At 44.1% G+C, this 72,089-nt stretch overlaps 1 protein-coding gene across 1 annotated transcript; it reads right to left on the minus strand.

The window, feature by feature from the left end:
* Nucleotides 1-6,658: 6,658 nt before the first annotated feature.
* On the minus strand, nt 6,659-40,533 carry SLC25A36 (solute carrier family 25 member 36). Its single transcript, XM_073674632.1, has 7 exons — nt 40,132-40,533; nt 27,366-27,536; nt 21,365-21,442; nt 20,109-20,209; nt 12,269-12,335; nt 9,031-9,320; nt 6,659-8,136 (listed from the first exon to the last, which is right to left on the minus strand). Exons 1-7 carry the CDS (start codon nt 40,314-40,316, stop codon nt 7,943-7,945), a joined length of 1,086 nt encoding a protein of 361 aa, XP_073530733.1. The 5' UTR covers nt 40,317-40,533; the 3' UTR covers nt 6,659-7,942.
* Between the last annotated feature and the right edge of the window lie 31,556 nt (nt 40,534-72,089).

The raw sequence follows: 72,089 nt of genomic DNA on the forward strand, positions 1-72,089 counted from the left end.
GAACCACTGTGCTCAGTTTTTGGCTGCAGCACCATCAGCATGACATCATCATTGCAGACAATAAGACACCGGGTGCTGAGATTGAGACTCCGCACAAGACCCAGGGAGTGAGTGTAAAGCAGTTTGTCCAAGCGGCTCTGAAAACATGATACATATGCAGGTTCTATAAAAAGGTATTAGTAAACTTTGAATATAATGCCCTTAACCATAAGACACTGCCTTATACAACCCCTGGCAAAAATTATGGAATCACCAGGCTCTGAGGATGTTCATTCACTTCGCGCCAGAGCCTGTTTTTGCCTTCGTGACCGGGCCAATTTTTTCAATTCTGACCACTGTCACTTTATGAGGTAATTACTCTGGAACGCTTCAACGGATCCCCCTGATTCTGAGACTGTTTTTTTGTGACATATTGTACTTCATGATAGTGGTAAAATTTCTTCGATATCACTTGCGTTTATTTGTGAAAAAATCGGAAATTTGGCGAAAATTTTGAAAATTTAGCAATTTTCAAACTTTGAATTTTCATGCCCTTAAATCAGAGAGATATGTCGCACAAAATAGTTAATGAATAACATTTCCCACATGTCTACTTCACATCAGCACAATTTTGGAACCAAAATTTTTTTCTGTTAGGAAGCTATAAGGGTTAAAAGTTGACCAGCGATTTCTCATTTTTACAACAAAATTTACAAAAACATTTTTTTAGGGACCACATCTTATTTGAAGTGACTTTGAGGAGCCTTTATGACAGAAAATACCCAAAAGTGACACCATTCTAAAAACTGCACCCCTCAAGGTGCTCAAAACCACATTCAAGAAGTTTATTAACCCTTCAGGTGCTTCACAGGAATTTTTGGAATGTGGAAGAAAACAATGAACATTTAACTTTTTTTCACAAAACTGCTACTTTAGCCTCAAATTTTTAATTTTCACAAGGGCAGCCAGAAAAAATGGACCCCAAAATGTGTTGTGCAATTTCTCCTGAGCACGCTGATACCCCATATGTGGTGCAAAGCCACTGTTTGGGCGCACGGCATGGCTCGGAAGGTAAGGAGCGCCATTTGACTTTTGGAATGGAAATTTGACTGGAATGGATAGCGGACGCCATGTTGCATTTGGAGAGCCCCTGAGGTGCCTAAACAGAGGAAACCCACAACAAGTGACCGAATTTTACAATCTACTCCTCTGTATAAATTAATCTAGTGGTGGGAAAATAAGTAGGTAAATGGTCACTAAACCCATAGATGAATTCCCACAGACGTGTCATTTCCATAATGGGGTCACTTCAGGGGGGATTATGCTGTTCTGGCACTTTTCAGAGTACCAGAGCTAAAGAATCCCCCCTGAAGTGACCCCATTTTGGAAATGACACCCCTCTGGGAATTCATCTATGGGTTTAGTGACCATTTTAACTCGATGGATGATTTCCAGAAACAAGCACGCAATGGAAGGTTTAGATTCTGGAGAACCCCCCCTGGAAATTAAGTGAGCTCTACTCGAATATGTCATTCACTAAATGAACCAAATGTTTGAATGACAAATTGGGATACATTTTTACAGTTTAAAAACGTGGTTCTGTGTGGTAGATTTTAAAGCAGTCAGTGACGCATAAGGCTGGCAATGATGGGCATTGTGGGCAATAGTAGCGGGTATCACGCCTCATTCCTCTCTTAGTACATACACGACATCTTTTCTGGGGGTTCCTTCTTGTTTCCGTTGCTGGAATAAGTGCAATAAAATGTCGTTCAGTGAGTCTTTTCACATCCTCAGATTCTAATGGATGAGCGGGGCTAACACTTTGAAAGACAAGATTTTCAATTACCTTTTCTTGATAATCAAGAAAAGGATCTGAATTTCCTGCTTTTTTGTACAACACAAAAGAATTGTATGTGGCCACCTGAAACAAATAGATAACCAACTTTTTATACCAGGTATAGGACTTTCTTGATACCTGGTATGGCTGTAGAACCTGGTCTGCAAGGTCCACACCCCCCATGTGTTTGTTGTAGTCAATGACTGACACAGGTTTTTGCTTCGGAGTGGTGGATCCTAGTTCTACAGTGGCCCTTGTGGCATCTGTGTGGATCGAGCTGAGGACAAAAATATCCCTCTTATCCCTATATTTCAGGGCAAGCAGCTCTCCGTTGCGTACAGCCCCTGACTGCCCCTTTTGGAACTTTTGGTTGACCAATGGTTGTGGAAACCCCTGACGGTTTTTACGGATGGTCCCACAAGCCCCGATGTTGTGTTCAACCAGACTTTTAAATAGGGGTATGCTGGTGTAATAATTGTCCACATATAGATTGTAGCCTTTTTGAAAAAATGGACTTATCAGCTCCCAAACAATTTTTGCAGATGTCCCCAGATAAGTAGGGCATCCTGGTGGGTTTAGTTGGCTATCTTTCCCCTCATATATGCGGAAAGCGGATGTGTATCCGGTTGAACTTTCACACATTTTATAGATCTTTATTCTAAACCTTGCCCTTTTAGATGGGATAAATTGCTTGAGGTGCAGTCTTCCTTTGAATTTTACAAGGGACTCATCTATAGAAATATTTTGTGTTGGGGTGTAGAGGCTTAAGAATTTTTCTGACAAATTTTCAATGATGGGTCTAATTTTATATAACCTGTCATGTTCTGGGGCATTTCTGGGCAGGCATTGACTATTGTCGTTAAAATGCCAAAACCGCATGAGCATTTCATAACGGGTCCTAGGCAGAATGACTGAAAACATAGGGGTAGCTTGAACAGGGTGGTTGGACCAGTAGGATCGAATGCTCGGTTTTTTAACAAGCCCCATGGCAAATGTAAGCCCTAAAAATTTTTTTATTTCCGGGACATTAGTTGGTGTCCATAAATTTGCCCTAGCATAGTAAGATCGGGGATTCTGGCTTATGAATTGGGATGCATATAAATTTGTTTGCACGACAATATGCTCTAGCAAGCTGTCTGTAAAAAACAAATTAAAAAAATGAATTGGTCCAAAATCTTCCACCTCCACATTTATACCAGGAGTGGGGTTGAAATCAGGGCTGAATGGAGCAGCCGAATCCGAAGCCTCCCATCTGGGAAATGCTAGATCAAGTGGCAAAGCCCCTTGAACACTGGCGTGCGCCAATTCACTAGTAGCAGGGACAGCGCTTGTACTGGGCAGTGTTCCCTGATTTGGAGACGTTTCTCCAGTAGCGCTATTTGCCCCTATTGTTGTACTGGTTCTTGGGCTTGAGGATGGACCAAAATCACTGCTCATTTCTGAGCTCTCAGTGTCGCCACTACTAAAGCCCTCAAAATCCATATCTCCATCTGAGATTGCGCCACTGGACTCACTGGACTCACTGGACTCACTGGACTCACTGGACTCACTGGACTCACTGGACTCACTGGACTCACTGGACTCACTGGACTCACTGGACTCACTGGACTCACTGGACTCACTGGACTCACTGGACTCACTGGACTCACTGGACTCACTGGACTCACTGGACTCACTGGACTCACTGGACTCACTGGACTCACTGGACTCACTGGACTCACTGGACTCACTGGACTCACCTCTTACTTTTTTATTTTATTTTTTTTACTTTCACAGTGGCAAGGCTGACACAGCTCTTGTCACACTGTTTCTCCTCTGCTCTCTCACTGAGATCGGAGGAGAAACAGTGTATTTATCAGGCAGATCGCCCGGGAAAGTTTGTTGCTAAAACAAACTTCCCTGGTGATCTCTCTGATTGGCTGGTGTGACGCGGACATCGAGACCTGAGCCAATCAGGTCTCAATGATGTCAGAGGTCACAGCACCAGGATCCCCGCCACTCCTGAGGTATGTGGGGGGTCCCAATCGCCGACCACCAGCTGTTACTATCTTTTAAATGCCGCGATCGCTATGGATCGCGGCATCTAGAAGATAGGAACAGGTTAACATCATGGGGACCTGATCCATTCAGGTCCCCATGATGCCACATGTCAGAGCTATCGCTCTGAACCGGTACCGCAGCGCTAGCAGGACCCTGCTGGGGGTCCTGAGCGCTGTGGGACCACCCACCGTTTTTAAACGTCGGCGCTGCACAGAGCCCGAGCAGCGCCGACGTTTATGTACAGTGGGCGGTCCTGAACCGGTTAATATTGCTGAAAAAAAAAAAAAAAAAAAAAGCAGATCACAGACATGGCACAAAACTAAAAGTCATTTCAAATGGCAACTTTAGGGCTTTAAGAAACACTAAAAAGAAATAAAGATTAAAAATGTGGTACTCAGTAAGGGTAATTTTTTTCAGACCAAGAAGAGGAAAAAAAATTTATGGAATCACCCTGTAAATTTAAATTTCCAAAACTAACACCTGAATCAAATTAGATCTGCTAGTTAGTCTGCATCTAAAAAGGAATGATCACACCTTGGAGAGCTGTTGCACCAAGTGGATTGACATGAATCATGGCTCCAACACGAGAGATGTCAATTGAAACAAAGGAGAGGATTATCAAAATACTTAAAAGGTAAAACATCACGCAATGTTGCAAAAGATGTTGGTTGTTCAGTCAGCTGTGTCTAAAATCTGGACCAAATACAAACATGGGAAAGTTGTTAAAGGCAAACATACTGGTAGACCAAGGAAGACATCAAAGCGTCAAGACTGGAAACTTAACACAATAGGTCTCCAAAACAGGATTAACACAATAGGTCTCCAAAACAGGATTAACACAATAGGTCTCCAAAACAGGATTAACACAATAGGTCTCCAAAACAGGATTAACACAATAGGTCTCCAAAACAGGATTAACACAATAGGTCTCCAAAACAGGATTAACACAATAGGTCTCCAAAACAGGATTAACACAATAGGTCTCCAAAACAGGAAATGCACAACAAAACAAATGAGGAACGAATGGGAGGAAACTGGAGTCAATGTCTGTGACCGAACTGGAAGAAACCGCCTAAAGGAAATGGGATTTACATACAGAAAAGCTAAACATAAGCCATCATTAACACCTAAACAGAAAAAAACAAGGCTACAAAGGGCTAAGGAAAGGCAATTGTGGACTGTGGATGACTGGATGAAAGTCATATTCAGTGATGAATCGCGAATCTCCATTGGGCAAGGTGATGCTGGAACTTTTGTTTGGTGCCGTTCCAATGTGATTTATAAAGATGACTGCATGCAGAGAACATGCACATTTCCACAGTCATTGATGATATGGGGCTGCATGTCAGGTAAAGGCACTGGGGAGATGGCTGTCATTACATCTTCAATAAATGCCCAAGTTTACATTGATATTTTGGACAGTTTTCTTATCCCATCAATTGAAAGGATGTTTGGGGATGATTACATCATTTTTCAAGATGATAATGCATCCTGCCATAGAGCAAAAACTGTGAAAACATTCCTTGAAAGAAGACATAAGGTCAATGTCATGGCCTGCAAATAGTCCGGATCTCAATCCAATTGAAAATCTTTGGTGGAAGTTGAAGAAAATGGTCCATGACCAGGCTCCAACCAGCAAAGCTGATCTGGCAACAGCATTCAGAGAAAGTTGGAGCCAGATTGATGAAGAGTACTGTTTGTCACTCATTAAGTCCATGCCTCAGAGACTGCAAGCTGTTATTAAAGCCAGAGGTGGTGCAACAAAATACTAGTGATGTATTGGAGTGTTCTTTTGTGTGTTTGTTTTTCATGATTCCATAATTTTTTCCCTCTGCTTGGTCTGAAAAATAATTACCCTTACTGAGTACCACATTTTTAATCTGGATTTCTTTTACTGTTTCTTAAAGCCCTAAAGTTGCCATTTGAAAGGACTTTAATGTTGAAAAAAAGCAGATCAGACATGGCACAAAACTAAACAACTGAATGAACATCCTTCAAGCCTGCTGATTACATAATTTTTGCCAGGGGTTGTATTACCATATTGGAAAACTGAATCTTGCCACTTCTCTTTTCATACTCAGTCCTTCATTTTCACAGCTTGATTTATACCCCATTTCTTCCTCCATTTTCAAATCTTTTATTCCAACGTTCTGGAAAAGGCAAGTTTATAAAACATTTTTGACAACACTTAAGGTTTGTTCACCAAAGTCCATGTTAATGTAGAGATGTACAAGGTCCAACAGTTGTAGAGACTAAATGTGACAAGATACGGAGATTAAATGACTGCCTTTTTCCCAGAAACGGTCACATCTGTCCATGGGTCATGTCTGACATCAAAGCTCAGCTCCATTGACATGAATTGTGTTATGCCATGGTTTGGGATAAGAGAATCCATGATTTCATACAACCCTTTTAATGACAGACCATGGATGCTTGTTCAAGTTGATATCAGACTAGTTACATACAGTTAAAAAGTTTGTCCAAGTTTAGAAGAACATGGCATCGGTCTTAATAAAAAACAAAAACATGCAACACTTGTCCACATGCTGTGCAACCCAGCCGCATCAAATTCAATTAAGTGGAGATGAAAAACAACCCATGGACTAGAGGTGCCATTTTTCCCGAGGCCTTGTCAACCCCTCCAATATTTTATTTTATTTTTTTAAGAATGAGATGCATAGTATCAGGCCTGAGCACAACATGGGTACAGGTCCTAGAAAGCAGTGGAATAAACCTTAACAGGGATCGTAGCACCATCTGGGAGAAAAGGAAAAGAAAATTAATCCCTGAAACCAAATCAGATATTTATAATTTTATTTATTTCTGAAAGGAGACAACTTTCTTCAATATATAATAACCAGGATTAGAAGGAACGTTCAATAAATACTTTAATACCCAAGCGTTAGATTACACTTCCGAAATGGGTGCTTTTGTAGTGCAGCCACCGACTGGACAGTCAAAATCTAGAAATGGAAGGCGGCCAATATTCGGTACGTAATTCAATGATAAGCCTCATGGGACAAGACTGGATATTCCAAAAATAAAAGTGAACCAGAAATCAGTACTGCAAATCAAGCTATATGAAATATACAAACATCTTTATAGTAAGAGGAAACTTTATAGCTTATCTGGTCAGTTTGGTTATACAGAAATGCAAGGGTGCGACTAGGAGCTCTATTAAACAATTAAATAGTGACTATGTGATCAAGTAAAATAATAGTAACAAGGTATGACGTCATTGAAGCCCCTCTGAACACGAGGTCGGGGGGATTCAATGCAGTGACAAAAGATGCAGAAAGCATCAAAAATTTTAATGGCTATGAAAATAAAAAAAGTGAGAAATTAAGAGGTGCAATACCATTTTAAAAACCTAGACTAGAAGGCAAGTGGAGAAAGAGGCAGCGCCACAAGACTGTCTATTTTTTTCACAGTGTTGAGATTTTATTTTAGTGAGTGCGGTTTATAGGGTAGTAAAGATGGTGAATGCTGTGGTTGGTGCTACAGAGGCTGATTGATGAATGACATGAGAACTAAGAGGCCTTGGTTTGGTCTTGGGAGAAGAAGTGCACATGTTTAGCTGATGCAAACATCAGACAAAAAAACAAAAACCCCACCAAAACAGAATTTCAAGGCGTGCTGCAGAATACATATCAAATAAGGAATCCTCATAATTACTTCAGACCCAGTTCATACTTCCCCATTCGATGGAGAAACCGGATATACAGCAGGTAGAAAGAAGAGATATGGATGGCATATTTGAATTACATTTGTATACTGTAAACCAGAAAGACAGATGAAACTAATCTCAAATGTCACTTAGAAAAGCCAAGTACATTGCACCAGTTAAAGGGGAAGTGGCAATCCTGAAAGGAATGAAGTTTCCCCAAACAATACCCCATGTATTAAATTGCACAAGTGGCCAGAGACCACACAATGAAGGCGACATGAGCACTTCCAGCAGCAGCCATGATACATTCCATGATGGTGTCAGTCTTTGCTTGTAGTCACCATCATTACTTCAGTAGGTGCCCTCTGGTCCACTTTCACTCCTTTGGTCTCCCATCTTCACAGACAAGACAATCCTGGTTATCCATTCAGCAGGTAGACGACCACTTCATAGGTACACATCATTATCGCTGTGTTGGGGATCTGTCTAACCAGGTGAGTAGTGAGACCACGGTACAGGGAGCCATAGCCTTCCTCCTTCACAACCAACGACAGCGTCTGGAAGAAAGCTCTGTATTTTGTCCCCTCTTCACGTAGTCTCGTCCGTACAACCTCTGAAATAGAGAAGAAATGGAAAAAATAAAAATTAACTGAGCAAGAAAACATAACCAGGCCTAATGCTAATGGCAGAAATTATCCACGGAGTCTTTTAGGTGCGCCCCCCCCCCCCCAAAAAAAAAAAAAAAGCTGTCTGCAGTCTGCAACATAGGGAATTTACTTATGTTGTCATTTTATAGATCAATCTCAAACAGTTGTGCATACTTGAGTGTCTGTGTACCAGAATTTGGGAGCATGCCTCTTCACCACAAGGGTTATTCCTTTAAAATGGTACTAACCACATGGATATGGGATAATTGATCATTAGGAGACCAACCATGGGAACCCCAAAATTCTTGAGTGCCAGGGTGTGCATGCTTAACCTCTGCTCCATTCTAGGTCTATGGAAAAGTTAGAGAAAGTCAATTACAGCACACCTCCATTCGAGAAGTGGAGCAGGGGAATAAGGAAGGAGAGTAGGAGAAGGAGTTTTGCCTGTTTGAGGCTTCGACTTCCGTTTGTAAGATCACCGAGTCCAATTGGTCCAACCCCCAGTGACCGCACAAGTTCTACAAGTCCTCCCCTATAATGTTACCCAAGTTGTGGGAATACTGCTGGAATGTTGTGAAACTTTACGAGCCATTTCTCTGTACGTTTAAAATACTTCAGTTTAGAAAAACAAAATTAAAATTATTTTTGATAAAGCAGGCCATGGAATCGTTCGTTCTCCCTGTTTTTATGCATATGGCCAACTTGCACAAATTTGAAGGACACTACCTCATTATGAGGAAAAAATTAAACATAAGACCAAGATGGCCACAAGGAGGCAGCAGTCACATGAGAAACTGCACTGAAACCCAAATTGCTACAAGTGAAGGAAAAAAACCCAATATACATTACATGGTACTCACCGTGGGGGTATGCTATCGAGGTGGCACAAGTCTTAGAAGTTGCAGCTGCCAACATGAGTCCAGCAAAGTCAGAAGCTTCTTTCGCAGACTCCTCATTGTCATCAATGGCTGATGCAATTTTATGTTCCAGCAGTTTGCGTTTAATACTTTCGTAAATCACAAAATGGATAACAGTTTCAGAGATTCCGGCATATGAGGCCGACATGCCCCTGTAAAAACCCTTCACCCCATCTGCCTTGTACACTTTGCGGATGCACTCCAGAGCACTCATCCGTCTTTCACCGCGGTTTCTAGAGAAAAAACAAAAACCAGTTGAGTAAAAATGAATTGTAATATCTTAAATAATTGTAGCTTAACACAAATGCTATATAGCCATCTATACACACACACGTATATTGGCTTAGTGCTGAGTATAATGCAATTTGTTAGTTTCTTTGCTGATGAGGAGATACGGATGAATCAGACGCCCCTGCAGATAGACAGCTGCCATGTGTTCCTGAACACTGGCAATTTTTTTTTACAGAATGGTTGTGAAGAGGTGATTTCATTTCATTTTAACTGTCTCCTTTAGTCTATGTTGATGCATTGCTTTTTTTTGCTGCAGCCAAAACCTTTCTTGCTGTGTTTATTAGGATCCCAAAGCTCAGATTTGCTTCTACCATACAAGCATGAACAATGCAAAGTGTTAGGGCACTAATGCAAGACATATGTGAAACCATAAAACATTTTTGGAAAAAAAGGGCAATTTGATCAAATTTAGTGGAAAGATTTTTTAAAGAGGAGACTATTCTGAACGAAAAGTTCATGAAAAAAAATTTGTAATTACAAATGTGAAAATAAGGGGGGGATCAATCTGGAATAGTTTACCTAAGGCCTCTTTAACAAATCCTTGTCTCCAGTACCTGTGGTGACAGTTTTCACACGTACTGGAGACACTTATACCCATTCCAATCTATGGGTCTGCGCACAGGTCAGTGTGTTTCCACAGACTGTGTGCAAACACGTTGACTTGTCAGTTTTTTGCCGGCAGCAAGGTCCGCAATACGTCAGTGTGACATGTACCGGTGCCTGGGAAAAAGTAGTTTGTGCCGTTCCCAGGTGCCCGGTGTTGAATCCAGCTTTAGTTGTATAGTGTATGGTCCCCCTTAGCTTTCCCTCAGCTGATTATGAAAGTTGACAGGTGATGTTAATAGGCTGGGAACCTTTATGGCTATTGGCCCTATTCCCAGAATATTAACAGCTCACAGCTGTTGGATTAGCCTTTACAGGTTTGTATAAAGGAAGCCTCCCACCCTAACACAACTACATGGGGTCCCCCTATATTTACTAACCAAAGGCTAAACAGATGCGGGCTGATATTAATTTGTCGAGAAGGGGCCATGGATATTGACCCCTTCCCACACTAAAAGCCATCAGCCACCCTAGAAATGGTGCGTCCATTAGATGCGCCAAATCTGGACCTTAGCCTCGGCTCTTCACACTTGTCCTGGTGTAGTTGCAAGTGGGTTAATATACAGGGTGGGCCATTTATATGGATACACCTAAATAAAATGGGAATGGTTGGTGATATCAACTGCCTGTTTGTGGAACGTTAGTATATGGGAGAGGGAAAACTTTTCCAGATGGGTGGTGACCATGGCAGCCATTTTGAAGTCGGCCATTTTGGATCCAACTTAATTTTTTTCAATGGGAAGAGGGTCATATGAAATGCTCAATAAGTGAGAACAATGGTGTGCTTTGTTTTAATGTAACTTTATGCTTTCATGAGTTATTTACAAGTTTATGACCATTTATAAAATGTGTTCAAAGCACTGCCCATTGTTTTGGATTGTCAATGCAACCCTCTTCTCCCACTCTTGACACACTGATAGCAACACCGCAGAAGAAATGCTAGCACAGGCTTCCAGTATCTGTTTCAGATGCTGCACATCTCGTAACTTCACAGCATAAACAATTGCCTTCAGATGACCCCAAAGATAAAAGTCTGAGGGGGTCAGATCGGGAGACCTTGGTGGCCATTCAACTGGCCCACGACGACCAATCCACTTTCCAGGAAACTGATCATGTAGGAATGCTCGGACCTGACACCCATAACGTGGTGGTGCACCATCTTGTTGGAAAAACTCAAGTTTCCTGGAAAGCGAGTTGGTTGTTGTGGGAGATCCATGTCTGGCCCACAGATCTTAAACAGCTCATTTAAAGAAAACCTTTAATTTCTCTGGATTGCAGATATCAAGGTATCATTTTATTCAATGTCTTATTCCAGCTTCCAATGACCTGTATGCCCATATAGATGACTTCGGAGGGTTGATCCTAATTACTTTCATACTTCAGTGTTAATCAATAGTGCCTAAGTCTGTGTGCCCACGATGCGGATTTAATGCATCTCAGCGACGGCATTTTCGCCGCAGAAACGCATTGACATCGCTTATTAAGAGGTCTGCCATGTTTCCCAATGATAATTCGCATGTGCTGTGCACATGCTGCGGAAGTTTCCGCTGTGGAAAAATCTGCAGCACAACCTATTTGGATGCGATTTCGCGGCAAAGTCGCACCCATTGACTTTCAAAGAACCGCATAAAATCCACATGTATAGATTTATACATGCGGATTTTATGCGGTTCAATGCGCGGATGGTACCCAGGTCTGGAGAAGAGGAGACTCATCCGACCCAGGTACCATCTACCCGCAAGTTAAAAAAAGAACTATAAAGTAAAAAACGATCCTCTCCTCGGCGGCCCGCAGTGTACTGGCAGGACCTGCGGTGACATCATTTAATCAGCTGATGGTCACGCGACCATCAGCTGATTAAATGACGTCACTGCAGGTCCTGCCAGTACACCGCAGGCCGCCGAGGAGAGGATCGTTGCCAGCAGGAGACCAGGAACCGCCGGAGAGATGTGTATAAGGTTTTTCTTTTTAATTCTTTTTTTTTTTTTTAAGTATAAATGCACCATTTGAAATCAGAACTCTCCTCATAAGTTGGTCACACAATATAAATCCATGCCACTTGCATGGATTTATATTGTGTGACCAACTTGTCAAGCCCTTTTACAAGTGCACTTGAGTGATGCTCAAAGATAGCTTGGCCATTGCCAGGGAGAGGAAAAAAAAAAAAACGCTCAGGAAATTTCTGCTTCAAATTTGCATTGTGGGCACATGCCCTAAATGTTTTAATAAAACCTATTCCCTGGCACAAATATTAAAGGTAGATTAATAGCCAAGCAAATAAACTTACCTTGCGTCCAGCTGCAGCCGTGTTTTTACTAGCCAGATGGGATTGGTGGCTGTGATTGCAGTAAAGCCTAAATAAATGACACCAAATCATTATTCTATATTTCACCAAAACTAACCAGTCAGCGATGACAACATGCACTAGTGACTGGAAAGATTCTACAGAGCTTCAGAGGAAAAGGATCATCTAGGTTTAAAGCTAGGGGGAAGAGTAGCTCAATATTACAGCAAGTCTACTTCTACTAAGCCCCACCACCCGGCTGTAGAATACAAAATCTTAAATTGTAAAAAGGTTTTTGTACATGACTCCAGGATGAATACTAGCTTCAACTGGGAAATCTAAGTTATTTTCAAGAACTTACAAAGGCAATAGAAAAAAAAAAAAAAAAAGTGAAAATTGCAACAAAACTGTTAAATTATATTGCCCTTCTGGTAAAGTTCTTGAAGAGTACTATAATCAGAGGGACATGGATGGGAAAGTTTTAAAAGCAATAAAAAAAGGTTATTAAAAACAGGAAGTGACACCATGGCAGCTAAGGTTTTAGCAGTGTGAACTAAACCAATTTGAGAGGAAACAGAATCCAGGAATAGAGAAAAATATTTTCATAACCAAGTTCCTAAATATCTACAGTTCATAACATCACTCGTTTTGCCTAGGAAGGTTCTCTACTGAATATTAAAAGTGGCCTCCTCGTCACAGGCCAGAACCTAAAGCGTTAACAGGAAAGGTGCTAGTGAGCATGTGCAATAAGGAGGGAGGACAGCAGTGTGGCCACAAGGAAATGGGGGGGGGGGGGGGGGGGTCTCTGACTGCACGTGCTCACAAAATCCAGTGGTACAATGGACAGTCATCTTAGTGCACTACAGCAATTACCTCCTTAGACAAAATGAAAGATTAGGAATTTACCCGTAATAACTTAGCAAAATATAGTTTTCGTATTTTTCATTTAGCTATTCCTGGAGAACCCTGTTTAAAAAGGTAGTTTGTCACCCCAAAAACTAATTAAACCTAAACACTGTGCTGGGCATCTGCAGGGTCAGTGCCTGTCTACAGGGCTGGGGGGAGGGAGAGTAAGGCTCCCTCTGGGCATGCAAGCGCTGTCAACCAAGGGAAAGGTGGGAGTGTGGAGAACGACAATTTAAAAAAGTCAGTGCGGCGAGGACTCCCAATTTGCACGTGTAATAACTATTTTTTTATGTAAAACTGTAAGTAGTGAAATGTATACTATATTTTTAAAAGGGGCCAAGTCCCCTATACAATTGTATAAGTATCTTAATTTGAGTTTTGGGGGTGACAGATGACCTTTAAATACTCCTTTCACCAGTCTAGCACTCTCCCCTCTAAGCACCATTACATAGCACACATGCTCTATCTCCAGAACAGCTTTAGGAAAGGTACAAAAAAAAAAAAAAAAGTGTGAAAGACGACGACTTGTGGTTAAGGTCAAAGTAATGGCCATAAAATGCAATGTCCAGATGTAGAAAGAAATAAAAGTGCTGCTCATGCAGTGCCAGAGATGACGAGGAAGGCGACCATGATGTGTTCATACACCCCGATATATTCTCCATTCACACAGAGCTCATGAAGACAGGCTGCAAACCAGATGATTTGGCCCATGAGATGTTGTAACCATTGCCTGATATACTGACTATTAAAAGGGATAGAAGGAACACAATCGTACTGACAACCTCCAGCAAAGGTGTTCTGTTCATGTCTGATACTGCTACAGTAGAAAGTTGTGGTGACATTGTTTGCCCCAGTACTGGAATGCTAAAAAATTGCAGAATTGATTGTTTAGTCTTTGTAGCATAATCTGCTTTAGTCTTCTCCATCTCAAAATCCAAAGTGAAAAAAGTTAAAAAAAAAGTCTGTACATTGATTCTTAGTGTAGGTATTCATTGTGGATGCCATCCTTTCCAAAATATACAGTGAAATCAGCACCAAGTCTGAAAAAAAAAAATCCGCAGTGGAATCATGTAATACATGAAGATTACACAGGTTTTTCCATCATGTATGAACATATCGATTTGACAGTGTACAGGAATGATCCACAGGTATTCTCTATGGGAGATCCTGAAATCATGACTTGTAGTACTTTAATAGGAGTTGGGGTGGGAAGAGAAAAGCAGAGATCCCTTATGCACCCTTGTTCTCTAAGGATGTGTGCACAATATCACAGTATTGATGAGGCAGACAAACATCACTTTTCAGAAATTCCCTTGCTTGGGGCGTTTCCATTCACTGAAGCAGGTTCAAAGTGTTTAAATGCTCTGGAAGAGTTTTTTGCAGCCTTTTGGACATCACTTATGTAGTAGATTCAAATAAGCATCCTTCCCCACCAGGTGTTTTTATAAAAAAAAAAAATCCTATAAAAACTAAAAAAAAACAAACAAACGGCAGAGTGGTTTTACTACAGAAATGATTTAGTAAGAAGGTTTTTTTTTTTTAGTTTAAGGGAACCCGCTTTACACATGACCATATTTTTGGCCAGAGTGCTGTCTGGGGCAGTGCAGATTATTTCATCAATGGCTGAATCTGCATGTGGTGAGAGAAAAAAATATAAATAAATTTGTATGCCATACGGAGCCACAATACTGCATCCAATTTTTAAAGGGTACATTTCAATTCTGTAGCAATATTACAACATAAAAAAAGTCCTACTTTTCTGGATGAAACAGACTATTTTTTTTTATATGCTCATGCAAACCTCTTTAGGTGCAGCATCTATTTTACCAAGCCTTCTATTCTCCGCAGGCGCTGCTGACCTAATGTCCTTTTCACCAGGATTTGCAAAATGAGTTCAGTCCTGATCTTCCCCAGGAGAGATGGGCAGTACAGGACAGTCATTTTCACAAGATGCAGAATGTAAAAGTTACTGAGACTGCCCCTAATGATGTGAGATTACAACACAGTGCCCCTCACTGTTTGCTTTACCATGTTGTCTGAGCTTATCCATGGTCAGAAAGTTACATAGTGAGTTTGTCATGTAAGGCTGGGATCAGATAATACATTTGAGAATTGGCTCAGTTTCCAATGGGACTGTGCCCAGAACACACAAATATATCTAGATAATATCCCAAGTTGGCAAGCGGACTAAAGATGCCACTGGGCCTGATCACCTGCAAATAAATCTCTGGCCAATGTGAAGCTGTAATAACTGATACACGCCCAAGTACTGGGGAGTTTAATAGACTCTTATATGATTATCTACATTAGCTGTATAGTTTACTAGTTTACTTTAGATGGACAAACTGATGATCATTAAATCTGCAGGACAAGGTGAAAGATCTATTCCATACAGGGTGACTTCAGCACAGATCATATAGATTACACGGTGCATATTTCTACACTTCCCTTGCAGTGCATCCATGGGATAACATGCCAATTTACAGTACACAGTGACTGCACATTGGAAGTAGATTAAATGGCTGCCAAAAAACCCCCAAAAAACTTATGGTAGCCATTCTTAAATCTCAGGATGCCATGTAATTGCTGCAGCAGTAATATTAGGGTGTCTGCTGCAGCAGTTCTGTCCATGTCAAAACTTGCAAGTCAGGGAATGGAAACGGCACAGGCATCTGGGAAAGCACTAAGGTTAGTATTCTTCCAACCAAAATTTTTTTTATTTTTTATTATAAGAGGTGGATTGCCCCAGCCCCATGGAATTTTTATTACCACTCTCACACAAGAGGAGTTTCCATTCAAAAACTTAGAATAGCTTTTTCCTGGCATTAATAGGTGGCCTATCCTCTGGATTAGCAAAGGCAGTGGCCCCTTTATCAAGGTAGATGTGTGGCTGTGCCTTGTACTAGGTGAGCGGAGCGTCATGGACTGTTCTGCTGATTAGGGGTATTCTATGGTTAGACCCCACTGACCATATATTGCTATGGTTTAACATGCTTACATGGGCACAAAACATTAGGTTTGTCAAGTTAGTGAATGGTTAACAAAAATAAGTCTGAAGATACTTCATGTCGGTGTAATACAGATACATATCACACTTCAATGAATACATTAATAGGACTTGCTGTGGATACAGAACCATGAACCGATGAACACTCACACATACACACTTCACCTACACAATACCCCTTTGGCTAAGTTCATAAATCTTTACTGTAATATCTGCATTTTTTTAACATTTCTCAACGCTCTTTGTTCCCCATAAAAAGGCAATTACAATTCCAATGTGCTGTTCTTACTCTTTTGGCCGCAGATAGAAGCTGGGTCAAGTACTCACGAGGGTTAACTTAGTCCATATTTCCGCAGGACGAGACCTGCAGGAGGCGAGCATGAGATGACACAATCTCGCGCCTTTCACAGTGGAAATGTACAGTAAATGCCTAAAATAGACACAGGCTTTTCTGTATCGCAACAACAAGCAGTGGTCCACAACATTGCGTACCAACGAAACCCACGGAGGGGCTTTCACAAATAAAATGTGTATAGACTTGCAAAAAGGGAAAAATATAAACAAAACAAAACAAAAAAAAGGTGGGGAAATAAGACAAAGGCTAAAAATAAATAGGGTTTCTAAAGTAAACCAGGACATTAAATAAGAAAAAGTGAACACAGGAGCATCAATAGGAACTTCAGTTAGACATTTGTTATGTACATTAATGAATGGAAAAGTTATGAGTCAGAATTTAAAGGAAAAATACCCTTACAGGGTACCTAGCATTGGTGGGAAACAAAAATACCCCACCATACACTTGTCAAGTCAGTGACTTCAACCAATTGCTGACACAAAGGGGCAGAAATACTCGCCTGACTACAGTCCCGATGGTCTCTTCTTGGAGCAGTGCACATCTAACTCTGCTCTACAGGGAGATGATCGTGATGAAGTGCACAGATCTCAGCCGAGTGCTTCTGCCCCTTGTTCTCAGCTTACAGACAGAGCAAATATAGAGTAAGTTTTGTTGTTTCTGTGAAATACTTACCCTTAAAAAGGTTTGGATGGGACTAAACATATCCTCCAGATATATAATGAATTTGTGGCAGTTACAGGTTCAGCCAGGAAACTCTCACCCATAGGCTGTGATCTGTACGCCAACTCATCCCTTTATAGCAATGTCTGGTAAAAGGCAGTTCTTAAGATGGAAGGGTGCTATGGATCAATGTTTAGTCTCAAACAACCATATATTTAAAAAAAAAAAAAAAAACAAAAAAAAAAAACCTCAGGATGAGTACACCTGTAGTTTAGGAAAGATTTGGGAGAGTAAGTTAATCCAAACCCCAACAAGTATGGAGTGGGAGGACTAGTATAAATGGTGCGCTTATTTAACTGCACAAGTCACATCAAATGGGTCAAAAAGGCAAATGATAAAGAAATGAGTGTACACAAATGGCTAATAACACAAGGGAAAATGATACATCACTCAATGCAATGGATAAATAAGGGAATAGCCAACTGTCAGTTTATTAGATAACAAGTGTCATTAGACTAAGTTTTATACATTTAATGTGTTATTCTTCCTGACTGTAACCAGTTCTAAAAATCAGTGTATAATCAATGGTCCAGTTGTCAATATCAATATGGAGCTGAGAGATTTGGATACTTGAAATCGATTGAACACATTGAAGTCTCAGATGTAGTTTACACTTTGTATTTTACAAGTGGGAATTTGATGATTGGGGTCGCTGCCGATGACACTGGCAATTAGTGCAAGCGTTCCAGATTCTCATTTAATGGCAGTTTTCAGAGCCATACTACAGCTACATATATTTTATGTCATGTACAGACCCTGTCAGAATAAAGCAGGAGATCTTTATCCAGACAGTAAGTTACTTTGTTCTATGAAGACTCTGCCATTCACTGAACTCCCAACTGCTCATACATTCTGAGTGGTGGAGTATTCTGTGCATATCTAACCAAGGATTGGTTTCTAATGCTTACACCAGACCTGCACAACATGCGGCCCACCAAAGGACGTCTTGTGGCCTTTAGAGAACCAGTAGATGGCTCCTATACTCCAGTGAATTCACATCTGCAAGATATAAATAAACTTGACCACTTGAGAGCAGGACCGGGGCACAGATTCTAGTCACCCCGACATGTAGCGACACAATGAGATCACCTGGTGCAGCCAACATGGCAGGGAACAGCAAGTGCACCAGGTAGGATTTGAAGATTGAATGTACAGACTTATAAGGGGAAGGGGTTACTGTTGAGATGGAGCAGCATGAGGGAAAATATGGAGGTGGGAGTGTGTGTAGGGACAGTATGGAGAGGCTGGAGTACTCTGAAGGCCATAGTTCGTAAAGTAGGACAGTGGTAGTTCATAATGGAGGACTGATTGCCTCCACACTGTTAAAATTTATTAAGTCAGGGGGACAATGTATCATAGGGTTGACAGTGTGAGGCTCATTTTGAGCAGGAAGGACAGTGAGGGGCAATTTGTTCAGGGTCACAGCATAGGCAATACTTAATCCTTGGTCATTAGAATATTTTTCAGGGCACCATGTGGGGATGTGCTGCAGAAGAAAAGTCTGGAGGTGAGTTTTTGGGGCAAAATCTCATGGCGCCTGTACAACATGAAGGCAAAAAAGGGATGAGTGACTTGTTAGAGAAGATGTAATTATAAAAGTATCTGGATGTAAGTGTTTGATATGGTCAGCGTCTCATTTGTATTGTGGTTCCTGTAAGAGTCACAGTCTGATAACGAGTAAGGAGATACTGGGAGTTACCATTGTTAATCTAGGAACTGCAGGTTCATGTGACATATACAATTGTATATGTGGCTGACTTATCACTGCAATAGCTTGCTGCCCATTAGCAATGTACTCTCTACAGATTGGAGTTTTGGTGATATAGTCATGTACTGATTGGGGTTCTGGTGATATATTCATGTAACTACCCTTTCATATTTTTTTTTTTGCGCAGCCCTTGGGATGGTCATACTAAACCAATGTAGCTCTTGGACAAAAAACAAACATTGAGCACCTTTGATTTGGACAATAGATTAGATAGAGAACACGAGAGGCCACATAAAATAATTTTCTAAACTATGAGATTAAGTGGAAGTCTGGGTGCAAAAATTATACACATCAGTAAAGATTGGTTAAAAGCATTTAGCTGTGCTCTATGAAGGAACAATTTACAATATGTACGCTAACAGGAACCCATCAGCTTGCACCATTTGAATAATTTAAGAGGTCACAATACAATTGACATCTTTAGTTATATTAGCTTTATGCAAATTGTGTGTTTAACAAAGGGGTTGTATGAAGTATTAGTCAGGCTTTTCACCCCCCCCCCCCAAAAAAAAAGTCTATTCCTCAATTTAGCATATTTGCTAGATTTGTATGGTAGTAAAGCAGATGTGCTTTATACATCTCCTCGCTGAACCAAATTACCCATTGAGGATGTTCATCAACTAAAAGCAAAATTATAGGGAGTGCTTGGCTCCAATAACTGCAACTGCCAATTTTACTGGGAAGTTACTTTATAATTGCACTGAGAATTTAAAAACTTGCAAACAAATACATCAAGTCAAGCTCCTGTTATCGAATGATAAAGTTGTGTAAGGATCATGTGACATATGTAATAAGACACCTGGAATGGCAAGTGTGGGGCAGGGGGAGGGGGGAGACAAACCATTGATCAAGTCCCAAAAATATTGGAATTGCATCTTCCTTTATCCTTACATATTTAACAATATAGCAAACAGGAAATTTTCAGCAAAATCAGTAGTGGTAGTATCAGACTAGTATGGAGCAAACACTAAATGTAGAATATCCAAAAGGTAGAATAAAATAGCAAGGACAGTATAGAAAAGTCAGACTGACCATTTTCTGTCAATGGCTTTACATCTGGCTAGACATCACAAGTCAGGATACATACCTGCTGCCCCAGCAGAGACCATGTGCACCTGGGTGGTATCATTCCCAAATACATGGTTCAGTCTTTCCTTGCAGCTCGAGTAGGCTGCAAAATAGATAGCCCTGCAGAGAAAGCATAGCGTCAAGCCACAGGTCCAGACTAGTGATCTCTGTAGATAAAATGGCCTTCTGCCACCTAACAGTCTGCGAAATGGCAAGAGAACATTATAACCACTATTGAATTCTCAATTTTAGTGATGCTCCGAATAAAGATACAAAATATATCCAAGAGCAATGTCAAGCAAATTTTGGCGAGACATGGTAACCATCTCTTGGGTGTGGGTGCCCACAGACATTATGAGTTTCAACACCAGAGAGTGTTAGCGTTTGGGTGGCAAGGATTGGAAGTTTTGGTTACTGGCTGTCAGTGTTGGCCCATCTTAAAGTTAAAAAGGTTTTCTCCATCAACTACAAAAGAAAACTGGAGGTAGCTGACTTATAAGCCAATATTGCCCATATAACGAGACTTATGACCTTGGTTCAGCCACACCAGTCTCCTCCAAAACAAAAAGACCTTTATTTGCAAGTAGTATTGGATTCTTGCCCCAGTCAATTAAAAGGGGCCTTTGATGAGGGTCTAGGGTATGCGACTTGTTCTAGTGCCTCCATATGTGCATTTGAGTGATCTCATTTGCCCAGTCCCATTGTCCTGATGGTTTTGTAAATGGGCAGTGAAGCCATTCCTGGTATTCTGTAGGCCAGCCAATAAGAATCACCAGCACTGGACACCAGGCGACATTCTGGGATCAACTGAAGGAACACAAGGCACAATAAAAAGTATGTGACAGCAACATAGAAATATTAGATTAAAAAGCTACATGACCCCATTATATCATTTGAACACTTTACAGATGTCAAACACATGCCACCGATTAGTAAAACATACAGTTTGGTAACTATTTGCCAATAAACAAGCATTACTTTATGACTAGCCTATAAACATTACTTTTTATACATACAGAGATGCTAGACCTGGGTATATTCCCATAGCTGTGCAGGTTGCAGTAAGACAATTCTGTCACTGTGAAAGCTTTTGCTATATTTAGACAAAAGGTATTTAGAGTAAAGTTCTGTTAGTAAGGTCAGTGTAGCACTCTGCTCCTTTATTGCAGAGAACAAGTGCAACATGACAGATCACAACCTACGACTTTCGCAGGTCACGAGTGCTGGTCATAAACACCTCAGACATGCTTTTACTAATTCACAAGTGTACAGTACCTGGAAGGAGCCACCCCAACTAGGTTAGGGCCCAGGCCTCGAAATAAGGAACGAGGACCTTCATTCTGCAGAATCATCCTGCAAAGCAAAAAGAGTGCAAGTTAGACATATCCAAAGCTTTCAAAAGCCACCTACTAATGCCAATCTAAAAGGGCTGGTGCAGGACCCATAATTTAACCATTTCACATCCACAAGGATTCATGGAAAAATATTGGTCAGCATCCACATACCAGATCTGTATAGGTTCTCCATTTAATGCAGCCAGGGCTTTCTGTATTACCGGTTTACCAACAGTAAGAAGGTCTACTGCCCCAATAGCCTCTTTCCACTTTTAGGCAGTACTCCCAGTTCAGACATGCTAAATACTGACATTACTCTTCTGACAATTACTGGGCACTGCACAGTTTGCTGCCCACAATGTGAACAAGGGTCCAGAAGTCGGGAGGGACAGGGAGCAGCAGAGATGAGACTTCTGGTGTAACATATCTACTGTATATAAAACACACACAGCTGGAAAGGCCATCAGGTGAGGAGCTACCCTACACATCACATTGATAACAGCCATCAACTACAGCGATATAACAATTCTAGCAAGAGATTTCAGGAGAAGTAAAATTTCATTACCTTGAATAGCCTGACTAAGTCCCCCATAGACTTTACATAGCAGTCAGACAAACTATGGCTTGGCTGGCAGCCATCTCCCATACACACGCTCAGACGGCCTGAGCGCTCCAGTACAGTGTTGAGCGAGCTGCTAACGCACTTGTGCCTCATCTTCGACAACAAGAGGATGGAAGTACAAGAGCAGACATGCCAAAACCTAGAGCCCATTACTATCGAGGGGTGTAAGATGGTGAGATAGTCAGCAGAACTGGTCAGTATTGCTGCACCTGGCACAGCTTGGTTTATTTGGAGACTGAATGGCACCTCTTACAGCAGCTCCTATGAAGCTGCAATACATTTTAGGAAGGTTTTTTTGGTTTTGCTTTGTATTGACTCCTCAAGTGAAGGTGGCATTTCTATTGTCCCCTGAAGGCATGCCCGATTTTATGTTCCCGTGGTAAAGAAGTTCATTACAGAAATGTCTTAACCAGTTTGCCCATTAAACATGAATACTGGCAGCCAAGCAGAGACCTCATTGATGGTGCAATCAGGAGAAAGATCTGTCAGCAGACAAGAGTGCTGCAAGATGCAGTGCAGAAATAATGATTCATGGAAATCCTAGCTTTTCCTCCTTTTATTTCACACTGACAGACATGCATCATATACAGTTATATGAAAAAGTTTGGGCACCCCTATTAATCTTAAGCTTAGTGTTTTATAAAAATTGGTGTTTTTGCAACAGCTATTTCAGTTTGATATATGTAATAACTGTTGGACACAGTAATGTTTCTGCCTTGAAATGGAGGTTTATTGTACTAGCAGAAAATGTGCAATCTGCATTCAAACAAAATTTGACAGGTGCACAAGTATGGGCACCTCACCAGATAAGTGACATTAATATTTAGTAGATCCTCCTTTTGCAAAAAATAACAGCCTCTAGTCGCTTCCTGTAGCTTTTAATGATTTCCTGGATCCTGGATGAAGGTATTTTTGACCATTTCTCTTTACAAAACAATTCCAGTTCAGTTAAGTTTGATGTTCGCCGAGCATGTACAGCCCTCTTCAAATGATCCCACAGATGTTCAATGATATTCAGGTCTGGGGACTGGGATGGCCATTCCAGAACATTGTAATTGTTCCTCTGCATGAATGCCTGAGTAGATTTGGAGCGGTGTTTTGGATCATTGTCTTGCTGAAAGATCCATCCCCTGCGTAACTTCAACTTTGTCACTGATTCTTGAACTTTATTGTCAAGAATCTGCTGATACTGAGTGGAATCCATGCGTCCCTCAACTTTAACAAGATTCCCAGTGCCGGAATTGGCCACACAGCCCCAAAGCATGATGGAACCTCCACCAAATTTTACTGTGGGTAGCAAGTGTTTTTCTTGGAATGCTGTGTTTTTTTGCCGCCATGCATAACGCCTTTTTGTATGACCAAACAACTCAATCCTGGTTTCATCAGTCCACAGGACCTTCTTCCAAAAAGAAATTGGCTTCTCCAAATGTGCTTTTGCATACCTCAGCCGACTCTGTTTGTGGCGTGCTTGCAGAAACGGCTTCTTTCGCATCACTCTCCCATACACCTTCTCCTTGTGCAAAGTGCGTTGTATAGTTGACCGATGCACAGTGACACCATCTGCAGCAAGTTGATGCTGCAGCTCTCTGGAGGTGGTCTGAGGATTGTCCTTGACCGATCTCACCATTCTTCTTCTCTGCCTTTCTGATGTTTTTCTTGGCCTGCCACTTCTGGCCTTAGCAAGAACTGTCCCTGTGTTCTTCCATTTCCTTACTATGTTCCTCACAGTGGAAACTGACAGGTTAAATCTGAGACAGCTTTTTGTATCCTTCCCCTGAACAACTATGTTGAATAATCTTTATTTTCAGATCATTTGACAGTTGTTTTGAGGAGCCCATGATGCCACTCTTCAGAAGAGATTCAAACAGGAGAACAACTTGCAAGTGGCCACTTTAAGTAGCTTTTCTCATGGTTGCATACACCTGGCTATGAAGTTCAAAGCTCAATGAGGTTACAAAACAAAAAAAGTGCTTTAGTAAGTCAGTAAAAAGTAGGTAGGAGTATTTAAAACAAGGAAATGATAAGGGTGCCCATACTTATGCACCTGTCAAATTTTGTTTGAATGCAGATTGCACATTTTCTGTTAGTACAATAAACCTCATTTCAAGGCAGAAACATTACTGTGTCCAACAGTTATTACATATATCAAACTGAAATGGCTGTTGCAAAAACACCAATTTTTATAAAACATTAAGCTTAAGATTAATAGGGGTGCCCAAACTTTTTCATATAACTGTACCTCACCACTCCCCGACACAGTTATAGACTAGATGTGAGATTTTGGGAAGTTCCTCATTACATAATGACTAACGGGCCACATGCTTGGCCATGTAGGATGCCTATATGCTGCACCAGATATGATGAAGTTGGTTGGGACTGGGAAGCGAACATACCAATGACTGCTCGGAGCAATTAACTATTATTCATGCAAAAAGTTTAGAAACCCCCAGCCCTAGAGATTATTCATTTATACCCTCCAGAAATCAAAGAATGTTAAAGGAAGTAATGGAAATCTTCTAATTGGGTCAATACAACTATTGGTGAGACGTGCAGCCCCCATCAGAACCTTGGAATCCTAGGTGAATAAGCCCCATAGGTGTTACCAGGCCGAGACCACCGCCATTTCATATGTTCTGTTAGTATGTCCAGTATGCCCTGTATGAACGTTAGTAGAGAAATGGTGATATTTTAATTGCAACATAATAAGAAGTTCAGTTTGCTAAGAACCAGTTGCAATAATCTCATGGTTGACTACAAAGAACTGCAGCTCAACCTCCAAGTGTGTCCCCAAAACCACCTGGAACGGCTTCAGCTTGTACAAATTATTATAATCCACAGTCACACTAGTTTCAATGATTTAACAAAACAGATTAGAAGCAATCAGTGTGAACGGATACAATTGAAGTTAGTTTGTTTACTGGACATGTGAACTGAGCCGAACAAAATCAGGTCCAGGTGATGTCAGCAGGATATCATGCAAACACATCTACTCCATGTGATCCCCATTCAGCCAGCACCACTTTCACACATCCTTCTCATTCTCTAATGTCCAATAAGGCAGAAAAGCAAACAAATTAGCGACTCAGAACAAACCAAAAACATTCACAGGTGATTTAACTATATGGGTCAATATTATAAATGAGAACCAGTTAAGGTAGTTCATTATTCAGCATCTCAGGAAATATTCTGTCTCCTAATCAGGAAATTAAAAAGGGACTCCGTCTGAACAGTCACTCTGCTGACAAAGTCCCGTTTGGTGCATCATGGCGGCCAATCATTTATATATACATACAGACACCTTCCCACCAATCTCCACACTCATCTTTGATTGACATCTCTGGCTTCATAGAGCCAGAGAAAGGAGAAAAAAAAAAAAAAGCAAATTGGAAGATGTATATTATAGCGCCATTTATTCCATGGCACTTTACATGCGAAAGGGGTATACATACAAAAATTACAATAATCTTGAACAAAACGTGACGGCAACTGGTACAGGAGGAGCGAGGACCCTGCCCGCGAGGGCTCACAGTCTACAAGGGATTGTAAATGATTGGACTCACCATGATGCACTGAAAGCCTGTACTTTGTTTGAACAGTTATTCTGTGCTTATATACCCTTTAAAGGGAACCCATCTTGTCCAGAAACATGGTTTATCAGCAGATATAGGGCCAATCTGCAGGTAAACAGCATTAATCATGACTGTCCCCTTTACTGGAGCAGCAGCCACATGGAGAAATTAAAAGGTACAGTATATCTTCCCTGCAGCCACTTGCTTTCAGTCATTGGGGTGGAGCAGGGAGCAGTTAGTCACTATACAGCAAGTGGTGGCTGTAACACCCCAAAGGCCTACACGTCACAAAATAGGAGGAACAGGAGTATATGGTACAAACATTAAGATAACACATGATAAAACCAATAAATGTTTACATATCCATGCAAAACGCGCATTGGGAACTTATCTTAACCCGGTTTCTTTGCCTGCCTGGGCTCCAGCCTGCACTTGGGTAAGAATGGCCATATTTTTTTTGGGATTGCCACTTAGAGCTAATGCTCATGTTATATAGGAATTAACTTTCCTGTGCATCACTGTTTGCATGCCACCAAGCACATTTTTTTCCCTCTCTCAATGACTTTGCCACTTGTGGTATTCCACACTGTTGCTCCTTATATAGCATTGTTGCTTATGTAGCTGTGGTAGTTGTAAGTTTCCCAAGGCTGGCCATTTGTCCTGTTTCTAATCGGTTTTATCATGTGTTATCTTAATGTTTGTACTTCTAAAAAAAAAAAAATCAAAGAAGTCTAGTCTCCGCAAGAGAAATTCTACCAGTGTAATGTATAGGATGCAGTGAATCCGCATGGTTCAATGAACACATGCGACTTCACCTGCGTGCAGCGCTTTGGACGCAGCACAAGTATGCTGCACTCAAAGCGCTGCCAAAAATGATCGTGTGCACATACCTTAAGGCAGCCAGGCAGGAATTTAATGCTAATAATCTTTAAACAGCATTCCTAAGCAGGACGGGTGCTCATTAAAGGGGTTTTCCACTACTTTGACAACCCTTCTCACTCTGTAGGCTTGCCCCCAATAAAATATCACTTATACTCAGTCGGCACTGGCTTTCCTGAGGATTGCGTAAAAGTGTTACATCATGTGAACCCTGCGACCAGTCAGCAGCAGCTTCACTACCCCCCACCTTCACACATACATCTGGAGGAAGTGAGAGCTGAAACATTAAATCCGCAAAATATAGCCCACTATAATGCATTGCTGGAATCAGGCTCTCTGCCGTTATATCATGTTGCTTTCAGACTATGTAGCAAAACCCTGCTGACGGATTTACTTTATGCACTATAAAAGGTTTAAGAATGCAGATCTTACCAGGTGAAGGACTCCTTGGCTCCAAGAAATAAAAAAGGATGTACAAGCAAGTATTGATGACCAATAAGAATAATTACTACAAAGACACACTGGTAGGGAATTTAGATTTTGCGCTCCAATGGGGACAGTGATGTCTAAAGCGCTGCAGAATAGGATGGTGCTATAAGCAGAAATGTCATCACTATCAATATCAGTGGAGGTCCCACAGACCAAACTGGTGAGGCAATTAACGCCGGCAGCGACCGCATGTACTCATTGAAAGAAGCTAAACAGCATGTAGCAATTGGTGCCGAGTAATGCAAAACAGCTCCTATTCTCCAAGTTAAGGTCACCAATCTTAGATGCCTGGACAACTTTAAAATACACCTGTTTAGGCTGAAATTTCCACCAAGTATATTCAATTTGTTGTGAGAAGTGTACTTTATTATAGCTTTACATACTTCAGACAGTGCAGTGGTCCTGGAGACACTCTTGACACTCTGTTGACGCCAGCGCCATCTACAGCGTTGAGATGAACTTCAGAGATGTAGAGAGTCAACGATGAGGACTGTAGTCTTGTCTTCACAACTTCTAATGGGCACGTCAATATGGCACCAACAGTGCCCCCACATCTGTAAATAGAAGGCAGAAAGGAAAACTGATGGAAGAAAAATGTAAATTCTCATCCCTGCATGTTCTGCTGATGTAGGCATGACCCACTGCTTCTTGCCCATGTACTGCTGAGCATTAGGGCTGCAGTTGTATAGTTACAAATAGTCGATTAGATGAGGGCGAACAAAAGAAAAAAACCACGCACAGTGCCATAAAATCCAACCTATATTCTTATATAGCCCCTCTCTAACTTGGAGTTTAATAGTCTCACTGCTCTTACAGTAAAGAATCCTTAAACCTTATTTTCTTTAGTTATTGAGCATGCAGTCCCATCATAGTTAGTGCCCTCTAGATACTAGCGTTAAGGTACCATCACACTTAGCGAAGCTACAGCGATCATGACAACGAAACGAACTGGCAGGGATCGTTGCTGTGTGGTTGCTGGTGAGATCTGAAACAGTCAGATCTTCCCAACGACGCAGCAACGATACGGCGACCCGTAGCACAATGCAACGCAAATGCACGCCTATGTGTCTCAGTTCTGAGTCGCCAACGAGGTCGTTGGTAAGGTGTCAAACACCGATGCATGCTGGTCCAGGCCATTTCGACACGACCAGCAATCTCACAGTAGGGGCCTGGTCGCTGCTACGTGTCAAACAGCCCCGACCTCCTCCTTTGTAAAGAATCATCTTAAACTGAGACTACTTTCCCATATAGAATGGGATTTCTTTTGAGGCTGCTGATGGGACGTCTGCTCAAGCCTCTCCACAAGTATTTTTTTCTTTTTCAACTTATTTAAAAGTTAGTTTAAGTATCCTCTAGCGATTAAGCAACTAATAGTAAGATATTTGGATCTTTAGGTTTCTCAATAAGCAGCTCATACCTTCATTACTACAACACATGGGAGATGTGGGAAATTGTTCAGTAGAGACCTAACAAAATGGCACGTTTTAGGAATAAAAGCAGCATGGATGAATGGCTAATGAAACGAATGAGAACTCTGATTTTTAATGGGCTCAGAACTATATTTAAGGCAAAAATAACCCTAAGGTGAAGGGAGAGGGCACACACACACACACATTAAATAAATGGTCCAGCAAAGAACCAAGACACCATAGCAAAAAAAAAAAAAAAAAAAAAAAAAAAAAAAAAAAACCTGCGTCCAAAACACTGATATTCCTGATCGTGGGCACATACCATTAAAGTGTTTTACAAGTTGGCAGCACATCAATCCGGTCATCATTTTTGCAATGTTTTGCACCCAAAATGGTGGAACGAAAATATAATATGCATGCATGTTTCCAAACACTCAGAAAAATGTTCTGAAAAAAAACTACATATACCCTCTGAGCTCGTTACTTTAAGAGGTACATTTTTGTACTGTCCCTGCCCTCAAAATATAAAGATGATACCCAATTCAGTTCTATTATCTTTAGAACACATGTAACTGCTCCTCACTGCTCTCCTCTCCTATCTGAGACATGTCACAGCAGTGTGAAGCACCCCACCGTGTGCAAGCCATCTGAGCAGAGTGGGTGTGGCCATGCCACACGATATCTGCAGAGAAAAAAGGTATTATCAGGAGACTGACTGATTGTAACAGCATAGCTGTAATGTCCCAGACAAAGGGGTGAACAGTGCAGTGAATAGCAGCTCCTGTCAAGCCAGTCCCCTGATAATGTCTCCTGAGGCGAGTGGGCATGGCATGTTGCCTGCTAGTAGCCCTGCAGTGAAGGAGACATCAGGTGGCTGAAGTGCCAGGATCTGCTCTTCACTGCTCACCCCTCCATCTGGCATATTATAGTAGTGCGCAGCTCCATGCTGTTACTATTCGCAAGTCTCCTGATAATGGCTGTTTCTCTGCACAGAACAAGGGTGTGGGCATACCCTCTATTCTCAGGCTGGCTGTTCCTCACAGCAGGGAGCAGAATACTGGTGTGTGATGTAATGCCCCAGACTGGAAAGGGGGTGGGGGAGCAGTGAGGAGCTGCTGCTTTCACATGAAATGACAAGTGTTCTAAAGATATCGTGCACTGGGCATCTCATCTTTATAGTTTATGAGGGCAGGGACAGTACAATTCTCTTTTCTTTTAAACCCCCCAGAGTACCCCTTTATGTCAAAATCTGATCATTTAGCAAGCCTTGAAAAGATTACCAGGTTTAAAAGCCAAGCCAAAATCAAAACTACAGACCACTGTTCAGGGATGTGTGCCCGTAAACAGTGTAGAGCAGAGTTGGGCTGGGTGACGCACCCTTGAGGCAATGCTGAGAAAGTTTTGGTTTTAAATCAAATGCCCAGTGGGAGTATGGACATGAAAACCCCTAGGCTATGTTCACATGATGCTTTTTTTGTAATGCAAAAGCGCTACTTTTTACAATAAAAACAAAAGCCATGAGAGTTTAGATAGCTCATGCACACCAAAACAGGAACATAAAATTCGTGAAATTCAGTGTGTGTAAACATAAGAAAAAAAACCTGATTAAGATAAAGCACCTACAAAATGAAGGATGAGCAGGTCATGGTTTTACATGAGGAAAAGGACAGAAATGCTCACATTTTCCACAGATTAAAAATAATTTTGTTATGAAACTACATGTCCACAAGGATCCTAGGGCTTATAGTACCCACCTTCCAGGCCTGATTGGAGGAAGGTGACAGCCTCCCCAAGATCTATTTCCACCTACAAACAGCACTGCCATTGTGTCATTGCCAGTCGTTCCAAAACTGACTGGACGACAAATACAGGAGAAAGATTTAAAGGAAAACATTTTAAAGACAAAACCATTTATCCCTCAGAAAGGGTAAACACCTGCACATCACAATTTTCTCTTTTTAAGCTGTATTGTCCAAGTGGGAAGGGAGGGGGACACAGCATTTCCTAAAACCAATTTCTAAAGTGTATAGCTGCTATGTATCTACATATGAGTCAAGTATGACAGCGGTATTGCATTAGGCAGTGTAGTGTTTCTATCCACTCTTTACTATACTGCACAATTGGGTTTACAAGATATTTGGGGTAGATGGAGGAGAGCGAGCCCATAGGATCCAACAGATCTGCATGGAACGTTATCACAATCAGATTAGTTGCTCCATTTTGCCTCATTTTGGAGCTAGCCCTAGTTTGGAATAGGCACCCAGCGTATACAGAACACAAGCCAATGTGACTGAAGGGCTCAGGGAGATAATGAGACTTAACCTGCGATTTGCAGCACAACAAACCCATTTCTTTGTCTATAGATCTGGTGTGAAAGTTTTTTTTTTTTTTACCCTGCTTAATAGAAGGCTCGTGTTTGTCTAGTATTTTTTTCTGCCAAGCACTAAACACTTTCTGCCAAGACTTGTTAACTGGCAGACAAGGGCAACAAGGCCCCTAATGGCTGCAGCGTCCAGAGAGTTGCTCTCAAGTTCGTTAATTTGTAGGACGGGTGCTTGTATAATAAGTGTATACACAAAGCAACATGCCCCAAATTTGGGACACACGAGCTTTTGTACTGAGGGTCTTGGCAGTGAGAGCTGAAGTGACAGAAAGAAAAGGGAAAGTAATCGCTCCACAACAGTCAGAGTCCATCAGTAATTAACTAAAGCCCTTTATTACCCAGCTGACTGGCGAGAAGCTCAAACAAGCACTAGTCAAGACACCTCCGGCTTTACAGGCACATATTCAAAACATATGGAGGGGTACACTGGTGGGCAAGACGAAGGGTTAAAATGAACTTGCTAATAAAGAGTATAGCAGGACCGATGGTGCCAGGCTTGCCACCGTGTTACACTGCAACCTGCCTGGGCTTCTCATGAAGAATGCTGAGACATTGCATTCCTGAGGTTGGCAGCCTCCTTGTTGCATTTCAGTCAGTAAAGTTCCCGACATGTCATCTGGTATACATTATGTGTAGAAAGAGAATACACATGTCACCTAGTTGTGCAGCCCCACTCTGATCTGGTGTGGAGGAGTCCCCCACCCTACACATTCAATAGTGCTGAAACCATCATAACTTCTGATTATTATAACCTCAGGAGAATAAAGGAACTTTCATTTGCCATGAATGCATTTGAATGAATTTCTTGACCAAGTCTGCCATATTGAATTTCAGCAGATTATTATACCACTAAAACAAGAAAGGACTGATCAAAAACCATTTTGGTATTCTCTCATGAAGCAGACCATCCTACCCAGTGGTCTTCTTAATGTTGTGTTTGTTGCAGGCGTGTCACAAACCTGAAGTATTTCCTAGTGCTAGTGTCAGCAAAGTTAGATTCCTGAAGCATCAAGCACATGTTGCAGATTTAAGGAAAGGAAAAAATAAGATTTTACTGACAGTGATGGGGGGGGGGGGGGGGGGGGAGAGAAAGGACCCCGCAACAAGAGCATGCTTATTTTATGCACAGTTCTTCCTGCCAACATGAGGATTTGCAGCAGAAAGAGGCCATGCATACATTTCCACAATATTTCACAATTAACATCTATCCACTAGATTAAAAAAAATATATATATTTGAAGCCTACAGTGTTCTGTCTGCACAGATTGCAGCTCCGCACATTAGCCCCAGTACATTCTGTTCCCCCAGATAGCAGGATCTGGTTGGAGAGCTCAGTAGGGGAAGCCCATCTTTATATCAGTGTTTAAAAGCCACAATTGACTCTTTACAGTCTATCCCAAGATACAATGCAAGGAAACTAAGCGCTTAGCATACCCATTTTAATAATAGTATGATATACAAGAGATTATAGAGTGACACTGCCTGGACAGGTTATCACCATAGAATAACCTGTGACATCAGCACGAGACTGATGAGGTTTCCTGAAAGAAGCTGCACCTTCAGAGGAACCTTAAATGACCCATGTGCTGAGGCAGCGACAAGGAGCAATGACTGGAAGAGAACAAGTCATTAATTAGCGTGCTAGAAAAAAGCCAATGTCTTCCTATAAAGTAGGAACTCTTACCACCACATATGTAAGAAAGTAAGCCATGATAATGTGATTCTATAGATGCAAGTTAGGCAAGTGTTGGGTACACCAGGAGCACTGCACTACCCAAGTAAGGAGCAGGGAGAAAGAAACTTTAAAAAAAAAAAAAAAAAAAAAAAAAAAAAAGCGATTTGCAGGGCATTTCCATCTGAGGTACTCCTAGCATATCAACAGAACAGGCCATAAATGGCTGAAAGTTGTCACACAAGGCAGATAAGAGCCCTGGATTTCTCGGGCCATGGTGTTTTTCTTCGTCACATGCTATGTTACACATGTTCTTGTATACAAGTACCAAGTTTGTGCATTTTTTTCATGCAGAATCAGAAGAGGAACATAGGCAACTGACTGGATTATACTGAAGCACATCTTTCAGATCACATTAAAGAACAGGAATTCTTCCCCAAGGTGACTTCAATGCAAGGGCAATGCTCAGTAATTAAGAGCTATGACAGCTATGGCACAGCGGAGCCGGCCAGGCGCTGGAGCTCCTGCGATATGAGGAAAAGTTAACATATGTCCTTGGGTAACTTCACTCTGCCCACTAAATGTGACAGCTCATCTGCAATGTGCGGCTCAGGGTAATGACGTGGTAAAGCTGCACTTACAAGTAATTCCTCGTTCTTCTCCATTCACAGCTGTGACCTCTGGCCTACTGCGGAGCAGCCACTGGCAAAAAGGAGGCTTCCTGCAGATATTCACCCTCAAACACCAGGAATAAGAGGTGTAATCAACAAGACAAATCAGGAACAATCCTGCAGTAAAATATGGGATAGCAGTGACTTAAGAACTCTTCCTAGAACTCACCCCATATAGTCCAGCACAGCGGTACAACATCCTAACTACACATTATAGATGGTCATATCTTTTTCAGAGGAAGAACTAATAAAAGTAATGCCAACAGCTAAATAGAACCAAAATTTCTCCAATTGTCACATCAAGTTTCAACATCATTACCACCCAAGTCCAACCTTGCATGTCCACAAAACAAACATTGTGCCAATATCTGGCCCAGCTGCAGTCTAGCCTGAAGCAACTGCCCTCTAAGCCTGGTCGGGCATTGTCATCCAAGCACCGCATTTCACAGATTAATTTGGTCATTTGGTCAGACAGCGTCAGTCTTTGGGGTTAAGGCTGTCCGTTCAGATGACCAGTTATGAACAAACTTAATGAGCCAAAAAGTAATGTAGACCTTTCCTTTATGATTGAGTTCCTATCATGGTCAAATATGTTTTAAGCTCTCAAAGGATCTAGTATAACCGTGATGGGCAATAACACATCACAAAACAGTTTTTAAATGTTTCATGGGCAATGAATAAGAATTTACACCCTATGTTCCTAAAAATATACCCAAGAAGTTAGGTACTGCAGGATTGGATAGGCTGCCCAGCTGCTGTGATACTTTGTGCAGAGCTGAACTATGTTGCAGATTTATAAAGAAGGAGAATTACTAAAATAGAGCTGAGTGTTTTAGAATAACCCGACAGGTCCTTCAGTGTAAGCGACTATCAAAGGACCCTCCCCAAACATCTCCAATTATGAGGGATTTTCAGGATGACACAATCCCATCTAGACAATTACATAGGAGTAATAGTAATGGGAATTACATCACGATGATTAAAAAGAAAGTCTCTACACCAGAGAATAACTTCTATTAATATAAAGTCTGTTCTCCCATGACAGAACAGCTTGACTGATAAGACCTTTAACCCCTTGGCTATTTTCCTTCCCTTCTTCCAAGAGCCATAACTTTTTTTTATATCTGTCAATACAGCCATATGAGGACTTGTTTTTTTTTTTGCAAGACGAGTTGTACTTTTGAATGACACCATTGATTTTACCAAGTGCAGTGAAACTGCAATTCCATAATAGTTTTTTGGGGGATTTTTTTTTTATTTACCATGTCCACTATATGGTAAAACTGACCTAGTAGCATGATTCCCAGATCAGTACAAGTATGCAGATACCCAACATGTAGAGTTTATTTAAATGGTGAAAACATTCTGAATTTTTATTATTTTTTTAATACAAAAGTTTACTTGTCGCCATTTTCTGAGACAAATAGAGTTTTGGGATCTGGGGCTGGGTGCTTCCTTACTTTATGCCCCGAGTTGATATCTTTAATAGCATTTTGGGGTAGACACAATGTTTTTATACCCTCTTATTGCAATGATGCAGTGGCTAAAAAAAAGAAAAAACAGATATGGGGTTTAGATTTTATTTTTTCTCGCTACCGATCCAATTTATGTTACATATTTTGATAAATAGGACATTTCTGAACACAAATACCAAATAGGCTGTTTTTTTCTATGGTTTTATTTTTAATGGGGCAAAAAGGGGGGTGATTTGAATTTTTATATTTAAAAAAAAAAAAAACTTGTCACTTTAACCCCTTCGCAACCGTGGGATTTTCACATATATATATATATATATATATATATATATATATATATATATATATATATATATATATATATATATATATATATATATATATATATATATATATATATATATATATATATATATATATATATATATATATATATATATATATATATATATATAAACATAAACACTTTCGTTTTTTGCTCCCCTTGTTCCCAGAGCCATAGCGTTGAATTTTTTGGTCAATATGGCCATGTGAGGGCTTGTTTTTTGTGGGATGAGTTGTACTTTTGAACGACATTACTGGTTTTACCATATCGTGTACGGGAAAAAAAATTCCAAGTGCGGTGAAATTGCAAAAAAAGTGCAATACCACACACTTGTCTGATCACCTCTGCTACATAGAGGTGATCAGCAGATCACCTCTGCTACATAGAGGTGATCAGCAGATCACCTCTATGTAGCAGAAATGCTCCTGTGCTATGAGCGCCGACCACTAGGTGGCGCTCATAGCGATCAGCTCATGACAACCACTGGAGTCTGCTGCAGACCAAGGGTTGTCATGCCTACGCATCGGTGACCCGCGATCACGTGACGGGGGTCACCGATGAGCGGGGTAAGTGACGTGCTTCCGGCACGGCGATGTTAAATGCCGCTGTCAGATTGACAGCGGCATTTAACATGTTAACAGCCGCGGGTGGATAGCGATTCCACCCACAGCTGTTGTGGGCACATGTCAGCAGTAATAATCAGCTTGTGCCCGGTTCAGTGTGGGCTCAGCGACGGAGCCTGCACTGAACAGGGGGTGACAGCCTGGTGTGTACCATTATGTACCAGGCTGTAAAGGGGTTAAAAGTCCCCTCAGGAGACTTGAAGATGCAGTCGTCCAATCGCTTGTGCTATACATAGCAATGCATCATCCCTACACAGCACAGCTATGTATAGCAGAAATAACGATCTATGAATGCTGGCCGTGAGCCGGCATTCATGGGAGTATTGACAGGCACTGGAGTCTACTGCAGATCCCTGGCAATCATGACAACCCATGGGCATCCTGCAATCACAGTGCATGTTAAATCCCTCTGTCAGTGGGATTTAACTGGTTAAGAACCACAGACAGAGCACCGGTGGTTGTTAAAGGCACATGATTGCTTATTAAGTCAGCTGTCAAGTGTGAGGAAAAATGCAGGCTCAGCGTCAGAGCCTGCATCAAAGTCAGGGAGACGACATGTATATTTATGCCCTATCACAAAGGGGTTAAACAGTAACTGTCCGTTTCATTTTTGATTTCAAAAATCAATATTACACATGAAAATAAAGACATTGTAATATATCTTATCTGACAAATCTGCTTTTTTCCTCTCCTCCTGGTCATGATCACAGAGATAGAATCTTATCAATATCAGCAGCCATCTATGTAGATGAGGAGGAGTCGCTCTGCCTCTGCTCCCACCCATTTGCATACAATCTCATCAGTAACAACGGCCATCTCTTGTCCCAGCAATGTAATAATCTCATCACCGAATACAGATTTTACCCGTGAAGTGAGAATGGATCAATCCTGGTAGAGAAAGAAGCAGATTTCTGATAAAAAAAAAATAAAGTTTTTTAATTGTCATGTGCACTGTTGGAGTTCTAATCAAAAATGAAACGCTTACTGTCCAAGTGCCCAACCAACCCCTTACTTCAGATGAGCTCAACATATGAGACACTGGTCCTCCAGAAGCTGGACAACGCAAACAAGAATGAAAACACCACTAAAAGCACCTTCACCTACAGACAATACACAGTTCCTTTCTGCATCCTATAAAAGTTTAAGGGGAATTACACTAAACACTCCCAGTATATACATCTATCCCTGATGGTTTCTGGCCTCATTATTTAGCCTACAGATGCATGCATTTCGCTAGGAAACACTGGTCAGTTTTCTTCCTATGACAAAGTGAATAAGATTTATAACCTTCTAGTCTGCAGTTAGGTTTCATAGAGTTCACAGGGCAGATTTGGAGATTTTTTTGCCACAAATTCTGTATGCCCTACATTAGTATTCTGTTAAGGATTTGCACTGCATTAACCCTGTGCATTACAAAGGATAAAATCCACATCAAAGAAACATGCAATGGATTCAAAGTCTGAAAAACGACCGTTTATGTGCTGACTTTTTGTTCAGCAGCAAAGTGATACAATTCATTAAGAAAAGCATGCCTCTTGAAGGATCTGCTGAAGCGAGATGCACCAAATTAAGACTGGCTTGCAAAAAACATGTTTTGAGGATTTGGGGCCCCCCCAAGTGTGACCATTACCACTTAACCAAAAACATAGACGCTATGCCTTTCCTCCATAGTATGCAAGAAGTGAAACTGCCAGTCTGACAGCTCTGCACTAATGATGGGCAAACAACCTGAAACAGCTGTCTGAGTTTGTTTGGATTCTTTTCCTGGTCAAGTTCCAAAGATTTTGAATTGTCAGACATTAAAGGGGTTGTCCAGTCACTGACTGTAGACTCATGAATCCCCCTAGCGCACGTATGGTGTGCTGTGGGGATTCACCGGTTTCAGACCCGGGACCGGAGGGTATGTATGAGTTATGCATGCCAGTGGATGTGGCTTTGCTGTCCATACACTTGTATTGAGCGAGGCCACGGCTTCTAGTTAGACGCACCCATTGGCTATCTGAGTCACTAGACAGGGACCTCACTCAATACAAGTGAATGTACAACTCATACATACCCTCCGGCCCTGAGTATGAAAACTGTGAATCCCCGTACGTAACTTACAGGATTGCTCCCTCTACTAGGTGGTAGGACTCTTTATTCAACAAAAGAACCAGTTTGCAGCACTTTCGTGCAGGGACTGAAAGCTGCATTTACATTAAATTAGTATTGTGAACGCATGTTCTTAAGAATGGTCCTGTCATAATAATCTTGCAGTGTAAACAGGCTGCTAATCACCCAGTGAATGAGCAAAACTCGTTCAAGTGAAAGGATCTTGCGCGCAGCACAAGATTATTGGCAGTGCATTGCTGTGTAAAGAGGACTCGCACTGCCGAGAACAATGGCAGCCTATACACGCTGAATGATCTACCGGTGTAAGGTACTGGTTCCCTTTAGAGACAATACAAATCTCTTCAGGGAAACCCACGAACCTGAGGCTTCTTAAAAGCCGATGTACCATGCCACTACTCCAGCGGTCCCCCCCATGGGAATGTATCCTTAGACTTACCCCCATTTCTGGAAATCCAGTAATCCACCTTTACACCTTCATAAGAGCCCTGGAGAGCACAGTCTAGTTATGAAGCCCCAGTGGACACAGCCACGTAACTAGGCAGATCACCACTCTGGATTATGAGAAGGTGTTATTAGTCATGATTAAATGAAGAATCAGACATTATTAATAAACAGCTGACTAGAATAATGAATAGCTTGAAGAGGAGGATGACACAAGGACTTCTCTACTGGAGATTTGTGATTTCAGGAGGACACAGTAGTGAGAAGAGAGAAGCAGTAAAGTAACAAGTAAAGCCTTGAATCCATAAAGGTATAATGTCCGGCTCTCTGGCACATACTGAGCAGTGCTCTGTAATCGGTAACAATGTGGTTTGATTCTTCGCTATTACAACACTTGATAGGGCATTGCCCTTGTGCTTCTGTATGGCGGCCAATTCCCTCATCCATGTTCTCCGACAGCGCAAACAAACCGAATGCTGTGCACGTGAGCCATCTGAGGACCAGCAACTCCTCCCAGAATTTACAGGTTATGCTAGTAATTACTACATTACAGAGCAGCTTATCCTCCAGGTAAATACCAGAAGGAAGAAAAATGGGGCAAGATGCAGCAGTGTCACGGTCTGAATATGGACTAAAGACAATGATCTCTGAGAAAACTACATATAACAAAGTGCAACATTACAGCGGTCAGTCAGAAGTGGACTAAAGTAATGCAGCAAATTGCTTTACTAGCAATTGTCTAGAATACATATAAAGTAAAGAGTCACTATTAAGTCAAGAACAGACATCTCCTGACCCAAATTTAGGCACTTAGGAGACCAAGTTTGGGACGAGAGACACGCTGTTAGTCTGGGCAGAATAAAGCAGGTGCAGAGGAAGTTTAGCACTCACCCCCTCCCTGCAGTCTTTTTGTTTTCAAAATTATCTCTTGAATGACAGCTAGAACCTGATTGGTTTCTTCACATTCTCACTGCTAATTATAATAAGTTGCCCACATAATATACTTGACAAAAGGCTGCTGAAATAAGGAGAATCAGTCCAGGACAACCTAACCAAGGCCACGTGCACAGTGTTTGCACTGACTACTGGAGGCACATGCCAGACAGGGGGACACAGGCTGAATAGCAATAGCCCCCCACAGGGACTTAGGAAACACAACACATGCTCCTTTCAGCCTTTATCTAGTGAATGGAAGTTTGACATGGGTGTATTAAAAAAAAAAAAAAAAAAAAATTAAAAAAAGTTTGGCTCAGTGCAGCCTTACAAATAATGTGCACCCCATAAATGGATCATTTCTGCACCCACCTGCACTCAGAGCTGATGGGATACAGAGCAGTGGTGGCCCCTGACAGGTCCTATGTGTACAGGCCCTTCACAAGCTCAGCCCACAGACATGGGCTACCCGGGTTACATACAAGCAGCTCAATGATGGGAGTAGTTATCCTTGGATACATACAACCACAGATACAATGGCTATAAAAACCAGGTTATACAGTGATAAATGTCTGTCTAGAATAGGTGCACATGCTTTATTTTTGCAATGGCCACATCATCTATGAAGGGGTATTCTTATCAGAGGCATCTTACAACAGTGCTGCATGCAATCATCAAGTATCTGGAGGGCTCCATTTCTGAAACTTCCACTACTGTAGATGAAGAGGGTCCTCTGCTCCTCTTATGTAGCAGTTCAGAAAAGGGCAAAGGTGAGCACAGCCATCCCCATAGATTATGTCACTGACCAGGAGTCAGGGCTAGCTGGGGGCCACGGGCAGTGCACCCCCGGTCCATACCCCTACAGGGAACAATCCCCAGCAGGTGTGCAGATGGTGGGGGCTGTAGTCTCGGGGCAGTCAGGCAGGACAGCTTGCTGTGAGCTCTCACAGGTGATTAGCCTGATCATGGCCGGACCCCTGGGCCCCATGTATTACTGCACACAGCACCAATGCTTAGTGATGGAGGGCCAGTCCTGAGAACTACACTATGGCCAGACCCGACCCACACGCAGCCCCCCACCCGGAGCCACACGTGCAGCACCTACCCTCCAGCAAACAGATGCACCAGGGTATCTCTCTGGCTCATTCTCTCATTCTTCTCCCTGCAGCCAGGTGGAGGCAGCAGGTCCCCGGGGAGACGCCGGGTCCTTTGCCCGCTCTCTGGTGACTGGTGTAGGAGGCAGCAGTCAGCACACAGCCCGCAGACGTAGGCCCGCTGGCATGCCACCATGCACCGCTCAGCGTCTGCGGATACCGGCTGCTCACACGCAGACTGGTCCGAGTATATAAAGGTGTATGGCGCCTGCACAGACCGTGGAGCCGTCTGCCCTGACCTCACACACTGCCTGCCTCCAGAGTCCTGCCCGGAGCACTGTCCCTGCCTTCTCCGCTCCCCTCTGCCGCCTTCACCCCCCCTCTCACTTATGAATATTCAGCAGCCCGAGATAAACACAAGCTGATTGGCTGCGGAGGTGTGGCGGAAGTGACGGCGGGCGCAGCAGCCTCACCACGTGACCTGGCTCCTGGTAGGCTATGTGTATGAGGAATGCTCAATGCTCATCAGCGACAGAAGACTACAGATCCCAGCATGCACTGCCACACACGGGGCGTGTCCGAGGAAAGCGGCAGTAACTTCAGCCGCGGTATTGGAGGTTCACAGGTCGCTCGCCTGCGGCTGATCCTGCGCTGCCTCCTTATCTGCAGCAGAGGCCGTGTGCACGGGTGGTTCATAATACAGGGCGACTGGGAGCGGCAGCACTGCCTGATGAAGGGTGCCCCCTCTGATGGCGTCCACCACTGCCAGAGGCTTCACCTAAAGAGCAGTGAGAAGGGGGAGCTGCGGGGAACAGCATGGCTGTGTCCTCTACCCGGGGCTAATAGCTGGCAAGTCCGGAACATAATCTGCCCATGGATGATACCCGCCACCAATGACTGAGCCGCCATCGCCAGTAACTGACCCGCCATCACCAATGACTGAGCCGTCATCGCCAATGACTGATCCTCCATCGCCAGTAACTGACCCGCCATCGCCAATGACTGACCCACCATCGCCAATGTCTGACCCGGCCCCAATGTCTGATCCGCCATCGCCAATGTCTGATCCGCCATCGCCAATGTCTGATCCGCCATCGCCAATGTCTGATCCGCCCCCAGTGTTTGACCCGTCGCCAATGTGTGATCTGCCACCAGTGACTGACCCGTCATCCCCAATGTCTGACCCGCCCCAATGTCTGACCCGCCCCCAATGTCTGACCCGCCCCCAATGTTTGACCCGCCGCCAATGACTGACCTGCCGCCAGTGTCTGACCCGCCACCAATGTGTAAGCCGCCTACAATGACTGACCCGCCTACAATGACTGACCCACCACCAATGACTGACCTGCCGCCAATGTCTGACCCGCCCCCAATGTCTGACCCGCCCCCAATGTCTGACCCGCCCCCAATGACTGACCCACCCCCAATGTTTGACCCGCCGCCAATGACTGACCTGCCGCCAGTGTCTGACCCGCCACCAATGTGTAAGCCGCCTACAATGACTGACCCACCACCAATGACTGACCTGCCGCCAATGTCTGACCCGCCACCAATGTGTGATCCGCCACTAATGATCAACCCGTCACCAATGTGTGATCCACCACCAATGACTGACCCGCCACCAATGTATGATCCGCCACCAATGTCTGACCCACCACCAACGTGTGACCCGCCACCAATGTCTGATCTGTCAGGGTGATTCTGCTTTGAGCCTAAAGAGCAGCAGCCTCTTGTCTCAGATGTGTAAAATTTACTGGTTATTAAACTTCATCTCCGTTCTCAAAAACTTGGTTATTTTATATGTTGTTACCTAGGTTACCGGCCAGCACTGGGCCCGAACATGTGCTTATAAGTAGAGTTGGTGTGAATCGATTCGCTGGACTCGATCCATCGGCCACATCTTTCGCCTATATTCTCTGGACAAGATCCTTGAGGGCTGCCTTCGATCTCCTGGGACCTGCTGCTCTTCTTTTGATTACCTGGCCTATTGGCCACATCATTGTGGAGTGACGCACATGTGACATTGAGCCAGGCCGGCTAATCAAAAGAAGAGCCACGGATGCCAGTAGGTAGGAGGTGGCTCTCTGGGCTCCTGTCCAGACTAATGTGGCTGATGGACTGAACCGATCGGCACCAACTATATTTACAAGCTCTTTTCAGTAGAGCTTGTGAGCGCTGCTCTGCTCCAGAGGACTCACTGTCAGCTCCCGATTCAGCTTTAGTGCTACTGTGCTCCCCTAATGCTGCAGAGGCAAATCAAATACCGTGTCCCAGCAAGCAGGAGGTCAGGAGAGCGGTGCACACCTGAAAAGTCATTTTGGGACAAACCCTTGAAGCATTTCTCAGTGTCACACCCAACAATGTGTATTATGAAATGCAACACGGCTGCATTCAGCGATGGTGGCTCAGGGCCAGTTTTGTCGCAGTTATCAGGACTGGAGCCATTGCCATAAGTATATTACTGTGGATAATTAAGACAAGTGTTATTTACTGTTTATACCTTTTGCACAATGTTTGCACCCACTGCCAGGCATAGGGAGGGTGGTTGACTGTTTTGTAACTGTCCTACATAGTGCAGTAAGGTTTGGACCTGTTATCTTGCAGAGCGGGTCCACGGGAAGGCAAAATCTTTTATCTCAGTAAATTCGTGGCTCCTTGATCCATCTCCAGGAGTCTAGTACATATCGTTATTAATAATAAAATGACTAATTTCATGCCGTGCAGTCATCGTATGTACTAGATTTTCTAATAATAATCCAGAGCTGTGTTTCGGTTCTGGAGGAAAAGCTTAGTCTGTAGCAGGGATAGAAATTCCCCTTTCTGCTGTTTAGTGCTGATCATAGTGGTCGGACGCCCAATAATCGGCACGGTCTCATTTATCCTGTGGATAGGTTATAACTTACTTTCAGTACACAAACCCTTTAAATTCCAGTATGTGCACTGTGTTCTTCAGATTACACCATAATCTGTACCGGTATTTGCAGTCAGATATGAAGAGATTCCAACAAGAAAATATAAAATTTTTACTTTATTAATATAATCATAAAAACATAGTAGAGAAAATAATAAAAACAGACGGCAAAAAACAACCTCCAGAAAAGAGGAGGTGACACAGCACCGAATATGCTTAGCTACATATACAGTGGGTACGGAAAGTATTCAGACCCCCTTCAATTTTTCACTCTTTGTTTCATTGCAGCCATTTGGTAAATTCTAAAAAGGGGACCTTGAGGAACTGCCCCTTGGGGATACCCCTCTTAAGTGGGATGGATGGTAGCTCTCCCACTTAAGCAGGCTGTTGGTTGACATGGTTTTACGAAACAGCGAGGTTCTAAGAGATCCATCCTTCTCTATTGATATATTCACATCTAAGAATGCAATTTTTTCTTCTCCAACCTCGAAGATAAAGAAGAGACCTATCTCGTTGGAATTAAGATAGTCAACCAACGACCCAAAGGATCCTTGGTCGCCAGCCCAGAGGACGAGGATGTTGTCAACGTATGTGCCCCAAAATAATATTCGCGGGCACCAGAAGACATCCTCGTCCCTGAAGACCACAGTATCTTCCCACCAACCCAGGAGCAAATAGGCATAAGTGGTGGCACAAGGGCTCCCCATCGCCGTGCCCCTAAGTTGGTTGTAGTAATTGTCATTGAAGAGAAAGAAATTATGATGTAGGACAAACTCCGTTAGTTCCAAGAGGAACTGATAGTGAAGCTCTAGATGTATACCTGTACTCTTGAGATAGTATTCGACTGCCTTGAGGCCTTCTGTATGTTGAATACTACTGTAAAGGGCCTCAACATCTATCAAGGTCAAAATTGTTCCCGGGTCAACTGTAATATCCTCTAGTTCATTTAAGAGGTCCATCATATCTCTCAGGTATGAGGGGAGGGCCATCAAAAAAGGTCTTCGGAGTCTGTCCACATGTATACTGGAATTTTGGCACAGGGCATCAATCCCCAAGACTATGGGTCATCCGTTGAGGGGACTGATGCCTTTATGAATCTTGGGGAGTAAAAAGTTGCTGTTACCGGCCATTTAGGTAGTAAAAAATTGAACTCATTTTTTTATAATAAACCTGTATGGAGCACTTCCAAAAGGATTTTGGATAGATTTGCTGTATACTCTTTTGTAGGATCCCTACAAAAGACCTCATATGTTGATTGGTCTGATAGAATAACTCGACACATCTCCACATATTTATCTTTGTCCATCATTACTGTGTTCCCTCCTTTGATGGTTTCAGCATAATATTTGTGTTATTGTTTAGACCATCAAGTGCTCTCTTTTCCATAAGGGACAAATTAGGTCAGATAGGCTCGTGTCTGGGGTTGATGTTTCTTATTTCCTTTGAGAAAGATGTCAATACTTCCCATGTCACCGGTGGGAGGCATCCTTGTGCTCTTAGGTTTTAGATCCGAAAAAGGAACTTCCCCAATCCCTCTTTGACCGTCCTCTGGTAGTTCTGTGAGTAGCATCACATCTGGAAGGTCTTCCAGGGATATACCCAATTTCTGACACTTCAGCCTATCATTGTGCACAAAGAATCTTTTCCATTTAAGTCTCCTTGTGAACAAATTGATATCTTTGATCCATTCAAATGGGTCAAACCTGGTTGTGGGAACAAATGATAATCCTTTCATTAGTACTGATTTTTCTGAATCCGATAGTATATGCAACGACAGATTAATTATCTGGTTTCCACTCCTATCACATGACTCCGCATGAGCTCTCCTTACTGTTTGTTGCCGTGCAAGGTGGAACAATCCCGTAGTTTGTATGGGATCATAACCCTGGTTTCTAAAAAATAGGAAGTGGAGGGTGAAGCTGAACCAGAAAATTATGCTGGAGTGTTTGGATGAAATTTTTGCATCATCCGGTCCACTCCTTGTCCCTGCCATCTTTTGTCATTTCCCCTTTGTCCACATTCTCTTGATTTTTGATATGTTCGTAATGGAGGATATTTGGAACTAGTTTCCACACCCGAGGACTCCAAACCAGATGAGGAAATATCCGTGGCCGCGTTTATTCCCCCTGTTAAAGATGGATGTGCTCTTTTTTCTTTGAACTCAGAGCATTCCTCACATAGCGTTTATGCTTCCAATCCTTAATACTCAACTGATATCACTCCACTGCGGTTTTTAAAATTTGATCTCCTCCATGAAGAGGTCTTCACAGGGGATTGAAGAAGCCTTGACAAGTGGTGCTACTTCTGGGAATATCATGTGAGGTGGCATAATATATGGTAGTTGGACCCTTCTTGTTTTCATTTCCACCATTATTTGTCTCTACCAGCAGTGAGTGGAGTGACATACACAGCATGCTGCATTGTTGGAATCGTGTTTTCTTCACAATTTAACTGCACTTTAATTTTTTTCTCCTGTTTTCTGGTACATCGTATGGTAAAATGGATTATGTAATTCAAAACTAAAACTCATACCACAAAAAATCAAATCCTTATCTATAGCCACGGGAAAATAAAGTTATGGCTCTTCGAAGAAGGGAAGTAAAAAAAAAAGTGTAGAAAAGAAAAATCACTGTGTCTTTAAGTGAATGAAGAGTCCATGAAGCCCAACAACACAACATCCCCATGTTGCTCAGTCCAGGGGGGCCTAAACTTGCTACCATGGCCTGGAGCATCTCCAGATTCGTCTCCCATTGAACACATCTGGAATGTCAGTAGTCGGCAAGTGCAACTCCTGCTTTTGCTTTGGATGCAATGATGGCTGGAGACCACATGGGCACCACAATGAAGAGGAACGTGAAAGTGTCTCAGGATCCGATTCTCAACATGACAGCTCAAGGCTACTATGAACACCCTGGATGGCCTAAAAGTTCTACCATGGCCCATGTTATTTCCTTCTAAAAAATAATCTCAAGCAGTTTTGAAACTGTTGACGGCTCCTGCTGTAACCAGCTTCTGAAGAAGGCTATTCCATAGATTAATAGTTCTCATGGTAAAGAAGGCTTGTCTCCTTTGGAGAATGAACATTTTTTTTCTCCAGACTGACAGAATGCCTCCTTGTCTTTTCAGGAGGATTTTCAATGAAATTGCTTTTGACCATATGTTTACTATGGGCCAATTATGTTCTTGTTCAAGTTAATCAAATTCCCTCTTAGACATCTCTTCTAAGTCTAAATGTAATTCTATTATAACTAAGCTCCTCCATGCCCTTCATTACTTTTGTAGCATTTCATTGTGCTTTTTCGAATTCCAGGGCATCCTTTCTATGAACTGGTGCCCAGAAGTGAACTGCAGATTCCAAATGAGGTCACACTAATGCTTTGTAAAGTAGGCAGCAAGGTGGATCAGAGGTCAGCACTGTTGCTTTGCAGCACTGGGGTCCTTTCAAGTCACCAAGAACAACATCTGAAAGGTGTTTGTATGTTCTCCCTGTGTTTGTATGGGTTTCCTCTGGGTTCTCCGGTTTCCTCCCACACTCCAAAGACATACTGATAGGGAATGTAGATTGTAAGCCCCATTGGGGACAGCGATGATAATATCTTTAAATCATGATAAATAAATAATAGTAGTATTACGTCCCTGTCCTGAGAGTCCATGCCCTTTTTAATACATGATAATATCCTGCTGGCCGTAGAAGCCACTGATCACATGCTCGTATTTAGTCTGTGATCTGCAAGAACACTCAGATCCTTCTCTACAAGTGGCTCTCCTAGTTTGTCTTCCCCTAGAACATATGATGTCCATATATTATTAGTGCCCAGGTGTATAACTTTACATTTATCTATATTGTACCTCATCTGCCATGTGGATGTCCAAACACTTAGTTTGTCCAGGTCAACGTGTAACTTATGAACATCTTCCATAGGCTGCTCTATACTACATAGCTTGGTGTCATCTGCAAAAATAGAAACATCACTATTGATCCCATCTTCTATATCTTTAATAAATTAGTTGGATCCGGCACCAAAAATAGGGGTACATCCCTTAATACCAGAGACCATTCAGAGTAGCAGCCATTCACCACAACTCTGTATGTGGTCTTTGAGTCACTTTTGAATCCAATTACAAACCTTTGACTACCGCCCCACTATCAGTATTCGGTCAGTATTTTTTCTCTGGAGTGGGAGCCAAAACCAGAAGTGGGTGATAAATGCAGAATTGGTGACTTGTTTCTATTATACCTATTCTCTGATTGTTCCTCACCAGGTTTGGGCTCCCACTCCTGAGAAAAAATACTGACCGAATACTGACCAAATACTGATAGTGGGGCCGTGGCCTTACTTTCGAAACCCATAGACCTATATATATTTTCACATTATAGGACGGTGTCAAATGCCTTTGCAAAATCCAAAAACACGACATTCACAGCTATTCCTCTGTCCAGGTTTGTATTCATCTGTTAAATAAATCAAGTTTGTTTGCTCTTTTCTGATTAAAACTGTTTTGACTATCACTTGTATTATTTTCTATAACATATTCCTGTATGTAATCCCTTACAAGCCGTTCAAACATTTTTCCCACAATGAATATTCAGCTTGCTGATCTATAAATAACTGGGAAAGACCTAGAGCCTTGTTTGAAAATGGGCACCACATTAGCCTTGCGTAAGCCTCTTGGCACAGTACCAGTCACTAGTCTATAAAAATTACTAACAAGGGCACAGCAATAACTGAGCCGATTTCCTTAAGATGAAGCCCATCTAAGGGGCTTATTTATTTATTTTATTTACTTTAGTCACTTATATAGCGCCAGTAATTCCACAGCACTTTACAGACATTATCTGTAAATTATACACATTGATACTATGTAAAGAAGTTTTACTGACATAGAAGTTAATTAAAGCATTGTAAAGCCGATGTGCAATGTAGACTCTTCATAATTTACTTGCTGTCAAAATGTAACTGGTAATGTACACATGGAGGGAAGAAGGAAGGAAGAGCAAAACCCATGTAGGCAGCACAGGCCCCACAGAGAAGAACAGTAAGCTAATCAACTAGTGACTTTGGCCAGAGGGGATGGTGCTGGGCATTCCAGAGTGCTAGATTACATTAGAATAAATTAATAGATTGCTCCCTCATAATACACTGAGCCTTTGTGGTGCCAGTGTCAGCACCTTTAGTGTTATATACTGCAGGAGAGCCTTAAGGAGTGTTAGATTAGAGAGAAACAGCAAGGGCTGTGATATATCCATCTTGAGACTATATAGGGTCCCAGAATGGTGCTCTATAGGTGGAATAGGCAGGCACTGAGGGTGGGAGTGTGCGAGCTGTAGTGCAGATACTGCTCTGGCAGAGACTCCAGAGCACACTGCCTCTTGGGAAATGTAGTATAGAGGCACAGATAGAGATAGAGAGTGATCAGAATAAGGCTGCGTGCACACGATGCGTTTTTCATGCGTTTATGCAGCGGAATTTCCGCAGCGGAAAAGCATTAAAAACGCATGGTAATCCTCACCCCATGGTCCCCAATGGCATTCCGCAATGTCAATGCACATGCTGCGGATTTTTCCGCAGCGTTTCTGCAGCGCTCATAAATCCGCAGCATGTTCATTAATTTTGCGGAAGCGCCGCCATTGACTTGCATTGAGACGCATAGAATGCGCGTCTGTACATTTGTACAAGCGGATTGTATGCGTCTCTATGTGCGGATGGTACCCAGTTCTGGAGGAGAGAAGACTCTGATCCAGACCTGGGTACCATTGTACCTGTAAAAAAAAGAATAAAATAAAAAATAAAGTTTATATTCACCTGTCCAACGGCTTCTCTCTGCATGCCGGCAGCGCTGAAGGACCTTCGGTGACGTCACAGTCATGTGACCGCAGGCCCTTCACCGCTCTGTCTCGCGATATGCCGGCAGCCGGGAACCAGACAGGAACGAGCGCTGCAGCACACGCCGGGCATCGGGGGTGAGTATAGCTTTATTTGAAGCATTGTTTTACAGTCACACTATATAAATCCATGCTGTTTGCATGGATTTATATAGTGTGACCTAGTTGTCAAGCACTTTCCAAGTGATGCTAATCGCCTGGAAAGCGCTTGTCAATCTGCATGCGGAAATGCATGTGAATCCTCATGTGAATCCGCATGTATTCCGCATGTATTCTGCAGGAAAAACGCATGTACAATCTGCATGCGTTTTTTCTGCTAGGGAGATGCAGAAATGCTGCAGAAATTTTCTGCTTCATTTCTGCATCGTGGGCACATAGCCTAAAAAAGGAAAATAAAACTAACATGGGGATTTTGGAACTTATCACAGTGACAAACCCATTGTTATTGGTTTCCTCATGCCTGAAAAAGCACCCTTAATTTACCCTGGATTTTATCTACATTTAGCCACCTGAGTATATTAGTTGATGTATCACGAGTGCTGGGATCTACTAGATGAACTCTCTCCTCTTGGAAATACACAGAGCTAAAGATTCCGTTTAGTAATCTGCCTTTTCTCGATCCGCAGTGTCCAATTCCCCATTACCATTATTTAGGGGACCCTCCTGTGCGGATTTTGTTTTCATATTTTTGTATGCTTATATTTAAAGGGGTTGGCCAGGCTATTTTCCTATACTGTGTGTGTACCTAGGCTGCAGAATGCTGACAGTTTGCAATATACATATCATTAATATATACAGCTCTGGCAAAAATGAAGAGACCACTGCAACATTTTCATTTTCTCAGATTTTTCTCTTTATAGGTATATTTTTGAGTAAAATGTATATTGTTGTTTTATTCTATAAACTATTGACAATATGTCTCCGAAATCCAAATCTAAAAATTTTGTATTTATTTGCAGCAAATGAGAAATTGTCAAAATAATAAAAAAGAAACAGTGCTTTCAGACCTCAAAGAAAACAATTTCTTATTAATTTAGAAACAACAATACTCATGTTTTAACTCAGGAAGAGTTCAGGAATCAATATTTGGTGGAATAACCATGATTTTTAATCACAGCTTTCATGCCTCTTGGCTGCTTTCCACCAGTCTTTCACACTGCCTTTGGGTGACCTTATGCCACTCCTGGCACAAAAATGTAATCAGTTCTTCTTTGTTTGATGGCTTGTGACTATCCATCTTCCTCTTGATTACATTTCAGAGGTTTTCAATGGGGTTCAGGTCTGGAGATTGGGCTGGCCATGACAGGGTCTTGATGTGGTGCTACTTCATCCACACATTGATTGACCCAGCTGTGTGGCATGGGGCATTCTCCTGCTGGAAAAAACAGTCCTCAGAGTTGGAGAACATTGTCTGAGCAGAAGGAAGCAAGAGTTTTTCAAGGATTCATATGTCTTGATTCATATGTCCTTCGCAAAGATTAACCTGCCCAATTCCAGCCTTGCTGAAGCATCCCCAGATCATCACCGAATTTCAGATCAGCACCACCAAATTTCACAGTGGGTGCAAGACACTGTGGCTTGTATGCCTCTCCAGGTCTCCGTCTAACCATTAGACGACCAGGTGTTGGGCAAAGCTGAAAATTAGACTCATCAGAGAAGATTACCTTACTCCAGTCCTCTATGGTCCAATCCTTATGGTCTTTGGCAAACTTCAGCCTGGCTCTCCTTTGCTTCTCATTGATGCATTGATGAAAAGCTTTTTTCTAGCTTTACATGACTTGAGTCCTGCCTCTAGGAGCCTGTTACAAACTGTTCTTGCCGTGCACTTCACCCCAGCTGCCATTTGCCATTCCTTTTGGAATGACTTGATGTCATCCTGCGGTTGCTGAGTGACATTTGAATAAGATGACGGTCATCCCTGTCAGTGGAGAGTTGCTTTCACCCTCTGCCGGTCTGTAGCTTTGTTGTCCCCAATGTCTGCTGCTTGACCTTGTTGTAATGGACTGCCGTCTTCGAAATTTTAAGGATGGAGGGAACATGACGCTCACTGTATCGCTCTGCTAGTAAAGCCAGAATTGAGCCCTTCTTTTCCTAACTCAAAACTTTTCTTTTCAACTCCTTTGGCATGGTTAAAAGTTATTTTTTCATTCAAATTACTTTTGGGCTATTCTTAGCACTTGTTTTGCCATCCAGTTTGTCCTATTGCAAGAGGATTGTGAAGACCACAGCAGTGTGTTTTATACTTTCCCTCGTTCAATAAGATTTGGTTCAGGTGATCGCCTAATCAGACGCACATTAAGTAGAATGAGGTGGACTTTGGTTGGAATTCAACTGACACTGGAATGGAATGGCTGTCAGACACGTAGAGATGGTGATTTTTAGAAAACTGTGCTGTGGTCTCTTAATTTTTGCCAGAGCTTTATATATATATATATATATATATATATATATATATATATACACACACGTGGTCATAATTGTTGGTACCCCTCGTTTAATGAAAGAAAAACCCACAATTGTCACAGAAATAACTTGAATCTGACAAAAGTAATAATAAATTAAAAATCTATGAAAATGAACAAATGAAAGTCAGACATTACTTTTCAACCCTGCTTCCACAGAATTTTTAAAAAAAATTAAACTCATGAAATAGGCCTGGACAGAAATGATGCTACCCCTGAAAATAATGTGACAAAAGGGACATGCTAAATCAAGCTGTGTCCACTAATTAGCATCACAGGTGTCTACAATCTTGTAATCAGTCAGTGGGCCTGTTTATAGGGCTACAGATACTCACTGTGCTGTTTGGTGACATGGTGTGTACCACACTCAACATGGACCAGAGAAAGCCAAGGAAAGAGTTATCTCAGGAGATTAGAAAGAAAATTATAGACAAGCATGTTAAAGGTAAAGGTTGTAAGACCATCGCCAACCAGCTTGATGTTCCTGTGACTACAGTTGCACATATTATTCAGAAATTTAAGATCCATGGGACTGTAGCCAACCTCCCTGGCCGCAGGAGGAAAATTGATGACAAATCAAAGAGACGGATAATATGAATGTTAACAAAAGAGCCCAGGAAAACTTCTAAAGAGATTAAAGGTGAACTTCAAACTCAAGGAACATCAGTGTCAGATCGCACCATCCGTCGTTGCTTGATCCAAAGTGGACTTCATGGGAAAGGACCAAGGAGAACGCCATTGTTGAAAAAAAGTAATGAAAAAGCCAGACTGGAATTTGCCAAACTACATGTTGACAAGCCACAAAGTTTCTGGGAGAATTTCCTATGGATAAATGAGACAAAAATGGAAGTTTTTGGCAAGGCACATTGTGGCACCCTTGAGGGTTCAGTCGCCACAGAGGTACTGCATCTCACCCAGAGGTGTGGTATCTCACCCTCAGGTAAGGAAGGAGTACAGCTCCGGACCCTGACACCTGCATCCAACACATACCCGCAGCGGGGGCAGGGCGAGATTGCTCCTAAGGGAGAGCACAGTTCCAGGTTCCCTAGCTGGCGGGAGGGGACTATGTAGTGGGTGTGGGTGGAGAAGGCAGCTTAGGGGAGCACATGACAGAGAGAGTATAAAAAGGAAACCATCTTAGATCAGACAGACTAGTCAGAGGAGGAGAAATGACAGGAGCAGAGGCTCTGTATGAGCTCTGCTCCAGAGGCGGGCCTAGCCAGCGAGGCCCAAGTCTGGGAGAGAAGAGAGGAGAGGGAGCAGGAAGGCTCCAGGAGAAGAAGGGATCCCAGGGGTACGGGTAGTGCTGGAGGCCACCCGTACGCCCGAATCTACGGGGAGGTGGAGGGGTCAGGCCATCAGAAGGGAACCGTGTCCCTCAACTAGTAGAAGATTGCAAGTCTCAGCTAGAAACCGGAGGCTGCAGAACTTTATGTCCTGTAGCCACAAGTCCATGCCAGTCTCACCGAGAAGGTAGCCATATAGGACCCAGGGGAAACCATTTCCGGTGATTACCTCTTGAAGCTCATCAAGAGAATGCCAAGAGTGTGCAAAGCAGTTATCAAAGCAAAAGGTGGCTACTGTGAAGAACTTAGAATATAAGACATATTTTTAGTTGTTTCACATTTTTTTGTTAAGTATATAATTCCACATGTGTTAATTCATAGTTTTGATGCCTTCAGTGTGAATGTACAATTTTCAAAGTCATGAAAATACAGAGAAATCCTTAAATGAAAAGGTGTGTCCAAACTTTTGGTCTGTATATATATATACAGTACAGACCAAAAGTTTGGACACACCTTCTCATTTAAAGATTTTTCTGTATTTTCATGACTATGAAAATTGTACATTCACACTGAAGGCATCAAAACTATGAATTAACACATGTGAAATTATATACTTAACAAAAAAAGTGTGAAACAACTGAAAAGAGAGAATGCCAAGAGTGTGCAAAGCAGTCATCAAAGCAAAAGGTGGCTACTTTGAAGAACCTAGAATATAAGACATATTTTCAGTTGTTTCACACTTTTTTGTTAAGTATATAATTCCACATGTGTTAATTCATAGTTTTGATGCCTTCAGTGTGAATGAACAATTTTCATAGTCATGAAAATACAGAAAAATCTTTAAATGAGAAGGTGTGTCCAAACTTTTGGTCTGTACTGTATATATATATATATATATATATATATATATATATATATATATATATATGTCACAAACCGATCGGAGCGACGTGCCCCTGATCCTTCCTCACAACTTCCGTGAGTTCCGGGATTAGGATAATGTGAAGCGAGCTTATTAATTTTATATATCTTTTTTACTCAAAAGAGCGATGCTAGGTACAATATATACAAGCGGTTACAAGATATATATATACAGTAGTCAGACAGATACAGTAAGGAAGGAGTAATACGATACAGTAAAATTAAAAGGAATAAAAGTGAATATACCACACTTTCATCAAAGGTCTCTGGACACGGCAGGAAGGGTGCTGTCATGGGTCCAGGGCGGTTCCTTGTCTTTCTGCACATCTGTAGCGACAGGTGACCCTCAACAGAAGACCCCTCCTCTCTCACAGAAGGACACATTTATACGTAACTTGGGCAGGGCAGAAAATAGGCGATTTACATGTAATCTTCTCTTCCCTTCTATCAGACATTTCATAATCCATTTCCCAGCAATATTCTCATTGTAAGGTGCGCATGGTAATTGATCTAACACAGGAGCTTCCCCTGACTTCAGAGGTAATTCAATTAGCTATTCCTCATTGCCATGATTCAATTAGCTCCCCCATACTCTTGTCAGGAATAGGCGTTTGCACTACAAAGGGATATATCCTAGCTAACCTGTATTCATTTCTCTCCTGGCTTGTCACCCTGGTGTGAGCGGAGGCTCCCAGGGGTTGATGTATAGAAGGGAAACAAATGCTGATGTAAATACTTTGTCCTTTGAAGTCAGACAGACTAGCATTCCTGCTGAGACCTTCATAACTGGGAATATGAATTTCCATTCCCTGGCCTCACCACACCTCCCCCTTTTAGAGTGCGTTCGGAGGAAGACCTCGTCAGTCATCATCCGCAAGCACTTCAGCTGCCTCCCCTTGCCTGGATAACCCATCTGCGTTACCGTGGGCCAGGCCGGACTTATACCGAACATCAAAGTTGTAGTGTTGGAGAGCTAGGCTCCAACGCAACAACCTTCTGTTCTCACCGGCTACTCGAGATAGCCAAGTGAGGGGGTTGTGGTCCGTGACCACGGTGAAATGGCGCCCGTACACGTATGGCTGCAGATGCTGCAGAGCCCACACGATCGCCAGGCATTCCTTCTCCACCGTAGAGTAGGCCACTTCCCTCGGCAGAAGTTTCCGACTGAGGTATTGAACAGGGTGCTCTTGACCTGCTGAGTCAGGTTGGCTCAGCACCGCACCGAGTCCGTAGGTGCTGGCGTCAGTCTGTACTACAAGCGGCCAGGAGTCGTCGTACGCCTGGAGTACAGGGGTTGCCGCCAGGGCAGCTTTCAAGGCCTGGAAGGAGCGCTCGCAGTCCGCTGTCCAGTTGACGGCTTGCGGCAGCTTCTTCTTGGTGAGGTTTGTCAGGGGCTTGGCCAGGACACTATAGTCCTGTACGAACTTCCTATAGTACCCGGCCGTACCCAAGAAAGACATCACCTGTTTCTTGGTCCTTGGGGTGGGCCAGGTCGTGATTGCATCCACCTTCCCAGGTTCTGGTCTCAGTTTCCCTACACAGCCTCCCTTGGTACCAGAACACGCGGTCCTTGTCTGTCTCCAAAGGGGGCTTACCTGCGCGTTCCTTCAAGGCTCCTAGGCTGCTGTCGGCTTGGACAGCCGCCTGGAACTCCTGGCTGGAGCCCGCTAACAGGGACCTGAAGGCCACACTCTCGCCGGAACCCTCAAGGAACGGCGCTGGGGGGATTAACACCAGTGGGCCCAGTCCCAGACCCAGGTGATGGGGTGGAGGAGTCAGGGTGCAGAGCAGCCTCTGCCTCCTGAGCCCTCCTGCTGCGGGTGACCACAGCAATGCCTGGGGTCTCCTCAGGGAGTGCCGGTCCCCTTCTTTCACCTGGATGGGTTGTGGGGTCACTGTGGGTTGCCACAACATGTGATACACACTTGACAGGTTCACTAGATTTTGAGATGCTGGAGGGATCATGTGCAAGCTGACAGTTGGGAGGGGCAGGCAAGGCCCCCACCAGCTCCTCAGCCAAACCAGAGAGTTCATTAGCACGACAATTAATTACATTAGCATTCTCACTGAAAAGTTGAGAGCTGGACATGTCAGCTGAGAGAGCTGGAAGGGGGGCTAAATCCCCCCCAGCTGCACTCCTGTCAGCTGGCACGTCACTACAAGGATCAGCATATATGGTACCACAAAGTATAATATCACTTACAGATGCATTACCACGGGGCAGTGGGGTTGCTCTCTTCCCATACTGAGAGGTGAGAGGCCCCAAGACTGTCCCTAACAAGACATTAGCAGGGAGACGAGATGTAACCCCGACCTCTACCAGCCCCTTGTCCACACCCCAATCCAGATGCACACAAGCCATGGGTAGAGTTATCTTCTCCGTACCAACCCCGCTGACGGTCAGCGTCTTTCCAGGGATGATACTCTCCGGGGGTACCAGTTCAGGCTGTACTAGGGTCACATCGGCCCCCGTGTCCCTTAGTCCCATAACCACTTTATTCCCCACAGTCACTTGCTGGAGATTGGCATTGGGCCTGGCCCCACTTCTCCCCACCACATAAACTGTTGGACCCGCTGCTGGGGTTTGGGAAGTAGGGCGGTTCCTCTTCCGGCTAGGGCAGTTCGCCCTGTAATGTCCCGGCTGATTGCAGGCGTGACATCGAGGGGGTCCTCCCTGGGGCTTGGAAGGGGGAACAATGGGGCCCATAGGTTTTCGGGCGGGGGTAGTCTCAGGGGAAACTGCAGGGTTACCCGCAACAGGATTGGTCTTACCCCCCCTCCAGCCGGTGCTGACGGGTCTCCGCGATGTCCGGTTGGCGACGTACTCATCCGCTAGCTCCGCAGCAGTTCTGGCATCTTGGGGTTTCCGGTCCAGGACATATTGTTGCTCTTCCTCCAAGCAAATGTTTAAGAATTGCTCCTTGAGGAACAGATCCAAGGTTGCTTCGTCGGGATTGTCTGTCTCTCCCTCTGCCCATCAGTGAAGCTGGACACTCATCTGGAGCAGAGTCTCTAGGTGGCTCTCGGTCGGTCGTTTCCTCAGGCTGCGGAATTTCACTCTGTACACCTCAGGCGTGAGACGGTACCTCAGGATCAGCGCAGCTTTAATGAGGTTATAGTCCTGGTGCTGGGCTGCAGGGAGAAACGAGAAAGCGTCCAGGGCTCTCCCTCTTAGCCTGGTGGACAGGGTGCGTGCCCAGTCTGCCTTGGGTACCTGGTACAGGAGACACACCTGTTCAAACCCTTTCAGGAAAAGGTCCAGGTCTCCATCCGATTCCAGGACAGGCAGATCCTCTGAGCGCAGCTTAGCTTTTGGGGCTGCTGGAGTCTGTGCTGTTTGAGCCGGTGGGTCCTGCTGGCTCCGCAGCTGGGCTAACTGTAGCTGGTACTGCCTCTCTTCCGTTCTTTCCTGGGCATCTCGCTCAGCTTGCCACATATGGAGCACGGCCTGGCTCTGCTCCTGCTGTCCATCTCTCAGAGCCTGGAGGTAGGCCTGCATAAGAGCCTCCAGGGCCGGGTTACTGGCCCCTCCAGCTGGAGCTGTGGATTGCATAACAGAATGTCCAGGATTTTCGTGGGTGTCGGGGGCACTTCCACCCTCCTCTGACACCTCAGTCTGGTCAGCGACTGGCACCACACTGCCACCTTCCATCTGCTCAGCGTCCCCTCTGGGAACCTTTGCCTCTGAGGCAGTATGCCATCCACCAGAGACCGTAGCCAAATAAAAGATAGGACAGAAAACTAAGAGGGGGAAGGGTACAGTATCGTACACACGCTTTCACTGTATACTATGTCTGATCTACTAACTAGCACCGAGCTCAGTTCACAGATATCCAGATCTCACCGCGCTGCCACCAATTGTCACAAACCGATCGGAGCGACGTGCCCCTGATCCTTCCTCACAACTTCCGTGAGTTCCGGGTTTAAAATAATGTGAAGCGAGCTTATAAATTCTCTATATTTTTTTTACTCAAAAGAGCGATGCTAGGTACAATATATACAAGCGGTTACAAGATATATATATACAGTAGTCAGACAGATACAGTAAGGAAGCAGCAATACGATACAGTAAAATTAAAAGGAATAAAAGTGAATATACCACACTTTCATCAAAGGTCTCTGGACCGGTGCTGTCATGGGTCCAGGGCGGTTCCTTGTCTTTCTGCACATCTGTAGCGACAGGTGACCCTCAACAGAAGACCCCTCCTCTCTCACAGAAGGACACATTTATACGTAACTTGGGCAGGGCAGAAAATAGGCGATTTACATGTAATCTCCTCTTCCCTTCTATCAGACATTTCATAATCCATTTCCCAGCAATATTCTCATTGTAAGGTGCGCATGGTAATTGATCTAACACAGGAGCTTCCCCTGACTTCAGAGGTAATTCAATTAGCTATTCCTCATTGCCATGATTCAATTAGCTCCCCCATACTCTTGTCAGGAATAGGCGTTTGCACTACAAAGGGATATATCCTAGCTAACCTGTATTCATTTCTCTCCTGGCTTGTCACCCTGGTGTGAACGGAGGCTCCCAGGGGTTGATGTATAGAAGGGAAACAAATGCTGATGTAAATATTTTGTCCTTTGAAGTCAGACAGACTAGCATTCCTGCTGAGACCTTCATAACTGGGAATATGAATTTCCATTCCCTGGCCTCACCACAATATATATAAATATATATACACTATATATATATCAATACATGTATCATCTTTTCATCTTACATTTGCTGAAAATAAAGCAATTAAAGATCTTAAAACATTAAACATTTTGTGATGAAGCCGGCCAACAGGGGTGGCAATGTTGTGTTGTGGCCAGTAAATATGTGTGAATGACAAGCATTCTGACAGCTGAATATGAGCAATTGCTGCAAAAAATTGGATTGTAACCCACTCAATTGTTACAAATCGCAATTAGATTCGATCCTCAATGTGGGTTTCCCATAAGGCATTATATCTTCTAAAATGTTCGAGGACTTGACCACTAATTCTTCAGTTGCCCCAACATTCTATTTAACACCTAAAATTCACAAAGATGCTAATAATCCGCCAGGGCGGCCTATAGATTCTGGTATTGGGGGCTTTGTGAAACATTACCCTCCTTCATTAAGGATACCACAGACATTCATTCTAAAACTGGTAAATGATGTGCAATTGGAGCATGACATGTTTCTGGTACCATGTGATGTAGCATTGCTGTATACATCCATCCAACATGACCATGGGATCGCAGCATCAAGGTGCTTCTTAAATATGACTAATTTTGATTTTGATTTGGCTCATTTTATTATGGAATTGTTGCACTTCTCTCTAACTCACATTTTTTTTGTTTTTAAAGATGATTTTTCCTACAGCTCCATGGCTATGGGGACGACATGTGCGCCCTCGTACGCCAATCTATTCCGAGGGCTGTGGGAAAGAGAAGTGGTCTAGAATATGGAGGACATCGGTGCTGTGATCTCATGGTCTAGATTTATACACGACATTTTGTTCATATGGCATGGCTCTAAAACATCCTTGAATCCTTTTCTTAAGGCTAAGTGCCCACGATGCAGAAATGCTCAGGATTTTTCCTGAGCATTTCTGCATCTCCCTGGCAGAAAAAACGCATGCGGATTGTACATGCGTTTTCCTGCCAGGGACATGCGGAAGTGAAGCGTTCTTCACATGCATTTCCGCATGCAGGTTGACAAGCGCTTTCCAAGTGATTTTAGCATCACTTGGAAAGTGCTTGACAACTTGGTCACACTATATAAATTCATGCAACCGGCATGACTGTAAAAGAATGGTAAAAAATAAAAAATAAATATTATACTTACTGTAACGGGTCTGGGAGGCGGAACCTCTGGGCTACAATACAAGGGGGCGGTCCTTGTAAGGGAGCGGGTGGCGACCAGGCAGGCAGTCACAGGAGGTGACCTGGACAGTCTCTGAGTGAACGGGACAGTCTCTGAGTGAACGGGACAGTCTCTGAGTGTACGGGGCTGGAGGTCACGGCAAGTGACCGGGGCAGTCTCTAGGTATAGGGTTGGTACGACCTGTGGCGGCTGAAGATAGACGAGAGCTCCCAGGTGAGCAAGCGAGAGTCTCTGGATGAACGGGTGGTCACAGCATGTGACGGCGGAGCCTCCAGGAAGACCAGCGGACAGGCGACAGATGAGCGCTCCCAGGTGAGCGGGCAGAAGTCTCTGGACAGGCGGGTGGTCACAGCACGTGACGGCAGAGCCTCCGGGTAGGCAAACAGACAGGTAGCAGATGAGCGCTCCCAGGTGAGCGGGCAGGAGTCACTGGACAGGCAGGTGGTCACAGCACGTGACGGCGGAGCCTCCAGGTAGGCTAGCAGGCAGATAGCAGATGTGCGCTCCCAGGTGAGCGGGCAAGCTGGTCCATAGACAGACTGACAGGAGTTGGTAGGCAGACCGTCGGACCTCAGGCAGGCAGGCAGGTAGCTGATGTGCGCTCCCAGGTGAGCGGGCGAGAGTCTCTGGAATAGCTGGTGGTCACAGCACGTGACAGCGGAGCCTCCGGGCAGGCAAGCAGGCAGGTAGCGGAGAAGCGCTCCCAGGTGAGCGGGCAGGCTGGTCCTTAGACAGACTGACAGGAGTAGTAAGGCAGACCGTCGGACCTCAGACTAGCAGACAGGTAGCAAGTAATCAGGCAGGAATCTGACAGGTAACTGGCAGGTAACTGGCAACGGGACCTGAGGGCTGAAGCACAGGTGAGACACAGGTGCAAACAACATTGCTCGGGCACCTCCATTTTGGAGGAGGTGCCTTATATATGATGAAGTCCTCCGGCCATTGGCCGGGGACTCCTTAGGACGACGCGCGCGGCCCCTTTAAGAGGAGGGGAGCGCGCGCGCGCGCGCCCTAAGCACAGGGGCCGGGAAGGAGCGCGCGCTGAGAGCAGAGCGGGAGGAGGACGCCGGGAAGGAGCGCGCGCTGACAGCAGAGCGGGAGAGGGACGCCGGGCACGGGGCAGAGCGGTGAGGGGAGCAGCGTCCCTGCCTAGCAGAGGGCAGGGACGCCGGCACTACACTTACCTTCTGATGGCCCTTAGCCTATCCGTCCGGTGTCCCCGGTGTCTAGCGGTGGTCTAAAAGGACCTGCCATGACGTCATTTAGTTATGTGACGGGTCACGTGACCGCCGACGTCAGCGGTTGTGTGACCCGTCACATGACTAAATGACGTCATGGCAGGTCCTTTTAGACCATCGCGAGCTGCCGGCGAGCCAGGATGGATCGCTGAGGAGACTGGGGGCCATCAGAAGGTAAGTATAATGTATATTTTTTATTTTATTCTTTTTTTTTACAGCTTCTGTAGCATCGGCATCTCTGCCTCCTGCCAGGCATAGACGCCATCCCTCTCACCTCTCCGCTCCCCGTGCAGCGTCCTCCTGCGCTCCTCTTCCTGCAGCGGCCGGGTCGCGTTCTTTCCCGGGCACTGTGCTTAGGGCGCGCGCGTGCTCACTCTCTCTTTAAGGGGCCGCGCGCGCCGTCCTAAGGAGTCCCCAGCCAATAGCCGGAGGACCTCCCATATTTAAGGCACCTCCTCCAAAATGGAGGTGCCCGAGCAAAAGTTGTTGCACAGTTACTTATCTCTGCTTCAGCCCTCAGGTCCCGCTAATAGCCTGACTCCTCGTCCTGCCTGCCAGCCTGTTATCTGCCCGTTACCTGCCGAGCCTGCCAGTCTGCTCATCTGGAGCACTCACCTGTTACCTGCCTGTTACCTGCCTTGGCTGTCAGTCCGCTCACCTGGGAGCACCCGCCTGTTACCTGCTGTGTCTGTCAGCCCGCTCACCTGGGAGCACCCACCTGTTACCTGCTGTGTCCGTCAGCCCGCTCACCTGGGAGTGCCCACCTGTTACCTGCCTGTTACCTGCCTTGTCTGTCAGCCCGCTCACCTGGGAGCACCCGCCTGTTTCCTGCTAGCCTACCTGGAGGCTCTGCCGTCACTTGCTGTGACCACCAGCCTGGTAAACCTAGAGACTACTGCTTGCTCTGCTGTCACGTACCGTGACCACCTGTCAGTTAACCAGAGACTTCTGCCTGCTTGCTGTGTCCATCCATCATACCTGTCAGTCCCAGCCATCTGACCCATGGGAGCCACCTGCTCTCTTACAAGGTCGTCCCCAGAGTAGCACCTGGTCCCTCTGCCCGGATCTTCCCTGGTCACGGAGTCGTTAGCCGCCGTCCGACCAGGGTCGGTTCGGGTTGATACTTAGTTACGCCCCTCTGGGTCCCTCCTTGCACCTCGGCACAGAGGTTCCACCACCCGGACCCGTAACAGTTTGCTCGGGCCATGGAACCCGGTGGCCCCCAGACCTCCGCAATCTTCGACCTGCACCAGGAAGTCTTACGTCAGAGAGCTCAGCAGGAGTCGGTCCTGTCCTTCCTGCGGTCTGTTAACTCTTGCCTGGGCGCATTGTCTGACTCGTCTGTGTCTACCTCCGGTCCAGTGGTGCCTGTTCCTGCGGCACCGCAATCCAGTCCCATTATGGCACCCGGCTATGGACCTCTGCTCCTGGCACCTCCACGTTTTGCTGGCGACCCCGCTTTAGCCCGGGGTTTCATAAACCAGTGCACCCTGCACTTTGAACTCTTGGCATACTAGTTAATCTCCGACCGGGCCAAGGTGGCCTTCATCATGTCCCATCTCACTGGGGAGGCACTGGCATGGCTAAATCCCCTGTGGGAGAGAGGGGATCCCATGGTGTCCGACCTGTCGTCTTTCCTCGCTGCTTTCCGGAAAGTCTTCGATGAACCAGGACGGAAGACCTCTTCTGCCTCCTCTCTGCTACGTCTCCGCCAAGAGAGTCTCAACGTGGGCCAATATGCCATACGGTTCCGTACCCTCGCTTCTGAGCTTGTCTGGGAGAACGAGACTCTGGTGGCTGTGTTCTGGGAGGGTCTTTCCGGTCGGATTAAGGACGAATTAGCTGGTCGGGACATTCCGACCACCCTGGATGACCTGGTGTCACTAGCTACCCGGATCGACATCCGGTTCCAAGAACGTACCAAAGAGACTACTCGGGACAGAGAGTTTTCCCGCCTTGCTCCTACTTTCCAGAGACCAGCCTCTCAACCAGTCATTCCCCGGGCGTACTCACTCGAACCTATGCAGATCGACCAGACCAAGATGGTCAAATCTCGCCAAGAGTCACGCCGAGCTGAGGGAGGCTGTTTCTATTGTGGCTGTAAGGAGCACTTCATCCGTTCCTGCCCGGAGAAGCCGGGAAACGCCAGTGTCTAGGACCGCTCGGAGAGGTCGTCCTAGGCAAAAGTAAGCCCTCTCCATCCCTGACTTTGTCTGTCTCTATCTCCTGGGGAGAGAACCATCACTTTGAACTCGCCCACCTGGATTCTGGAGCTGCTGGAAACCTCATTTCCCAGTCCCTGGTTGAGAAATACCATATTCCCACCAAGTCTCTGGCTGAACCATTGTCAGTCGCCTCCGTGGATGGAAGACTCCTTCCGGTAACCATCCTGCTCGTCACGGAACTAATAACCCTGCAGGTGGGAATGCTGCATTCTGAGAAAATCTCCTTCCATGTGCTACCTCTCTCACTCCCTATTGCTAGGCCTACCTTGGCTCCAGATACATGAACCCGTATTGAACTGGCAATCCGGTGAAGTACTCCGGTGGGGGCCGAACTGCCATAAGACCTGCCTGGTTCCGGTTCGTCCGGTTCGTCCACCACCTACCCCAGCTAATTTACCCGGTCTTCCGGCTCCTTACTGGCCCTATGCTGACGTCTTCGGTAAAAAGGAAGCAGAGACATTGCCACCTCATAGGCCATATGATTGCCCGATCGACCTGGTACCTGGCGCCACTCCACCCCGTGGCCGGATTTACCTGTTGTCTGCTGCCAAAACCCGGGCCATGTCTGAGTACATTGAAGAGAATCTGGCTAGGGGATTCATCCGGAAGTCTACCTCCCCGGCTGGAGCCGGATTCTTCTTTGTCAAAAAAAAGGATGGCTCGCTTATCCCCTGTATTGACTATAGAGGACTCAATCAGATCACGGTAAAGAATAAATATCCCCTGCCACTCATCTCCGAGTTGTTTGACCGCCTTAAAGGTGCCAGGATCTTTTCCAAGCTGGATCTACGTGGAGCATATAACCTGGTCCGTATCCGGCAAGGGGACGAGTGGAAGACGGCATTCAATACCCGGGACGGTCACTATGAGTACCGTGTGATGCCCTTCAGTCTTTGCAATGCTCCCGCTGTCTTCCAAGAACTGGTCAACGACATCTTCCGTGATCTTCTTTACTCCTGCGTGGTGGTATACCTGGACGACATCTTGGTCTTCTCTCCGGATCTTCCCACACACCGGAGGGATGTTTGTCAGGTCCTGCTTAGGCTCAGGCAGAACCACCTCTATGCTAAATACGAGAAGTGCCTCTTCGAACAGACCTCTCTTCCATTCCTGGGCTATGTTATCTCCCAGACAGGCTTGCGAATGGATCCCGAGAAACTCTCGGCTGTCCTAAAGTGGCCCCGTCCGGAGGGCTTGAAGGCGATTCCGCGATTTCTGGGCTTCGCCAATTACTATCGTCTCTTCATTGCACACTTCTCGTCCTGGACTGCTCCCATATCTGCGCTCACCTGTAAGGGGCAAATCCCAAGGTATGGTCGCCCGAAGCCGAGGAGGCCTTCCTTTCCTTAAAGCAAGCCTTCTCCTCTGCCCCAGTTCTGCACCGTCCGGACTGTAATAAACAATTCTACCTGGAGGTTGATGCTTCCTCCTCTGGAGCCGGAGCAGTGCTCACCCAAAAATCTTCTTCCGGGAGAATGGTAACCTGCGGCTTTTTCTCCAAAATCTTCTCCTCATCTGAGCGCAACTGCTCCATAGGAGACCGAGAATTGCTAGCCGTCAAATTGGCGCTGGAGGAGTGGCTCTACCTGCTTGAGGGGGCTCTATACCCGGTGATCATCTATACGGATCACAAAAATCTGGCATATCTCCAGAATGCCCAAAGACTCAATCCGCGTCAGGCCCGGTGGTCTTTGTTCTTTGCCCGCTTCGACTTCATCCTACATTTCCGCCCGGCGGACAAGAATGTCAAAGCCGATGCCTTGTCCCGATCCTTCCTGTCCTCTGATCAAGAGGAGGAGCCTATGCACATCATCGACCCCTCGAAAGTGATGAATGTGGCCCCCTTGGAGGTAACTCGTCTTCCACCCTGTAACACATTTGTAGCGGTTCCAGACCGTGAGAAGGTTCTTCGCTGGGGCCATTCTTCTAAACTAGCTGGCCATGCTGGCCAAAAGAAGACCTTCCAGCTCATTACCCAGCATTACTGGTGGCCTACCCTGTGTAAGGATGTGGTAGACTTCGTCTCAGCCTGTTCATCTTGTGCCCGCAACAAAGTTCCCAGACATTTACCAGCCGGTCATCTCCTGCCTCTTCCCATACTTGCTGCCCCGTGGCAACATATTGCTATGGACTTTATTACCGATCTCCCTGTTTCTGCCGGTTGTACAGTCATTTGGGTGGTCGCGGACCGCTTTTCTAAAATGGCCCTTTTCATTCCTCTGCCTAGTCTACCGTCTGCATCTGAGCTAGCTAAGGACTTCTTTCACCATATCTTTCGTCTCCATGGCCTACCCCTCCACATTGTGTCGGATCGAGGGGTTCAGTTCACCTCACACTTTTGGAGAGCTACCTGTAAGCTGCTGGATGTCACCCTGGATTTCTCCTCCGCTTACCACCCCCAGTCCAATGGTCAAGTAGAGCGGATCAACCTGATCCTTACCAGCTACCTCCGGCACTTTGTCAATGCCCACCATACTGATTGGGTGCACCTCCTACCATAGGCCGAATTCTCTTATAACAATCATGAGAGCGAATCCACTTCCAAGTCCCCGTTCTTTATTGTCTATGGCCAACAACCCCGGATTCCGTTTCCCGTCTCCGCTTCTGTGGGCAACCCTGCTGCGGAGTCCCTGGTCAGTGATTTTTCCTCTATTTGGGAGAGTTCTAGGTCCGCACGTCTTCAGTCTTCCGTGCGGATGAAGAGATTTGCTGACAAAAGACGACTGGATCCGCCTCAATTCCGTCCGGGAGACAAGGTTTGGCTCTCCTCCAAACATGTGTGGCTCAAAATACCCTCCTACAAGCTGGGTCCTCGGTTCATCAGTCCATTTGAGGTCCTTAAACAGATCAATCCAGTGGCCTACAAGTTGAAGCTTCCACCCACCCTACGCATTCCCAACTCCTTCCACGTATCTCTCCTCAAACCTGCTGTCTTTAACTCTTTCTCCAATAATTCAGGTACTCCTCCTGCTCCGGTTGCTGCTGAGGACGTTTTTGAGGTAGAGAATATTCTGGCCACCAAGAGGGTAAGAGGGAGAAACTTTTTTCTGGTGGATTGGAAGGGGTTTGACCCAGAGGAGAGAACTTGGGAACCCAGGGAGAACATCCACGCCCCGCTTCTCCTTGAAAAATTTCTTGCCAGCCTAAAAAAGAGGGGGCGTAAAGGGGGGGGTACTGTAGCATCGGTGTCTCTGCCTCCTGCCAGTCAGAGACGCCGTCCCTCTCACCTCTCCGTTCCCCGTGCGGCGTCCTCCTGCGCTCCTCTTCCTGCAGCGGCCGGCGCGCGTTCTTTCCCGGGCAGTGTGCTTAGGGCGCGCGCTCCCTCTCTCTTTAAGGGGCCGCGCGCTCCGTCCTAAGGAGTCCCCAGCCAATAGCCGGAGAACCTCCCATATTTAAGGCACCTCCTCCAAAATGGAGGTGCCCGAGCAAAAGTTGTTGCACAGTTACTTATCTCTGCTTCAGCCCTCAGGTCCCGCTGATAGCCTGACTCCTCTTCTTGCCTGCCAGCCTGTTATCTGCCCGTTACCTGCTGAGCCTGCCAACCTGCTCACCTGGAGCGCTCACCTGTTACCTGCCTGTTACCTGCCTTGGCTGTCAGTCCGCTCACCTGGGAGCACCCGCCTGTTACCTGCTGTGTCTGTCAGCCCGCTCACCTGGGAGCACCCACCTGTTACCTTCTGTGTCCGTCAGCCCGCTCACCTGGGAGCGCCCACCTGTTACCTGCCTGTTACCTGCCTTGTCTGTCAGCTCGCTCACCTGGGAGCACCCGCCTGTTTCCTGCTAGCCTACCTGGAGGCTCTGCCGTCACTTGCTGTGACCACCTGCCTGGTAAACCTAGAGACTACTACTTGCTCTGCTGTCACGTACCGTGACCACCTGTCAGTTAACCAGAGACTTCTGCCTGCTTGCTGTGTCCATCCGTCATACCTGTCAGTCCCAGCCATCTGACCCATGGGAGCCACCTGCTCTCTTACAAGGTCATCCCCAGAGTAGCACCTGGTCCCTCTGCCCGGATCTTCCCTGGTCACGGAGTCGTTAGCCGCCGTCCGACCAAGGTCGGTTCGGGTTGATACTTAGTTACGCCCCTCTGGGTCCCTCCTTGCACCCCGGCACAGAGGTTCCACCACCCGGACCCATAACATGTTCTATGGTACCCGGGTCTGGAGGAGAGTCTCCAGTGGGTACGGAAAGTATTCAGACCCCATTAAATTTTTCACTCTTTCATTTCAGCCATTTGGTAAATTCTAAAAAGTTCATTTTTTTCCTCATTAAAGTACACTCTGCACCCCATCTTAACTGAAAAAAAAACAGAAATGTAGAAATTTTTGCAAATTTATTAAAAAAGAAAAACTAAAATATCACACGGTCATAAGTATTCAGATTATTTGCTCAGTATTGAGTAGAAGCACCTTTTGAGCTAGTACAGCCATGAGTCTTCTTGGGAATGATACAAGTTTTTCACACCTGGATTTGGGGATCCTCTGCCATTCTTCCTTGCAGATCCTCTCCAGTTCCGTCAGGTTGGATGGTGAACTTTGGAGGACAGCCATTTTCAGATCTCTCCAGAGATACTCAATTGGGTTTAGGTACGGACATAGAGACAAACAGATAACAGGCTCGGATACAGTTCAGACAGGAACTGCTACTGCAAGGAGATACAAGAACAGGCCTGGGTATACAGCCCCAGAGATGGCGGAGACGGACAAGAAGGCACAGATAACAGGTCTGGGTATGCGGCCCCCAGAGATGGCGGAACAGACAAGAAGATATAGAACTGGACCTGGCAACTTCAGAGTCAAGGCGCACACTGAAAGTTAGTGTTGCTCAGGCACCTCCTACTGGGTGGAGGGGGTTTAAATATCCAGTGACTCACAGCAATAGGCTGGAGATGCACTAGGGGTGCGCCCCACAGCAGCTATAAGAATCAGGAAGTAACCGGGCCGCCGCCCTAAGCAGTCAGTCAAGAGACAAGCACACAGCATGAACAATAGCACGGTTTGCAGGCTGGACTGACAGGTAAGATTGCGGTCTTGCATAGTGGGAGGTGGTGCACTATGCAAGCACGCCGCCAGGGATGTTACACAATCCTTCCAGACTTGATGTCACCAATAAAGGTGATATCTAAAAAATTTATTTCTTGGCTAGGTCCAGAAAATGTGAACCGTAACAAAAGATTGTTGTTATTCATATAAACTTTAAATTGTTCAAAATTAAAATAATTTGGATTGCAGTCAGAAAAAATCATTTTCTCCTCCCACCATGCAACGTAAAGAATTGCCATGGAGGGGGAGAAACGTGAGCCCATCGGGGAACCTGTTACTGACTAAGGGCGTAAGCAAGAAACACATCGAGATTGCATCACCGCTATCTTGGACCTTTATATATTTTAATATTTTGCACAAATAATGTGAGAATTAATTATTATTGGAGACTTTTCCCACTTTTTCATTATGTAGTCAGATTTATTACTTCCTTTAATTCTAGATTGACAGACGTATTATAAGTCCTCAAAAAACACTGGCCGGTACTTTTGACAGATGATGATCTAGCCAAGCATCTTCCCAGCCATCCATTGGTAACTTGGAGATCAAAAAATCTCAAAGATTTACTAACCAGAAGCCACTACGTCGCTCCTCAAAAATCTTTCTTTACTGACACGGTAGGACCAAGATGGTGATCTTTTCATTCTGGGGATTGTTCAGCCTGCAAATTTATTGAAAGATCATATACCTTCATGAGCAGTGACAGTAGGAAAACATTTACGATCACACATCACGTTACATATAAATCGGAGATGAACATGTACTACTGCTGGGGTCCTGGGTTCAAATCCCACCAAGGACAACTGCAAGGAGTTTGTATGTTCTCCCCGAGTTTGTGTGGGTTTCCTCCGGGTTCTCTGGTTTCCACCCACATTCTAAAGACATACTGATAGGGAATTTAGATTGTGAGCACCAATGGGGACAGTGCCCATAATGTCTGTAAAGCGCTGTGGAATTAATGGTGCTAAACAAGTGAGTAAAATAAATAAAAAAAAATAAATAAATACTACACTTACATCTTATGTGACCTCATGTATATTGGTATGACAACCTGCCAATTAAAAGTTAGAATCTTGGAACATGTATGTGACATTAGAAGTGCATCATCTGCCCAAAATATAGAGGATTTAAAAACTATCCCTAAACATTTTAAAACCCACAATAATAGCAATCCAAAATTTCTCAAAGTTAGAGGTATTGACAAGGTCGAGCTAGGTACTGTATAAGAGGAGGTAACTAAAAACAAGAACTCCTTAAAAAAGAATCCAGATGAATAGTTTCCCATGACACCATTGTACTTAGACGTTGAGCTTCAAACCCTTCTTTTAGGCTGTGTGCCCACGTAGCATTTTTCAAGCGTTTATGCTGCGGAATTTCCGCAGCGTAAACGCTTGTGAAACGCTAGGTAATCCGCACCCCATGGTCCCCAAGGGGATTCCGCATGTTCTATGCACATGCTGCGGATTTTTCCGCAGCGTTTATGCTGCGTACAAAAATCCGCAGCATGTCATTTAATTTTGCGGAAGTGCAGCGGAACTCCCGCCATTGACTTGCATTGAGATGCACAGAAACCGCGACTGTACATTTTTACAAGCGTCTCTATGTGCGGATGGTACCCAGTTCTGGAGGAGAGGAGACTCTCATCCAGACCTGGGTACCATTGTACCTGTAAAAAAAGAATAAAATAACAAATAAAGTTTATACTCACCTGTCCGGCGTCTTCTCTCTGAATGCCAGCAGCGCTGAAGGACCTTCGGTGACGTCACAGTCATGTGACCGCAGGCCCTTCACCGCTCTGTCTTGCGATATGCCGGCAGCCGGGAACCAGACAGGAGGGAGCGTTGCAGCCACGCCGGGGCATCCGGGGTGAGTATAGCTTTATTTGTTTTAATTTTTACGGTTCACACTGTATAAATCCATGCTGTTTGCATGGATTTATACAGTGTGACCTAGTTGTCAAGCACTTTCCAAGTGATGCTATCGCCTGGAAAGTGCTTGTCAATCTGCATGCGGAAACGCATGTGAACCCGCATGTGGATCCGCATGTATTCTGCAGGAAAAACGCATGCACAATCTGCATGCGTTTTTTTCTGCCAGGGAGATGCAGAAATGCTGCAGAAATTTTCTGCTTCATTTCTGCATCGTGGGCACATAGCCTTAGAGAGCAAATTTTATTTTTATTATCTATTAATTTGAATTTCCTTTCTATACCTTTTTTATTTTGCTGTATTGGTGTTTATATCTGTTTATATTTCTATACTCACTCTCGTTTTCATTTTGTAGTATTTGCTGCATGGGACCTGGAGTGTGGAGTCTAGAAAAATATTTATGACATCCATTATTCGTGATCTTGCCTTCTGTCTGAAAAACTACAAGACAACCTCAGTCTGTGGATAGTCTCGTATAATTATTTACTTGTGATATATCTTAGATATATATTTTTAGCCGATATTGTGGGGTTTGAGATTTACAATGCAGTTTTATGCTTTCAAGTATACATATCTAATTAATCTGTGGTGTTTTATATCTACTTATAATACATTTTTATTATTTATTATGTATATTTTTTCACAAGTCAATGCACATATTTAATTATTATCACATATATTAATATCTGTGATGATAATTCACATCACTATTATAGGGACATACACTTATAATCTTTTTTATTTTTACATTCACATTTTTATATCCACACCAGTATATTTTATTATGTAATCATGTATAATTGTATTTACAATGTATTTTAATTGTTATACATTTACACTTTAATTCATACTAGCACATTATATATAATACATTCCTCTTCACTTTTTTTTGCATATTATGCAATATATATATCAATCTGAGTATTGTTAATCCAATACCTTTATCAGCAGGCTGGTTTTACTAATAAATAGGCTTTTTATATACATACATATATATATATATTTCGATCTATCATGCTTATTACATCAATGTTTTCTTTTTTGCATATATGTATCAGCAATATTATCTTTATTTCATGCAGGGGTTGACTGTCATAGAACATTACCTATACGCAATGACTAATGCAATGTCCAGTTTCATGTAGATACCAATTCTTTTATGACTTGATGTTTATTATTGAGTTTCTTATCATTATCATAGTAGCACATTTATTATCACTATATTACTATTTCCAGTGAGTTGCAGCACATAGTTGTTCATATAATGATTTATTTTTACCTTACTCATTGGTGTGAGCCTGCGCTGCTGCGTTGCTGACCGGGGCATGTGCCCGGGTGACGTCTGCATTGAGCGCCGGCCCCTGCAATATGGCAGGGACGCGCCAGCACACAGGCATGACAATTATGATAAATGACAACGCTATATAACACCAACAGTAACACGCTCTTCTACCTCCTGACGAAACTGCAGGCGGCGGTGAAACGCATTGTTACTATGACCACAGGTAACATATTAATAGGGATATGAGCGGACTATGAGCGGTGTTGCACCCATTTACATTATATGAGCGTATCTAGCTATTTATTTAAAGTATATTATATCTGCATTCATGTTGATCTATGGTTTGATACTATATGCAATGTAGATATGGTGGGCCACAGTATTCTTATATTATAGCTTTGAGACTACATTTTATATATCCACAAGGCCTCCATTATATATTTGTATATTATTCATTCTTTCATTTATGTGGCTGTTACATGGCGTATAGCTTTTCTCCTTTTGTATCTTTGTCCTATATTATGCATTAATGTTATTATAGGAATAGGTTTTCCTATTGAATTCTATTTATTATGTATTTCATATTGATTAATAAAATTTTATATTGTTTTATAATCTGGATCGTATTACTTCTTCTTGGTCACTGTAGGTTTCAGTTCTTTGATTTGAAGGGATTTTTAAATATTATTTTGAGGAATATTTTTGTTTCTAAGTTTTCCTGTCTGGCAGAGACTGGTCATAACACCACACCCCCAGTCTCTGCCAGACCCTCCCCCTGTCTCAGCCTCCATTGCCTGCACATGCACAGTGCAAAGCAGCAGTGGAATGACTTAGCTGATTGGATGAACCATCTGCTTTCCTGGAACCCCAAGAAAGAAGAAGCTTCTACATAGATGAAAATAATGTGCTGTGTGTCTATCTATCTACCTA

Source organism: Phyllobates terribilis, unplaced genomic scaffold (genome assembly GCF_046119375.1).
Source record: "Phyllobates terribilis strain yellow unplaced genomic scaffold, ASM4611937v1 Scaffold_3__8_contigs__length_932513732, whole genome shotgun sequence".
Taxonomy (NCBI): domain Eukaryota; kingdom Metazoa; phylum Chordata; class Amphibia; order Anura; family Dendrobatidae; genus Phyllobates; species Phyllobates terribilis.

Excerpts from the sequence above, each read along its gene's own strand:
- SLC25A36 (XM_073674632.1), bottom strand. The coding sequence starts at position 40,316 with ATGGTGGCATGCCAGCGGGCCTACGTCTGCGGGCTGTGTGCTGACTGC. Across the intron at positions 27,537-40,131 it reads GTGCATCTGTTTGCTGGAGG|ATGTGGGGGCACTGTTGGTG; the intron begins GTAGGTGCTGCA and ends TTCTATTTACAG. Across the intron at positions 21,443-27,365 it reads GGACCACTGCACTGTCTGAA|GATGATTCTGCAGAATGAAG; the intron begins GTATGTAAAGCT and ends TTTGCTTTGCAG.